The 55,231-nt window shown below is 39.6% G+C and overlaps 2 protein-coding genes and 1 long non-coding RNA gene across 4 annotated transcripts; 1 reads left to right on the forward strand and 2 right to left on the reverse strand.

Moving 5' to 3' along the window:
* Positions 1–2,715: 2,715 nt before the first annotated feature.
* Positions 2,716–35,421, reverse strand: Zfp975 (zinc finger protein 975). Of its 2 annotated transcripts, NM_001008427.1 has the most exons (4): positions 35,262–35,329; positions 7,629–7,755; positions 7,369–7,429; positions 2,719–5,607 (listed from the first exon to the last, which is right to left on the reverse strand). In NM_001008427.1, exons 1-4 carry the CDS (start codon positions 35,262–35,264, stop codon positions 4,221–4,223), a joined length of 1,578 nt encoding a protein of 525 aa, NP_001008427.1. In that variant the 5' UTR covers positions 35,265–35,329; the 3' UTR covers positions 2,719–4,220. The 2 variants fall into 2 exon arrangements, with proteins under 2 accessions (XP_030098598.1, NP_001008427.1); XM_030242738.1 differs by lacking the exon at positions 7,629–7,755 and having other exon boundaries at positions 2,716–5,607; positions 35,262–35,421.
* Positions 35,422–35,460: 39 nt separating this feature from the next.
* On the forward strand, positions 35,461–40,401 carry Gm38998. The gene is made up of 3 exons (XR_001778103.2): positions 35,461–35,562; positions 37,134–37,740; positions 40,302–40,401. It is a non-coding gene; the product is annotated as a predicted gene, 38998 (long non-coding RNA).
* Positions 40,402–47,647: 7,246 nt separating this feature from the next.
* Positions 47,648–54,055, reverse strand: Gm17067 (predicted gene 17067). The gene is made up of 2 exons (XM_030243145.1): positions 54,052–54,055; positions 47,648–51,310 (listed from the first exon to the last, which is right to left on the reverse strand). Exons 1-2 carry the CDS (start codon positions 54,053–54,055, stop codon positions 50,646–50,648), a joined length of 669 nt encoding a protein of 222 aa, XP_030099005.1. The 3' UTR covers positions 47,648–50,645.
* Positions 54,056–55,231: the final 1,176 nt, after the last annotated feature.

Here is a 55,231-nt window from a genome sequence, read left to right on the forward strand (position 1 = left end):
AAAACTTTTGTTGGATATTCAATTAAGGATCTCATTGCCACCTGATGCTAAGTTTTTTCAATTGCACAATTCCACTCTTCAATGAGCTACAGGAGTCTGAGAATGAAGCAACCTAGGATGACATGGACTAAAACATGGAGAATAGAAAATATGGCATGTTTATACCTCAAGTAGCACCTGGTGGTATCATGGTCTGGAAGTTCTGGAGATGCAGGGAAGATTTTGGACATTGATATGAGGCAATCAAAATCTCCAGTTGAATCCATGGTACTCTCACCACACCCAACTAACCATTCTCATCTTGCATGACTTTGAGATTCCTCCCTCTATTTTGTAAGGACAATGATCATAGTCCAGTGTTACAATGCCTGGCTTGGATGAGTAAGATGAGCAGTTACACTTAACTCCATTGTAAAGCTACTTATCTGTGTGAGTCTGGATTTCACTAACTGTAGCATAAGCACACCTTGACACTAGTCCTTTGCTGAGTTAAACAGACTCAATGATGAAGGAAAACTATATTGCTCATAGTTGCAAGGAACAGGAGGTATGCATTTGATGGGTGCTTTCTTCTGTTACTCCAGTTAAGATCAGAGTCTGTGCCATGGCTATTCATACCACGGCTCAGCCACTCATACTTATTAAATTAATTAAAAGAATCAAGTTCCCTAGCTGTGACATGGCCATTTGTTATGCAGTCACTCTGACAGCATGGTGGGCAGATCTGTTTTATGTTCTACTGACACCCATGTCTGTCAGAGATACATAGTGGGAGTATTCAGCAAGAGAGAGAAATTTAGCTGTAGAGATGGCTCAGTGCTTAAGAGCACTGACTGCTCTTCCAGAGGTGTCCTGAATACAATTCCTAGCAAACAAATGGTGGCAGACAACCCTCTGTAATGACAGCTAATGCCCGCTTTTGGTGTGTCTGAAGACAGCTACAGTGTACTTACACAATAAATAAAAAATTCCTAAAAAGAACAGAGAGAAATCAATAGATAAGAAAAACAAATTACTAATGAAAATTGAAATTATTAATGTATTTATTCAGTGTGACTTCTTTGAACAAGTGATGAAGATGTAAACTAATTATCCTTGGGTTCCTAATGTGAGCAGATAGCAGGCAAGATATATGCACAATTAAGGAATCTAACCAATGTATATGAATGTTTCCCATCTGTAAACCCATCCGAATTGTTTGTTCCTTTCTTATTCAACAAGGACATTCTCATCTGGAGGAACCAGTCTTTCCCAGATTGAGTTTAGGGGAAATTCAAGTTTCAAAGGGTAAATGGTTTCACTACATATTACCCAAAGGGAGATCTATAAATGCTCTTTAGAATATTATTTCTATCGACCACATAACTTAGAGCAATGACAGCGTCTGGACTCCTCAGTTTAAGGAACAACTGGGTACTGACAACTGGTGGACTATGAGGTTCTGACTTTGACAGCTACTTAGAGTTTCCAAGAAGAATGGAAGACCTGGAAGGGAGCTGAGCCAAACAGCTTGGTGGATACAGAAAGTACAACAGGAGCTTGCTTGTCTTCTGGGTCTCCACAAGCACCGCTATTTGGCCTTTAGATCCTCTGGCTTCCACACTTAAGGCTCCCTCCCTGACAGTTCATCCATACTCCAGGACTCTCTGTAAATACCTGATTTCCCCAGCCTTAGAGTGACTTCTCTTTCAGTCTTGGGTTCCCTGACAACCACCTCCATGTTATCAGGAGTCAAACCACTCAGGGCTCATAAATAAACGTTTTGCAAGGAAGCAGATAAAAGAGTTTGCCACATTGCTTGCATTCACAGGCCTTCTTTCCAGTATAAATAGTTATGATGATGATTACAGAAATGTGCAAAGGCTTCACACTATTAAATATACTCATAAGGTTTCTCACCAGTATGTGTTGTTTTCTGCATTTGGTCAAAACTGTGATGTGTAAGCAAAGGGTTTACCACATTGCTTGCGTTCACAGTTTCACTCCTCCATGAATACATTCATGATCATGAAGGCTATAGAAATTTCCAAAGACTTTACAATTTAAAATGCATTCATAAGGTTTCTCTCCAGAACGACTCTTTGCATGCTTTTGAAAATGACTGTGATGTAAAATGGCTTCATCTCACATACTGCTTTTGGAGGGTTTTTCCAGAGCATATGTTGTTTTACCTTAATATGAAAAGGCGTTACAGGGCTGGTGAGATGGCTCAGTGGTTAAGAGCACTGACTGCTCTTCCGAAGGTCCGGAGTTCAAATCCTGGCAACCACATGGTGGCTGACAACCACCCATAATGAGATCTGATGCCCTCTTCTGGTGTGTCTGAATACAGCTACAGTGTACTTCCATATAACAATAAATAAATTTATGAAATAAAATTTAAAAAAAAGGCGTTACACTATTGCTTACATTCATATGTTTTCTCTTCAGTATGTGCTCTTTGATGTATTCAAAGATATAAAACTTATAAAAATGGTTTATCACGTCAATTATATTTGGATGGTTGCTCTTCCGCATTATGATTTGTGTGTGTGTGTATCTAAAGACCACTGTGACAAGCAAAGACATCACCATATTTAATACCTTCAATACTGTTTCTCTCCAGTATGAACGGTTTCATGTGTTTACTACATTGCTTATATTCATAGGCTTCCTGTCTAGTATTATCCCGAGCTTATCCCCGTCCCGCAGGAAATAAACACAGGACACGCCAGGTTCTTCCGTGGTTAACTTTTACTTCATAACATAGTGAGGTAGACAAAGAAGGCTCAGAAAGTGTGTGGCTTAAATACTTTTGGTGACGTGTCTAAACTAGGACTGGTAGCAACACCCATGATCCTCATGCACCCTGGGGATAGGTTAAAGCCCCCAGGGGCTGGGCAAAAGCCCCGGGAGACAGACTGGTGACTTTGGCTTGCTATGCTCTCGCAGCTGCGCACAAAGAGGTTTAGCACCATCTAGTGGCGGCACATATATTGCAGCCCTTTACATAGTATGTCTTTTTCTGTATTCAAAGTTGACCATGTTATATAATGGGCTTACCCCCCCCCCCCTTATTACATTCATAGTGTTTGTCATCATTATCTTTCCTTTAATGTAGTCAGAGATAACTGTGTTGTGCAATGGCTTCATCACTTCTATCATACTTGTAGGATCTTTCTCTAATATCTCCTTTTTTCTATAATAAGAGATAACTGTGATGAGCAAAAGCTTTACCACATTTCTTTTGTTCATATGGTTTCTCTACTGTATGAATCCTTCCATGATGATGAAGACTACAGATTTGTGCAAAGCCCTTACCATGTTAAAGAACTTTATAGGGGTTCTTTCCTAGATGGTTCCTTTTTTGTTTCTAGAGACTACTGTGATGTTCAAATGCTTCACCCTGTGATTATATTCATAGAGTTTCTTTAGTATGGTCGTTTTTATGTTATTGGAGCATATTGTAATGTGCAAAGGCTTTACTAAATCCCTTACATTCATAGGGTTTCTCTCCAGTATGAGTTATTGTAGGTAAGACCATTGTGTTGTGAATAGGCGTCATCACATTGACTACATTTCTAAGGTTTCTCTACAGATGTTTCCTTTTATGTATTTGGAGACCTCTCTGTTGTGAAGAGGCATTATCACACTGATTACATTTGTAGAGTCTCTCCAGTATGTAGTACTTTATGGGTTTGAAGATGACTGCTTTCTGCAAAGGCTTTAAGACTATGATTATGTTGGTAACGTTTCTCTCCAGTATCTGTTCTTTGATGCATCCCAAAAGATTAGTCATATGCAAAGGCTTTACCACACTGATTACATTCATAGGGATCTTTCCAATATGCATTCTTGTATGTACTTTGAGATTATTGCCTTATGCAAAGGGTTTGTCACACTGATTACATTGGTAAGGTTTCTCTCCCGTATGTGTTCTTTCATGTATTCGAAGATACCTGGGCTGTGAAAAAGCTTTATCACATTCATTACATTTGTAGGGTTTCTATCCAGTATAAATTCTTTCATCAGCTTGATGATGACTGTGAGATAAAAACGACTTCATACACTGATTACATTTATAAGGTTTCTCTCCAGTATGTGCTTTTTCATGTATTGGAAGATGACTCCGGTGTGAATAGGCTTCATCACACTGATTACATATTTAGAGTCTCCCTCCAGTATATATTACTTGATGGGTTTTAAGATGACTGCTTTGTGTAAGGGCCTTAGCACACTGATCACATTTGTAAGGTTTCTCTCCAATTATGTGTTTTTTCATGTTTTCGAAGATAGTGGGGTTGCAAAAAGGCTTTACCACATTGACTACATTCATAGGGTTTCTCTCCAGTATGTGTTCTTTCATGCATTCGAAGATAGCTGGGATGTAAAAAGGCTTTACCACATTGATTACATTCATAGGGTTTCTCTCCACTATGTCTTCTTTCATGCATTCGAAGATTGTTGGGTCGTAAAAAGGCTTTACCACATTGATTACATTCATAGGGTTTCTCTCCACTATGTCTTCTTTCATGTAATCGAAGATACCTGAGCTGTAAAAAGGCTTTATTACATTCATTACATTGGTAAGGTTTCTCTCCAGTATGTGTTCTTTCATGCATTCGAAGATAGCTGGGATGTAAAAAGGCTTTACCACATTGATTGCATTTATAGGGTTTCTCTCCAGTATGTCGTCTTTCATGTAATCGAAGATACTTGAGCTGTAAAAAGGCTTTATCACATTCATTACATTTGTAGGGTTTCTCTCCACTATGTCTTCTTTCATGTACTCGAAGATAGGTGAGCTGTGCAAAGGCTTTACCACATTGATTACATTTGTAGGTTTTCTCTTGAGTATGTGTTCTTTCATGTGCTCGAAGGTACCTGAGCTGTGCAAAGCCTTTATCACACTGATTACATTTATAGGGTTTCTCACCAGTATGTGTTTTTTCATGTATTTGGAAACAACTCTGTTGTGAAAAGGCTTTATCACACAGATTGCATATATAAGGTTTAGCTCCATTATGTGTTCTTTCATGTATTCGGAGATTACTCTGGTGTGAATAGGCTTTATTACACAGATTACATATATAAGGTTTTTCTCCAGTATGTGTTCTTTCATGTTTTCGGAGACAACTCTGGCGTGGATAGGCTTTATTACACTGATTACATATGTAGGGTCTCACTCCAGTATGTACTACTTTATGGCTTTGAAGATGACTCCTTAGTGCAAAGGCTTTACCACATTGATTACATTGGTAAGGTTTCTCTCCAGTATGTGTTCTTTCATGCATTCGAAGATAGCTGGGATGTACAAAGGCTTTACCACATTGATTACATTCATAGAGTTTCTCTCCAGTATGTGTTCTTTCATGTGCTCGAAGATACTTGAGCTTTAAAAAGGCTTTATCACATTCATTACATTTGTAGGGTTTCTCTCCAGTACCTGTTCTTTCATTTATTTGGAGAGTACTTTGACATGCAAGCACTTTACTATGTTGAAAGACTTCAGAGTTTTTGTCTCCAGTTTGGTTTCTTTCAAGCTTTTGAAGATGACTGTGATATTTGAAGGCTTTATTCCATTGTGTATATTCATAGGGTTTCTCCCCAGCAGGACTTCTTTCGTGCCTGCAATGATAATTGGGACATGAAAATTTTATTACATTAATTGCAATGATGAATCCTTTCTATCTGTATAAATTAGTTTTAAATTTTGGTCTAATTATAGGGTAGAATCTGATCTTAGGGTTTTATCAAGGGACTAGAGAGATGGCCTAGCTGTTAAGAGCATTGGCTTCTCTTCCAGAGGTCCTCAGTTCAAATCCCAGCTTCCATATGGTGGCTCTCAACCATCTCTAATGGAATTCCATGCCCTCTCCTGGTGTGTCTGAAGAAATTGACAATGAATTCACATACATAAAATAAATAATAAAATGAATCTATGAAAAATGTTTTACCACATTGTTTTCAGTCTTGGTGTTCCCCTTCCTTGTGGGTTGATTTTCATCATTGGAGATACCTGTGATGTCTAGGGTATTTATTCCATGGCTCACATTTACACCAGACTTTAGATACATCAAGTTTTTCAGATACTTGAACAAAACTGCATGAATTCACAGATTTACCTCTATAATTATGTTCACAAATTTTCTTCCACTGTGAGTCATATCATATTTGAAAAGTGAAGGACAATCAAAAATTCCATATTCTTAATGCTCATAGGATTTTCTTCAGTATAATTTTATGGTTGTATTCCAAATGAAGCTGAAAATCTAAGTGAATATAAACTTGAATCACATTCAGAAAGTCTCCTCAATGTGGGGCCTATCATATATTGTTGTGGATAGCCCTTGGCTAATTATATTTGATGTTAATTACATTCTCCTGTGAGTGGCTGTGAACATGGAATAAGTCAGCCCTCATGTGTTTTCCTGTAAACCTGCTTCCCAACTTAATTTGTAAAGTAAAGAGACCTGATGATTGGGCAGATTAAAGGGAAGGTTGAGTGGAAGGTGGGGAGAAAGAAGAAGGAGAAAATGGAAGAGGGAGAGGACAAAGAGGAGGAGGAAGAAGAAAAGCAGAGCAGAAGCACATGGCCCGGAGAAACTGCGAGTTCGCAGGGGTCTCATGGATGGAGAAGATGGTAGAGTGAGTAGCAGTAGGTCTGCCCAGTCTAGGCGCCCAGCATGTGTTCATATTAACTGAGTTGTATTTTCATTGCCGGAGCCTGTTTGGGTTGGAGATTTACTGCAACCGTCTATGATCTAATAAATAGTTCTAGGAAAGAGAGATACTCTGTTTCTTTCAAAATCCTTCTGCTCATATGGCCTGTATCCAGTATGACATATGATATACCTATTAAAAGAATAACAAATAAAGGGTTTCCACCTTACATTCACACAGTTTGACTTTTTGTTCCTCGTATGGTAGGGAGCAAGGTTTCTCCAGCACAACATCCTTAACGCTCATAAACTTCCCCTCTTACTAAACTTATCAGACTTAAGACAAGTATATGAGTAACAGCATCTTAACCCTGAACTATTTGCTCAGTAGAAGATTTTGGACATACACACATTCAGTGTGTGTACAATTTGCAATATCTGATTGGTGTGAACGTACATGGAATGGCAGTGCTACAGTGTAGCTCTAATGCTGATACGATTCAAACAGTTATATCTGTTAAGAAATACTGTGATAGAGGAATGCATGGCAACAACCTATCAGCTGCCTGGAATCAAGGTACTTGGTTTTGTGAGAATCTAATGCTCAAAAACTAACCTAAAGCAGTAAAAAAAAAAAAAAAATACTGTTGCTGCTCCTTAAAACTTAGAGAACACATTACGTCTTCTTCAGAAGCTCATTAGAATAAGGTTTCACAAAAAAAATTACCTTCCATATCTTCTATCATTTTGACAATGTTCTTCAATGTTATGGTCTTTCCAATGGTAGCCTAAAATACAGGACCAGAAAATAATTATTGTTGGAAATTTGTCCATAAGCCACAATTTTCAGTGAACCTACAAACCATGCCTGCTTTATTTGCCTCATTCTTCCTTATTCTCATTCAAGATTACACAAGGGCATCAATAACAAAGAAATCAGCTGTTCTCCCACCTTATTTTAAAACTGAAAGGAAAATTCAGGTTTACCTATAGCGGTGAGATTCCTGTAGTTCTCCAGCATGACATCTTTGTAAAGTCTCTTCTGAGATGGATCCAGCAAGGACCACTCCTCCCGAGTGAAGTGTACATGCACATCATCAAAGGTCAATGCATCCTAAAATCCCATACATGTGTACAACACAAAGTGTGATAGTGATAATACTGTAATGAATATTTCATTGACAATATATTCAGTTGGTCTTGATAATCCCCACACATAGCCCATGACAGAGAAATCCTGCTATAATCATGAAATCATTTTCAAACCAAATTATAAAACCCAAATTATGGGGCTGGAGAACTTGCTCAGTGGTTAAAAGCACTGACTGCATTTCTGAAGGTCCTGAGTTCAAATCCCAGCAACCCCATGGTGGATGACAACCATCCATAATGTGATCTGATAACCTCTTCTGGTATGTCTGAAGATAGCTACCGTGTACTACCATATAATAATAAATAAAGATTTTTTTAAAAAGAAAAAAAAAAGAAAACCAAATTATGAAGTTCATTTGAGAATGCTGTACTCTTTGAAGAGCATATAGTCTAGCAAAAGAAATGGCAAGTAAAATACAGAGTGGGAGAGGGGTGGGGGGGGGGGCGCAAATGTATTAACACCACTGATAAATCAGTATAAACAACAAAAACAGAAAATTAGCAAGCTGGGTGTATTTTGTTCATGCCCTTAATTGAAATGCTCACCAAGTACAGGCATGTGTATCTCATTGACTTGTATGCCAATCTTGTCTATTAAAGAAGTTCAAGAAAGGAAGCACTATTCATTATGACCCTGCCTCTGCTGCAAAAAAATCTATCAAACAAGCCAGGCGTGGTGACTCGCGCTTTTAATCCAAGCACTTGGGAGGCAGAGGCAGGAGGATTTCTGAGTTCGAGGCCAGCCTGGTCTACAAAGTGAGTTCCAGAAATGCCAGGGATATACAGAGAAACCCTGTCCCAAAATTTAAAAAAAAAAAATCTATCAAACAACAACAACAACAACAACAAAAACCTACAAAATAAAAGCACTAAACAACAATAAAAACAACAAAATAAAAACCCAAAGAAGAAAGATAGAAAGAACCTCAGAGGTTTTCAGTGAACTTCCTACAAAGAATTAAATAGTCATTGTAGTTCTGTCTTCATATTCCAAGATCCTGAAATTCCCCAGTTTAAATAAGTTAAATAAGATGTTACTTAATAAATAAGATGTTAAAGGGCTGGAGAGATGGCTCAGTGGTTAAGAGCACTGATTGCTCTTCCAAAGGTCCTGAGTTCAAATCCCAGCAACCACATTTTGGCTCACAACCATCCTTAAAAAGATCTGATGCCCTCTTCTGGTGTTTCTGAAGACAGCTACAGTGTACTTACATAAAATAAATAAATAAATAAATAAATAAACAAACAAACAAATGAATAAATCTTTTAAAAAAATAACAAAAAAAGATGTTGCTTAAAGGCAATCAATGTTTAAAGTTATAATGAACAAATGGAAATATTAGCAAAGTAAATGCTTTTCATAAATAAACAACAGGGCTTAATATCTCTTGCTGGTCTTAGATATAGGACTCAATTGCAAGTACTTATCAGGGAAGCGCAGAACTATTCATGACTCCACGTTCAGGAGTTCTGAGGCCATTTTTGACTATATATAATGAGGACCAAGCACACAGGTGTGCATATGCATCCACAGTCATTCAAATATTTCAAAACAAAGACAACATGTAGGAAGAATGTCTCACTCTTAAAATCAAATGAATTGGAAGGATCAGGCAGTATTAATGTCACAATTACGTGCCATCCAGGGAATTAGAATAATACTCTCTGGCAAATATTATTATTCAAGATGTAAGTGAAGCATAAAACAACAATACACACTTGTCATGTGTAAAAAAAAAATCCATTGCCGGCCCTGCAACAATAAAGCCAGGCATCTTGACGCATATATAATCCCAACCGAGAAGAGTCACATACATAGAACTCTAAATGTAGGTCCATTGTAGTCTACATAACTACTTCTAGGACATCCAGGATTTCACAGAGAAACCCTGTCTTCAAAAAGAAAAACAACAAAATTAAAACTATAAAAACACAACATAACAAAATCAAGTAGGACTGAATGGGAATTGCTTCTACACTATCATATTTGATTTAGGGATAGAGTCAATATGATGACAGCATGATAGCATGAGAAAGAAGCTGACTGATCACTTTTAACCACAAACCTGTAGACACAAAGAACAGGAAATGGGTCTATAGACACTCCAATCCTATCCTCAAGGAGGACTTTCATCTAGAAACTTTCCTCTTACACAAGCTTCAAAGACCTCCCTGTAAATAGTTATTAAGGACAAATGATGTGCAAAGACATCATCACAGATAGGAAGATTTTTCATTCAATTGACTGAATTCTGCCTCTGGTCACTGTAAGTTCACGGTCATCGCAGGATGAAAATATTTCTAGTCTAATTTTAATGATTCCCATATTCTGCAACAACTTGTACCCTGTTCAAATGTCCAAACTCTCATAGCTCCCTACAGCTACTTTAGAGAAGCATCTTGGAATGAACCTGTAACCCCCCACCGACTAGTACTACTAATTTCTTGGCTTACCCAGAGTCCTTCATTGGCTAAAACAACCAAACCAGTTCTCAGGAAAGTAGCAGCTCCTCCATTAAGGGATCAAAGATCAAAAGGCTCAGACAGTGAGGCCTTTCTAGCTCTGTCCTTCCACCCTCTGGCCAGACAGAGCCCTAGACTGGGAAAATGTATTTTAGTCAAACTTTGGAGTCATCAGAACACTTCTTGTTCTTCCAAGGCACAGGGTCCTCTTTGTGAACATCACACGGCACAATCAGTGTACAGTGCAGTCGTCTCTACTTCATAGAAAGTAAGTCCTGCACCTAAACTTCAGTCAAATTCAAACAGTAACAACAATTAAAGCAAAAACTGGCAGCGGGGCGTGGTGGCGCTCACCTTTAATCCCAGCACTCCGGAGGCAGAAGCAGGCGGATTTCTGAGTTCAAGGCCAGCCTGGTCTACAGAGTGAGTTCCAGGACAGCCAGGGCTACACAGAGAAACCCTGAATGGAAAAACCAAAAACTGGCCATGAATGTGAAAACAAGGTGTGGTAAATGGAGGTAAAAGAAAATAAAAATGAATATGAAAAAAAAAACAAAACAAAAACCGAACAACAACCACAAAACAACCACGTGGCTGCTCCAAGGTATAATGATTTGGAAAATTTTATTAGGGAAAAAAGGAGGACATAGGCAAAAGCATGGACATCTTGGAGAGGTCAGAATTGTCATGAACATGACCCATGCAAGAGAGGGAGGAGAAGAGAAACAGACCAAAGGGAAAGGAGGGAAATGGTAGAGAAAGGGACCAGGTCACCAAAATGGCCCAATTACATCAGGAAGAGCTGCACAGAGAAGGGCAGTTCAATCGCTGTGTTGGGGGTCGTGGTATGACAGCCCTAACCTCTAACTGGTAGACTCTGAGGGATGCTGAGAGAACCTCAAGGCCAGGTCCTCTTTGAGTTCTTAAATAGGTCATTTGTCCCAGGGTTTGAAGCTTAATAGTAGGGAGGAATGAGAAGGTGGAAAAGATTTAGGTAAAATCTCAAAAAAAAATCATTTTAAAGTTAAGATCGGATTTGTGGGTCAATATTCTCTAGGGCTTAGACATAATTATTAGCGCACAACAGGTATTACTTGTATATTTTCTCTCTGATTCTGCATTTTCAGACAGGAGTAATAACATTCCTGTTAGGTAGAACCACACCAGTCTGTTCATATCTTCTGTATTGGTTAACTTCCTGAAACTACAAAATTTTGGTTTCTAAAAATGAGTTCAGTTCTTTACCCAGAGTTTTGATTGACCAGGTTTATGAAACTGACAAATTTGCCAGTCAGGACTTTTAATGATTATCAAACTTTGATGATCTGACTACTCACTGCTAATGACAACCAAATATTGTGAAACACGAAAGCTCCCGTCCTTGTCCCCCCCCATCTGTCTCTGTGCTGTGAATACAGCAGCATCAGAGTTGGTCGGTGAAGTCAATTCTGTCTCAAGTCCCATTTCATTTTAAATGCCCAATAAAAGGGATGGAAGTCAGAGGACCCTCACACACTGGTCTCTTTTCCATTTCACTGATTAGTAAGGGTCAAGACTGAAAGAGTTGCAGGAATGCCTTCAAGTCACTGGACCACACATGCAGGATGAGGTATACAATGGTACAATGCAACTGTTAATTCCAAGCATAAGGGAAGCCAAAGATGTAGAAAGTATTATCTAATGAGAAACCAATATTAAAGCACTTTAAGGAAGGAATGAAATAATAATAATTCTTCTTCTTCCTTCTTTCTTCTTCTCCTCCTTCTCCTTCTTCATTTTTTTAGGTTTTTCGAGACAAGGTTTCTCTTTATAGCCCTGGGTGTCCAGGAACTCACTTTTTAGACCAGGCTGGCCTCTAACTATAATATCCACCTGCCTCTGCCTCCCAAGTGTTGGAATAAAGGTGTGTGCACCACCACTGCCCGGTTAGGAGGCTAGGAATAAAATTCTTAAAGACTGGGAAACGCAGAGGCAGAGAGGCAGAGAGGCAGAGAGGCAGAGAGGCAGAGAGGCAGAGAGGCAGAGAGGCAGAGGCAGGCAGAACTCTCTGAGTTCAAGGCCAGCCTGGTAGATGGAACAAGTTCTAGGACGACAAGCTCATCACTCAGAAAAACCAGTTTTGAAAAATAGACAACCAAAAAACATAGTCAGTATGGCCATGGTACCAAAAGCAATCTACAAATTCAATGCAATTCCCCTCAAAATTCAAACACAACTTTCTAAAGACATTGAAGTTGCATGTCCCAGGATGGAGAGATAGCTCAGCTTTTAAGATCACTGACTGTTCTTCCAGAGGTCCTGAGTTCAAATCCCATGAACCACATCATTGCTTAAAACCATCTGTAGTGAGATCTGAAGCCCTTTTCTGGTGTGCCTGAAGACAGCTAGAGTGTACTTATATATATAATAATAAATAAATAAATCTTAAGAAAATAGAAAGTGGAAATCTCTACCTCATGTTGAAGAACAAACACTCCCAGGATAGCCCAAACAATCCTGAACCATAAAACAACTTCTGGAGGCATCACAATTCCTGATCTCAAGCTGTACTACATAGCAATAGTGATGAAATCCAAATGGTATCATTACAGACAGGCAGATCAATCGAATACAGTAGAATACCCAGAAATGAACTCTACACCTGTGGACACTTCTTAGGCTGCCTGCTTGGTAGCTTAGTGTTTTGAGAGATCTCCAGGTCCAGGTCAGTTGAGACTACTGGTCTTTCCCTGGGGCCATCCTCCTCCTCAGATTTTTCCAGCTTTCCCAAATTCAACCATGGGGGTCCCGGGCTTCTGTCCATTGGCTGGGTGCTAGTATGTGCATCTGATTCTTTCAGCTGCTTGTTGGGCTTCTCAGAGGGCAACCATGCTAGGTTCCTGTCTGCAAGCACATCACAGCACCATTAACAATGTCAGGACCCTAGACCCCCTTGAGCTGGATCCCAATTTGGGACTGTCACTAGATGTTCTTTCTCTCATGCTCTTCTTCATCATTTTGTCCCTGTAGTTCCATCAGACAGGAACAATCCTGCGTCAGAGCTTTTGACTGTGGGAACGAAACCCCATCCCTCCACTTGATGTCATGTCCTTCCACTGGAAGTGGACTCTACAAATAACCACTCCCCACTGTAGAGCACTTCATCCAAGATCTCTCCCTTTGAATCCTGAGAGTCTTTCAACTTCCATTCTAGAGTGTGCCCCTACCTCCAGAGGTTAGCTGTTTCCATTCTTTCTCCTGGCCCTCAGGGCTTCAGTCCTATTCCCCAAATCCAATACCTGATCATTTTCCCTACTTCCCCTCACTGTGCCCTCTCCCAACCAGGTCATTCCTTTACCCTTACCCCCATAATCGCTTTCTTTTCCCACCCTAGTGTGTTTGAGGCAAACTCACTTGGGTCCTTATGCTTGTTACCCTCTTGAGTCCTGTGTGTTGTGTCTTGGGTATTTTGTATTTTGGTTAATATCTACTTATTAGTGAGTACATACCTTTTGGATCTGAGTTACTTCACTCTGTTGTGAATTCTCTGTTTAGTTTTAATGCCATATTTTGATTGGCTTGTTCAGTTTTTTGGTGGATAGCTTCTTGAATTCTTTATATATTTTGGATATCAACCTTTTTCTAGATGTGGGTGGAGATTTTTTCTCAATCTGTAGGTTGCTGTTTTGACCTGTTGACTATATCCTTGCTTACAGAAGCTTTCCAGTTTCATATAGTACCATTTGTCAATTCTAGATCTTAGAGCATGAGCCATTGGAATTCTGTTTAGGAAATTTCCCTCTGTGGCAGTACATATTAGACTCTTTCTTACTTTCTCTTCTATTTAATTCATTGTATCTGGTTTTATATTGAGGTCATTGATCCACTTGGACTTAAGCTTTGTGCAATGTGATAACTATGGATATATATTCATTTTTCCACATACAGACTACCAGTTAGACCAGCATCATCTAGTGGTCCTCAGGACTTAAGTCCTGTTTCCCCTCTCTAAAAATCTATTCATGTTCCCTACTTCCCCTTCCTGTCCCCACTCCCTCTGCCCCTTCCCCCACTGTGATTGCTTTCTTTTCCCTCCCAAGTGGGATTGAGGCAACCACACATGCACTCTTCAGCTACTTCTTCCACTTGCAAAAGTGCTTCACGCTTTAATGAGGAACATGATGTTGGGGCACAAAGTTCCTTGCATCCACAGATCACCAGAGAAACTAGGAATCTTAAATATACAGAGGCCTGCACTCAATTGAAGAAAATAAAGGGCTGGAGAGATGGCTCAGTGGTTAAGAGCACCAACTGCTCTTCAGAAGGTCCTGAGTTCAAATCCCAGCAAACACGTGGTGGCTCACAACCATCCATAATGAGATCTGATGCCCTCTTCTGGTGCATCTGAAGACAGGAACAGTGTACTTACATATAATAATAAATAAATCTTAAAAGAAGAACAAGAAAAAAAAATGAAAATACCTACATACAACCTAAAAGTCTAGAAGTGGATTTTCTTTCTTTTCAGAGCAAGCAGGGCTAGAGCAAGCAGAGGTCCTGAGTTCAATTCCCAGCAACCACATGGTAGCTCACAACCATCTGTACAGCTACAGTGTATTCATTCATATACATTAAATAAATAAATAAATAAATAAATAAATAAATAAATAGGTAAATGAATAAATAAATCTTAAAAAAAAAAAAGAAAGAAAACTTGGGGAGTAAAACATCTCAAAAGTTTAGAGAGCTGGCAAGATGGTTCAGCAGGCAAGAGCACTGACTGTTCTTCTGAAGGTCCTGAGTACAAATCCCAGCAACCACATGGTAGCTCACAACCACCTGTAATGAGATCTGATGCATTGTTGTGGTGCATCTGAAGACAGCTACTGTGTACGTAGGTATAATAATAATTAAATCTTTTTAAAAATTTTTAGAGAATGGAAATTTCTTCTAGAGCACCGAGTTTTCTTCATTGTCAGTATATAAGGCTGCACATCACTATGTGTAACTCCAGCTTCAGGAATTCTCACAACATCCCCTGGTCTTCCTGGACCAGGAATGAATGGAGTACAAAGACACACATATAGACAAACACTAATACACAAAATATAATGATTAAATTTATTTTAAAAAAAAATAGACAACTTACACCATAAAACTTATTTCTCAAGTTGGGCATGATACAGAATTTCTTCCATGATTGTCAGGATTAATATACTAACAATGTCCATCTTGCTGAAAGCAATATACAGATTCAATGCAATCCCCATCAAAATTTCAAATCAATTCTTCATAGCGTTAGAAAGAGCAATTCTCAAATTCATCTGGAATAACCAAAAACCCAGGATAGCAAAAACTATTCTCAACAATTGTCTTAGTCAGGGTTTCTATTCCTGCACAAACATCATGACCAAGAAGCAAGTTAGGGAGGAAAGGGTTTATTCCGCTTACACTTCCATGCTGCTGTTCATCACCAATGGAAGTCAGGACTGGAACTCAAGCAGGTCAGGGAGCAGGAGCTGATGCAGAGGCCATGGAGGGATGTTCTTTACTGGCTTGCCTCACCTGGCTTGCTCAGCCTGCTTTCTTCTAGAACCAAGACTACCAGCCCTGAGATGGTCCCACCCACAAGGGGCCTTTCCCCCTTGATCACTAATTGAGAAAATGCCTTACAATTGCATCTCATGGAGGCATTTTCTCAACTGAAGCTCCTTTCTCTGTGATAACTCCAGCTGTGTCAAGTTGACACAAAACTAGCCAGTACAACAATAAAAAAACTTCTAGGGGAATCAGCATCCCAGATTTCAAGCTGTACTACAGAGCTATAGTGATAAAAACTGCATGGTACTGGTACACTGACAGACTGCTAGATCAATAGAATAGAATTGAAGACCCAGAAATGAACCCACACACCTACAGTCACTTGATTTTTGACAAAGGAGCTAAAACCATCCAGTGATAAAAGGACAGCATTTTCAACAAATGGTGCTGGTTCAACTGGCGGTCAACATGTGGAAGAATACAAGTTGATCCATTCTTATCTCCTTATATAAAGCTCATGTCCAAGTGGATCAAGGACCTCCACATAAATCCAGATACAAGATCAAGTATTGACAAATGGGACCTCATAAAATTGCAAAGCTTCTGTAAGGCAAAGGACACTGTCAATAGAACAAAACAGCAGCCAACAGATTGGGAAAGGATCTTTACCAGTCTTACATCTGATAGAGGGGTAATATCCAATATAAACAAAGTTCTCAAGAAGTTAGACTGGAAAAAAAAAAGCCAGGCGTCGTGGGGCACGCCTTTAATCCTAGCACTCTGGAGGCAGAGGCAGGAGGATTTCTGAGTTCGAGGCCAGCCTGGTCTGAAAAGTGAGTTTCAGGACAGCCAGGGTTATACAGAGAAACCCTGTCTCAAAAACAAAAAAAAATATATATATATATAAAACAAAACAAAACAAAACAAAACAAAACAAAAAAAAAGAAGATAGACTGCTGAGTACCAAATATTCCTATTAAAAAAAATGGAGAATAGAGCTAAACAGAGAATTCTCAACTGAGGAAATTCAAAGGGCTCATAAATACCTGAAGAAATGTTCAAATGCTTAGTCAGCAGGGAAATGCAAATTGAAATGACCCTGAGATTACACCTCACACCAGTCAGAATGGCTAAGATGAAAAACCTAAGGGGCTGTGGAGATGGCTCAGCAGTTGGGAGCACTGACTGCTCTTCCAGAGGTCCTGAGTTCAATTCCCAGCAACCACATGGTGAACCACAACCAACTGTAATGGGAAAAATACCCATAGAGTACTAATATAAATATAATTTTACAAAAGAAAAAAAAAAAGAGCAGGGCAGTGGTGGTGCACTCCTTTAATCTGACCATTTGGGAGGCAGAGGCAGGCAGATTTCTGAGTTCTAGGCCAACCTGGTCTACAGAGTGAGTTCCAGGACAGCCAGGGCTACACAGAGAAGAACTGTCTAGAAAAACCAAATAACCAAAACAACAACAACAAAAAAACAAAAATAAAAAAAAACAAAAACAAAAATAAAACAACTCAGGTTACAGGATATGCTAGAGAGGATGTGGACAAAGAGGAACACTCTTCCATTGCTTTTGGGATTGCAATCTGGTAAAACCAACCAGGAAATCAATCTCGTGTATCCTCAGAAAATTGTGCATAGTATTACCTGAGGACCCAGCTATACCATATACCCAGAAGATGCTCCAACAGGTAATAAGGATACATCCTCCACTATGTTCATAGCAGACATATTTATAATAGCCAGAAGCTGAAAGCAACCCAGATGTCCCTCAACAGAGGGATGGATACATAGTACGTGTTACATTTACACAATAGAGTACTACTCAGTCATTAAAAACAATGAATTCATGAAATTTTCAGGCAAATGGATGGAACTTGAGAATATCTTCCTGTGTGAGGTGACTCAGTCACAAAGGCACAAACATGATATGTACTCACTGATAAGTGGATATTAGCCAAAATGTTCAGAATATCAAGATTCAATTCACAGACCAAATGAAGCCTAAGAAAGGAAGACCAAACTGTGGATGCTTCAGTGCTTTTTAGACGGGTGAACAAAATACTCACAGGAGGAAATATGGAGACGAAATGTAAAGGTCATCTCAGCAACTTTGGGAAGGTCATGAAACCCTTGCCTCTCTGGGAGAGGCTAATTAGCATTGCTCAGACCAAGGTGTGGGAACCCACCTGTGAGTGGAGACACATTCCACAGGATGGACTGTTGCCCACCCTCAGACAAGGGAACTCCTTGTCACCTCATTCCCTAAAGACCAATCAGTTTAAAGGGTGCACTGTTCACCCAATCACATTGTGCCTAATTGTTGATGCTCTATTCTGCCCCTGGAAACCCCATCAAAACTCTGGATGAGTGCCAGGTGTCACTGCCTCTCCATCAGGTCTGGGACTACCTCAGAGAAATGGAAAAATAAATTTCTCTTGCTGTTTGCACTTGTTTCACTCAGGGGGGTCCCCGATTAGGATTCCCTGAGTCTTACAAAAGTGTGGAGGAGAGACTGAAGGAAAGGCCATACAGAAACTGCCCCACCTGGGGATCCATTCCAAATACAACCACCAAACCCAGATGCTATTGTGGATGCCTGGAAGTGCTTGCTGATAGAAGCTTGATATGGTTGTCTCCTGAGAGACTCTTCCAGACTCTGACAAAGAGTAAGAAAAATAAATTTCTCTTGCTGTTTGCACTTGTTTCACTCAGGGGGGTCCCCGATTAGGATTCCCTGAGTCTTACAAAAGTGTGGAGGAGAGACTGAAGGAAAGGCCATACAGAAACTGCCCCACCTGGGGATCCATTCCAAATACAACCACCAAACCCAGATGCTATTGTGGATGCCTGGAAGTGCTTGCTGATAGAAGCTTGATATGGTTGTCTCCTGAGAGACTCTTCCAGACTCTGACAAAGCAATCATTGGACTGAGCTCAGGGGTTCCCAATGGAGAAGGGACTGAAGGACCTGAGGGGGTTTTCAGTCCCATGGCCAGACCCCCAGAGATCCTGGGGACAGGAACACCAAGTTAAGAATACACATGGTGCTGGCCACACATGTGGCAGAAGATGGCCTTGTTGGACATCAGTGGGAGGAGAGACCCTCAGGGTTATGGTGTTCAATGCCCCAGTGGAGGGGAATGCCAGGGTGGGAGGATGGGAGTAGGTGGGTGGGGAAGCACCCTCACAGAGTCAGGGGGAGAGGGTAAACAGTAGGGGGATTCTGAAAGGGAGGTGTGGAGAGGGGAAATAAAGAAAATATCCAAGGAAAAAAATAGTAAGAGCTGAGTAAAAAGGAAAAATACAGACCACTTATATCGTAAAAATTATTTCTCAAGCTGGGTATTGTAGAGACTTTCTACAACCCCAGCAGTGAGGGCAAATAAGCAGAATGATCATTGTGAGTTTGAGAAAGGTGCTACATAGTACCTACACACACACACACACACACACACACACACACACACACACACACTATGGACAAGAAGAACAAACATAGACAACATGGATAAAAAGGAACACTGAAGAGCTGCAGGAACAGAATCCTCTCAGGTGCTTTCATGTGTTTGCCATCAGTGCCTAATGACCATTGTCAAAAATGAACACTGCCAAGCATGGAGCACAGGCTAGGAATTCCAGGACTTTGGGGCAAATTCATATCCATGAATTTGAGACCATGCTGGTCTACATAGATAATTCTTTTTTTTTTCTTTTTCACTTGACTGTCTCTATGCTGTTTAATTTATTTTTTTTATTAGATATTTTCTTCATTTACATTTCAAATGCTATCCTGAAGGTCCCCTATAACCTCCCCCTGCCCTTCCCCACCTCCCCCCGATTGCCACTTGTTGGCCCCAGCGTTCCCCTGTACTGGGGCATATAAAGTTGTAAGATCATGGGCCTCTCTTCCCAATGACGGCCAACTAGGCCATCTTCTGCTACATATGCAGCTAGAGACATGAGCTCTTGTGGTACTGGTTAGCTTATATTGTTTTTCCACTGATGGGGTTGCACACCCTTTCAGCTCCTTAGCCCAGAAACTTAGAATACTCAAGATACAATTTCCAAAATACAAGAAAAATCAAGAAAAAGGAAAGACAATGCGTGGATACTTCATTCCTCCTTAGAATAGGGAACAAAATATCCATGGAAGGAGTTACAGAGACAAAGTTTGACGCTGAGATCAAAGGATGGACCATCCAGAGACTGCCCCCACTCAGGGAACCATACCATAATAAGCCCCCAAATGCAGACTCTATTTCATATGCCAGCAAGATTTTGCTAACATGACCCTTATATAGATGTCTCTTGTGAGGCTATGCCAGTGCCTGGCAAATACAGAAGTGGATGCTCACAGTCATTTACTGGATAGAGCACAGGGCCTCCAATGGAGGAGGCTAGAGAAAGTGCATAGATACTTCTATAGTACAACCCATCTCAAACGGAATTGCATTTTTGAGTGAATATTGTTCTGGTATGTAAAACCAGGAGCAACCATTGAAGTGTAATGTCAAACTTTATTTTATAACCAGGCCAAACTTGCAGTCTCCATTGAACAAGAAGAGAGAAGCATTCCTGATTACAAGCTATGGAGGCTGTTTATACTCAAACTCAAGGCTGAGGTATATAGTGAATGATTAAAACAATCAGAAATTGTTGCATTGTATAATTTAGTTAACTATCAACCAGTTCACAGAACACACAGTGAAACAATGGAAACAAACTATGATGTGTAAATCAGAAGATTATTGAGAAAGAACAAATCAAATAAGATTGACTTTTAATTTTTAACAGGAGGAAAGAAAAACAGTATAGAGAACAATATAGAATTAAACAAAATAGTTTTAACAGGAAAAGTAAGATAAAATGTTAGCAGGTCCTTAAAAAGTATAACTTCCTTTATTTGGGTTTCATTGAGAACCCCGGATTTCCTTGATCCATTAAGTACACTATAATGTATAATACATATTGACTCTGTAATAGATAGCACTATATATTTAATCCTGTGCCTTAGGAGCATCATTCATACCAAGAGCCTCTTCTATAGGAAGCAGTCATTTGCTGTTGATGTGGGTAGAAGTTGTGCTCAGCAGGTAAGAGCACTGACAGTTCTACTGAAGTTTCTGAGTTCATATCCCAGCAACCATAAGGTGGCTCTCAACCATCTGTAATGGGATTTGACACCCTCTTCTGGTTCTGTCTAAAGATAGCTACAGTGTACTTAATTATAATAGTAAATAAATCCTAAAAAAAAAAACTTAAAAAAAAAAGAAAGTTTATATATTGGCTGGTGAGATTTTTCAGTGGTTACGAGCACTGACTGCTCTTCCAAACGTACTGAGTTCAAATCTCAACAACCACATGGTGGCTCATAACCACCTGTAATTAGATCTGACACCCTCTTCTGGTGTGTATGAAGACAGCTACAGTGTACCTATTTGTAATAATAAATAAATCTTAAAAAAAAAATTAAAAATAAAAGAAAATTGTCTTCTGCAGCCAGCAAGGTGGAGCATAGGAGCCCTCAAAACCTGAGAACACCATGCCTGACCTCAAGCTGTACTACGTAGCAATAGTGATTTAAAAAAAAACCCAAAATCCAAAAAGCAAAAACAACTGCATTGTATTTGTACAGAAGCATACACTTTAATCAAGGGAATCAAATAGAAACCCCAGAAATAAATCCATACACTCATGGACACTTGATTTTGACAAAGAAACCAAAACTATATAGTGGTAAAAATACAGTATCTTCAAAGAATGGTGCTGGTATCACTGGATATCTACAGATAGAAGAATGAAAATAGATCCATTTTTATAACTGTACACAAAACTCAAGTCCAGTTGGATTAAGGATCTCAACACAAAAAATGGATATACATTAAATTTCATAGAATATAGAGTGGGAAATGCCCTTGAACTCATTGGTACAGAGAAAGTTTCCTGAACAGAATACCAATGGTTCAGGCTCTAAGATCAACAATCCATGAATAAGGCCTCATGAAACTGCAAAGCTTCAGAAGTAAAGGAAACTGTCAATGTAACAAAATGGCGCCCTACAGCCTGAGAAAGGGTCTTTACCAACCCTACATCTGACAGAGAGCTAATAGCCAAAATTTACCAAAAATTCAAGAAGTTGGACACCAATAACACAAATAATCCAATTACAAATGGGGTGCAAAGCTAAACACAGAATTCTCAACACAGGAATCTTAAGTGACTTGGAAGCACTTAAAGAAATGTTCAAGTCCAATGGAGCTCTAACACTTTAGTGATCCCAGGATATTGGGATGGCCAAAGGAATAATTTGGTCTGAGACTATATGTCAATTTTTGTGTGTGCTGTTGATGGCAAAACCAGAGAAGTGGAGTTGCATAATCCCCATTTGACAAAGAAGATTTGAGTTCCAACACAGGACAGCTTGCCAAAGACCAGCCTCAGACTGGAGACAGTTGCTGAGTGTGATGGTTTGTATATTCTTGGACCAGGGAGTGGCACCTTTTGGAGGTGTGGCCTTGTTGGAATTGGTAAGACCTGGTTGGAGTAGGTGTGTCACTGTGGGTGTAGGCATAAGATCCTCACCCTAGTTGACTGGAAGTAAGTCTTCCACTAGCAGCCTTTGGATGAAGACATTAGCTCTCAGCTCCTCCCAGTCCTGAAATTACCATTTCTACACACCTGGGACTAACCTGGCTCTGTCCCTGTCCTGCCAGGAACTCAGGAATCTGTCTTTGTAAGCATAAACAAAACAACCCAGCAGGGTAGGATCTCCTCTGATCACCACTCCCTAAGTCTCTTCATCTCCTTCCTTATCCCTCTAACAATAGGCCCAGTTTGGCTGCTTTTCTTCCTTTAGATTTGTGAATACTCTCATATAGTTCATATTGCACCCTTATGTGTTTTGAGAAATTATATATTTTTGAACCCATGTTTTAAAAATTCCTTTTTCGCCTTAAAGGTGAAAGAGTAGTAAACTCAGTGCTCCAGGGTATGCTAATCATAAAACAGATAGCAACGTTCCTCCACCCACCCGCTTCCTGGGTTCAAGGAGTGTTCATTCAAAGAAAGTCACCCTGACCCACCCTGGGCATTGCTGGAACCCGCTATGAAAAGGTGCTATTGTTAGGGGCTCTTAGAAACTGTCTTGAGAAATAACCCTCACAATTACCAGGTATTCCTTGTGACACTTCCTTGTGACCCTTAACTGATATTTTTGGTATTTTCCAACAAAGCCCTTCCTACCTCCTTGAGTTGTGGTTTCTTTTTTTAAATACCCCCTTATCCAGCTACTCGGGGCGCCACAGTCCTCTACCCCTGTGTGGAGTATGACCGTGGGCCCGAGAGCGCTCTTGAATAAAAATCCTCTTGCAGTTTGCTGCAAGACCGTTTCTCGTTGGTGATTTTGGGGTGTCGCCTCTCCTGAGTCAGAACGTGGGGGAATCCTCACATTGTGAGACTTTCAAGGGCTATACAGAAGGTCCTAGCATTCCCTATTTTGCAGATACATTAGCCACTCCTTAGCCTTCCAAACTTGGACTCTCTCTGATTATTATGGAGTCAATAAGGTTTACAGGGAGCTAGCCTGGCATGGTGGCCCATGCCTTTAATCAGGCAGAGGCTGGCAAATTTCTGAGTCCAAGGCTAGCCTGGTCTTCAGAGTGAGTTCCAGCACAGCCAGGGCTATACAGAGAAACCTCGTCTGGAGAAACCAAGAAAAAGAAGAAGAAAAAAACATTTACAGGGAGGACATTTATTGATGGAGGAATGTAAAATGTGTATATTGTTATACAAACAAAACAAAACAAAACAAAGAAACAAAACATTCCCCTCAAAACAAAAACAAACCACAAAACCAAACATTCATGCTATCAGTAGCCACAGATACTTGTGGAGGCCTCTGTCTGCTGGCTGGGTCCCCAGAAACATCTCATTTTGTCCCTACCAAGGCCATTCAGGACTCAGCAACACCTAATTATTTATTACATTGGTTTTTTTTTTATCTTGCCTTTTTGTTGCAAATGTGCAGTGGTTCTTACTTCTTTTATTGTTATTTTTTGGTTTTTGGTTTTTGGTTTTTTGAGTCAGGGTTTCTCTGTATAGCCCTAGCTGTCCTAGAACTCACTCTGTAGACCAGGCTGGCCTGGAACTCAGAAATCTGCCTGACTCAGGCTCGCAAGTGCTGGGATTAAAGGCGTGTGCCACCACGCCCTGCTGGTTCTTCCTTCTTGCAAGAAGAAGTATTTAGCTTCATTTTGAATTTTCAGGAGCTCACAGTTAAAGAGAGTGGATATTTTAAAGAAACACCAAGTCTTTAAAATGTTGGAATTTTTGAAATAATTAAGGACTTTTAAAAGGCGAACTGTGCACCAGGCTGTGGTGGTGCACGCCTTTAATTCCCGCACTTGGGAGGCAGAGTCAGGTGGATTTCTGAGTTTGAGGCCAGCCTGGTCTACAAAGTGAGTTCCAGCACAGTCAGGGCTACACAGAGAAACCCCGTCTCTAAAAAACAAAAAAAAACCCAAAAAACCAAAAAAAAAAAAAAAAAAAAAAAAGGTGGACTGTGCTATGTTTATTGTGTTATGATAAAACATAAAATGTTGAGAATAATGTAAAAAGGCAAAAGTTATCATTTGGTAATGGCATATTTGTTGAGTTGACAAGATGTCAATTGTGTGTGTGTATGTGTGTGAAATGATAAAACTGATCATTTTTTGCAAAGGAGAAACCACGGTTCTGAAATGCATACAACAGAAGGTACTGCAGGAAAGCATGTAGTGCAACTTCCTGCAGAATGATCGCTGTGGACACTGTGAGCTCTCACATATGGGCAGGTGCTGCTGAGAAGTATTAGAAAGATGGCTGAACATGAGTCTAGGCAGCCATCCAGTAAATCAAATTCTTCAATGGATTCTATTTCAATTCCTGGCTGCATCATTTCTGTTCTGCTTTAATTTCAGCCTTTCTTCCGTAAATGATGTACTGTAGGCTCAATGTACAAGCCAAATACACCTTTTCCCTCTACGTGTTGCTTTTAGCTATGCTCTTTATCACAGTTGTAGAAAGAAACTGGGGCATGGTCCTTCTTTCTGTAAGGATTGACATGTCTGTATCAAGATTTGTGTTTGAGGCTGGTCATTGGTGGTACACGCCTTTAATCCCAGCACTTGGGATGCAGGCAGAAGCAGGCAGATTTCTCAGTTCTAGGCCAGCCTGGTCTACAGTTTGAGTTCCAGGACAGCCAGGGCTACACAGAGAAACCCTGTCTAGAAAAACAAAAAACAAAAAACAAAACAAAAAAAACAAACAAAGATTTGTGTTTGAGGACAAAGGACAAGATTTCATATATTCTTACATTCCACGCAATGTTTAAAACCGTGTTCTTTTTGTGCCTTATTATGCCTTATACTCTAGATGCCCTTGAGTGTGCATGCAGTCTCACCTATCAAATCTGTATTTCACCATAGATGAACAAGGAATAGGTGTGTGCACTAACATGTCTGCTATGGAGATGGGTTTTGTGGATCCAAATTGAGGACTTTACAAATTGTTTGAAAGCACTTTACACATGGGAGCTATGTTCACACCTGAAGTAATTTAGGATTCAGGATATTTTTTTTCACACTGTGAAGACTCAAGAAATACTCAGTATATGCTAGCTAATAACACCATGAGTTCTCTAAAACAAAAATGAAAAGATCCTTATTTACTGGTTCTAGGTACTACTGCAAATTTTCAGAACTTACACAGGGCTCATTTGTAAGTAATTATTTGATTATCACTCTTAGTCTTTTCAGTATAGGGTAAAAGAGAGTCAGGTACTTTGGTTTAAACCCAGTGTCAAATAAAAACAAAACAAAAGGCCAGACCTTTAAAAATCAATCAATCAATCTCTGTCTCTGTCTCTGTCTCTCTGTCTCTCTGTCTCTGTCTCTCTGTCTCTGTCTCTGTCTGTCTCTCTCTCTCTCTCTCTCTTTCTCTGTTTTTCGAAGTTTATAATTTTATTATTTTTTTTCTTATAATTTTTATTGGATATTTATTTACATTTCAAATGTTTTCCCCTTTCCTGGATTGGTTTCTACCCTGCCCCTCTCCCAGGAAACTACATTTCAAATCCCCAACCCCTGCTTGAATGTTCCACCACCCACACATCTACTTCCTTTCCCTGCCCTCAAATCCCCTACACTGGGGCACTGAGCTTTCAGAGGACCAAGGGCCTCTCCTTCTTTAGAACTTTTCTTCTATTTCTTCTTCTATTTTTTGTTTGTTCGTTTTTTTTTTTGACACAGACCACATATTTTGTTAATGGCCTTTCATTTCTAATGTTGTATATGATGGGAGAACTTAATGTTGGCAACAAAGTTTTATCCCCATATCTTGTAACTTCTATTTGGGACGTTCATGGAAAATATCAACTTTCACATCCTGTTTTATAGCTACGTTGTAAGACCCAATGCTGGGCCTCCGCTCAAGTCCCGGGATGAGCTGGCCAACACCCCAACATCTCGAGAGAAAACCACACCTGATGCAAAGTGCAAGAGGTTTTATTTTTTTTTTCTTTCCATTTTTTATTAGGTATTTAGCTCATTTACATTTCCAATGCTATACCAAAAGTCCCCCATACCCACCCACCCCCACTCCCCTACCCACCCACTCCCCCTTTTTGGCCCTGGCGTTCCCCTGTTCTGGGGCATATAAAGTTTGTGTGTCCAATGGGCCTCTCTTTCCAGTGATGGCCGACTAGGCCATCTTTTGACACATATGCAGCTAGAGTCAAGAGCTCCGGGGTACTGGTTAGTTCATAATGTTGATCCACCTATAGGGTTGCAGATCCCTTTAGCTCCTTGGGTACTTTCTCTAGCTCCTCCATTGAGAGCCCTGTGATCCATCCGTTAGCTGACTGTGGGCATCCACTTCTGTGTTTGCTAGGCCCCGGCATAGTCTCACAAGAGACAGCTACATCTGGGTCCTTTCGATAAAATCTTGCTAGTGTATGCAATGGTGTCAGCGTTTGGATGCTGATTATGGGGTGGATGCCTGGATAAGGCAGTCTCTACATGGTCCATCCTTTCATCTCAGCTCCAAACTTTGTCTCTGTAACTCCTTCCAAGGGTGTTTTGTTCCCACTTCTAAGGAGGGGCATAGTGTCCACACTTCAGTCTTCATTTTTCTTGAGTTTCATGTGTTTAGGAAATTGTATCTTATATCTTGGGTATCCTAGGTTTTGGGCTAATATCCACTTATCAGTGAGTACATATTGTGTGAATTCCTTTGTGAATGTGTTACCTCACTCAGGATGATGCCCTCCAGGTCCATCCATTTGGCTAGGAATTTCATAAATTCATTCTTTTTAATAGCTGAGTAGTACTCCATTGTGTAGATGTACCACATTTTCTGTATCCATTCCTCTGTTGAGGGGCATCTGGGTTCTTTCCAGCTTCTGGCTATTATAAATAAGGCTGCTATGAACATAGTGGAGCATGTGTCCTTCTTAACAGTTGGGGCATCTTCTGGATATATGCCCAGGAGAGGTATTGCTGGATCCTCCGGTAGTACTATGTCCAATTTTCTGAGGAACCGCCAGACGGATTTCCAGAGTGGTTGTACAAGCCTACAATCCCACCAACAATGGAGGAATGTTCCTCTTTCTCCACATCCTCGCCAGCATCTGCTGTCACCTGAATTTTTGATCTTAGCCATTCTGACTGGTGTGAGGTGGAATCTCAGGGTTGTTTTGATTTGCATTTCCCTGATGATTTTATTATCAGCTAGCTGAGGACGAAATCCCTCCACCACCATACAGGGCAGGGGAGTTCAACCCTGAGAGGTGACAGTAGGGGACTTTTAACAGCTAGCTGAGGAGTTGGGACTAGCTGGGAGGAGAGTTGGGAGGAGTTGGGAAGAGTTCTTTTCTTCCTGGTGTCCTTGGTGAAATTTACAAGGCAGGAGTGGGGAGTGAGTTCTTTTTGAATTTTTATCTCCTTGTCCTCAGCACAGGAAGGCAGGCATCTCTGGTTGTACAGTATAGAAACAAAAAGGCTTTTTGCTGGCTATAGAGAACAAAGAGCTTCTTTCTGGCTGCATTTTTAGAGATCAGGGAAACAAGCTTGGGGAACATCCAGGGGCTTTACCTTCCAGGGAGAAACGCTCTAAGTCGGGGTCTCACAACATATCTTAGGAAGGTTATTCTTTTTAAAGTTAAAACTTCCAGTTTATGTCTGTTTATTATGTGTATGATATTTAATAATAGCTTTGCCATATTTGGGGTATAACTCTCAACAAAGGTTGCTACATATATTTATCAGGTTTAATAAAAGCTTTGCCAGATTTTAGGCATACCTGTCAGAAAAGATTGCTACATATATTGATTTAGAAAATAAATAAACTTAGAAATAATAAAAATGTTTACCTTTGCCACATAAAGCACATACTACAGCCTTCATTGAAGAAAGGCAATCATTTTAACTCTAATATCAGTCATCTCTCATCTCATAAGATGAATCTGCATGTAAAAGCAATGCCCACCAAGTCTCAGAACTTGATTAAGGTTCTTTAAACCTCATATGGTGGTTGATGTAACACATCCTCTGATCTCTACATATGTGGCACTGGTATCAAAGTCAATAAAACAGATGAATATGATAAAAGTTTCGAACAGTTACTGTCTTTGTTGTTGTTGTTTTGTTTGTTTGTTTGTTTCGAGACAGGGTTTCTCTGAATAACCCCGGCTGTCTTGGAACTCACTGTGTAGACCAGGATGGCCTCAAACTCAGAAATCTACCTGCCTCTGCCTCCCAAGGGTTGGGATTAAGGCATATGCCACCACAGCCTGGCTTCCCCCTCACTCTCTTGTCCTATAGTTCAAGACATAGAACTCACAACTAGATATTCTGCACTATGTCTGTCCATTTGCTACTAGGTTTCCCACCATGATACTAATGGACTCTCTGAAAGTAAAAGTCAGACCACAATTAAATATCACATCTACAACATGTTTATCTACAAGTTCTCTTAAAAAAGTGTTTGTGTGGGTGTGTGTTTAATTTGGATATGAAATCATTCTTTCTTCACAAAATGATGGATAGAGGTATTGTCAAATTAGTTGCTATCAGCAGGACTGAAAGGGCATGACAATGGACTGGAGTGATGGCCCAGTGTCTAAAAGCATTGGGTGCTGTGTCAGTGGACTCAAGTTTGAGTCTCAGTACCTACAGGACTAGTAATTATGTGTAACGTTGTTTTCTGTTGAACGTTGATTTGGTCAGGCTTTTGATACAAGTAAATAAAGACAATGGAATGAGAATGAAAATTTGTACCAATAAAGTGAGGTTGGTCTTAGGAGGAATGTGAATGCATATGTTTTATGGCTTTGAAATTTTTCCTTAGAGGATACTGGAGGTGTTTGGAAAACTGGACTATAATTACCATTGAGTGATGAGAGATTGAGGGGCTGTTTTTGTCAAAACGTGGCTGCATGGTTTGGGAACTTTTTTGTCTGTCTGTCGGTCTGTCTGTCTGTCTGCTTGCCTTTCTCCATCTCACTGCCTGCCTGCCTGCCTGTCTATCTGTCTCTCTCTCTGTGTGTGTATGTGTATTTGTGCATTTTTGCATTGGCAAGTGTGCACATGAATATAGGTGTTCATGATTTACTCAAACTAATCACAAGTGTTTGCCCTGCAGCTACTGTGCCATACAGTTTAAATTTCCTGATGTAAGGGTTGGGAACCAAGTCTTGTTCTCTGAAAGAGCAATAATTGCGTTTGCAACAAGATAGAGAAACTCCCAGCCTAACTAACTAAAGGGCACAGAGACAGTATCCAAATCAGCAAAATCAGAAGTGAAAAGGGAGACAAAACAACAGAAATGGAAGTAATTCAAAAAATCAGCAAATCCTACTACAAAAGCTTATATGCAAAAAAAAAAAAAAAAAAAAGGAAAATCTAGAAGAAATGGTTGATTTTTTTAGACAGATAACATGTACCAAATTAAGAAGAAATCCGGTAAACTATCTAAACTGAACCATAACTATTAAGAAAATAGAAGCAGTAATTAAAAGCCTCCCAACCAAAAACAAGTGCAGGGCCAGATGGATTAATGGGCAATTCTACCAGACCTTCAACAAAAGCTAATACCAATATTCCTCAAGTTATTTCACACAATAGAAATAGAGAGAACACTACCTAATTCATTTCATGAAGCTACAATTACTCTGCTAGCTAAAGAACATAAGATCCAACAAGGAAATAGATTATTAACCAATTTTGCTCATAAATACAGATGCAAAAATACTCAGAGGGCAGTGGTGGCTCACTCTTTAATCCCAGCACTTGGGAGGCAGAGGCAGCTGGATTTCTGAGTTTAAGGATAGCCTAGTCTACAAAGTGAGTTCCAGGACATCCAGGGCTATACAGAGAAACCCTGTCTCAAAAAAAAAAAAAAAAAAGGAAATGAAAAGAAAAGAAAAGAAAAAAAAATCTATCAAACAACAACAACAACAACAAAAAACCAACAAAATAAAACCACCCAACAACAATAAAAACAACAAAATAAAAACCCAAAGAAGAAAGATAGAAAGAACCTCAGAGGTTTTCAGTGAACTTCTTACAAAGAATTAAATAGTCACTGTAGTTCTGTCTTCCTATTCCAAGATCCTGAAATTGCCCAGTTTAAACTGTGACATTAATAAGATGTTACTTAAAGGCAATCGATGTTTAAAGTTATAATGAAAAATGGAAACATTAGCAAAGTAAATGATTTTCATAATTAAACAACATAGTGCAGGGGAGATGGCTCAGTGCTTAATATCTCTTCCTGGTCTTAGATATAGGACTCAATTGCCAGTACTTACTATGGAAGCTTAGAACTATTCATGACTCCAAGTTCAGGAGTACTGAGGCCATCTTTGGACTATAGTGAGGACCAAGCACACAGAGGTGCATATGCATTCATAGTCATTCAAACATTTCAAAACAAAGACAACATGTAGGAAGAATGTCTCACTCTTGAAATCAAATGAATCAGAAGGTTCAGGCAGTATTAATGTCACAAATTGGTGCCATCCTGGGAATTAGAATAATACTCTCAGGTAAATTTTATTGTTCAAAATGTAAGTGAAGCACAAAACAACAATACATGCTTGTCATGTGCAAAAAAAAAAAAAAAAAAAAAAAAAAATCCATTCCAGGCCCAGAAACAATAAAGCCAGGCATCTTGACCCATATAGAATCCCATGAGAAGAGCCAGATAGGTAGATCTCTAAATGTAGGTACATTCTAGTCTACATAACTACTTCCAGGACATCCAGGGTTTCACAGAGAAACCCTGTCTTCAAAAAGAAAAACAACAAAATTAAAACTATAAAAACATTACAATAGCAAAATCAGGTAGGACTGAATGGGAATTGCTTCTCCACTATCATATTTGATTTAGGATAGAGTCTATATGATGACAGCATGAGAAAGAAGGTGACTGATCACTTTTAACCACAAACCTGTAGACACAAAGAACAGGAAATGGGTCTATGAACACTCCAATCCTATCCTCAAAGAGGACTTTCATTTAGAAACTTTCCTCTTATACAAGCTTCAAAGACTTCCCTGCAAATAGTTATTAAGGACAAATGATGTGCAAAGACATCATCACAGATAGGAAGATTTTTCCTTCAATTGACTGCATTCTAACTCTAGTCACTGTAAGTTCATGGTCATCGCAGGATGAAAACATTTATAGTCTAACTTTACTAATTCCTATATTCTGCAACAATGTTTACCCTGTTCGAATGTCCAAACTCTGTGTTGACAGTCAAGGCATTCTCTTGACAGATACATCTTGTAAAATCAGAAAACAATTTATACCTTTCCACCATACAGAGGCATAGAATACATATTCCCATTCCAAAAAAAAAAAAAAGGAATTATAAAGTTAGAGAAGATTAAACCAAAGCAAGACAGAACCCCAGCAGGACAAACACCCAATCCTGTAGTTGTGTCTCAGACTCATGCAGCTTCAGGTTCAAAGGACTTAGATGGCCCTACTCCTTCAACTTCTCATAAATCTTCCTCTTTGGTTACTTCCACTCCCTACACACAGCGGTCCATGCAGATGTCTCATCACTCAGATGGGTCAGCATCTTGTGGTCTCAAATTGCAACTCAGGCGTCAACCTCACAATTTCATGCAGGGAAGTCTTACAGTCTCCTCAGTGCAGCTCTGATTCTATCAAACACAGATGGCTGGAATAAGTGAGCAGCTAAAACCACACACTAAGAATTCATGACATTATCTTTTTCATCTTTCCTAATTCCAGAACCAGTACAAGATAAGTGATTGAGGCAAGTTTGGCTTCCAAGTTGTTATGATGGACCCTGCAGTGCTTGGTCCACAATTCCAACACTTTTTGCATAGATGCTCCCTAGAACTCTGAAACACGTTGTCTACTCATTACATTACTCCAAGTCTTAGCAGGATACATTTGGGAACCATGTTCGGCTTTAAATGGAGAGCAAAGGCTTGCTCTTTAATGGTGATACCATGCTTAAAACTCCTGTCTGTGTCAGCACTTGACTACCATGGAAACTCCCTAGTGCTGTTTTTCTCCATCAACCGCAGCCTTTGTTTTTACTTTTCCCCAGCAGTTGCTTTTCTTCCACTCTAGTTGTAGATTAGCCATTTTTTATTTTTGAAAAGGTTTATTAATTTATTATATGTAAGTACACTGCATCTGTATTTAGACACTCCAGAAGAGGGAGTCAGATCTTGGTAGGGATGGCTGTGAGCCACCATGTGGTTGCTGGGATTTGAACTCAGGACCTTCAGAACAGCAGTCGCTGCTCTTAAACTCTGAGCATGGGGTTTATAATTTCCACAAAATAACTCATAGAAGCGTCTATACTGTCATATTTCTGGCTCTCCACTTACTGCTGCTCTGTCTTCCACACTGAGAGGCTCCATGCTCTTTGGAAATGAAGGTGATCAGAAAGGTAAGCTCTGTCTGGCTTTGTAGACCCTCGGGCCCGAAGTAGGTTTCAGGAAGTCCCAGTCCTACTGATTTGCACACAAGGTCATGTTAAACAGTAGTTTAATGTCTACTTCCTGTCACATGGATTTTGTCACAAGATGTGGAATCTGACATGTCCACCTTCACAATACCATGCACACCTGGAAAACCTCTGCATCTTCAAAACTCCTATTATGACCAATAGTTGAGTTTCCTTGAATCACATCTTTGCAGTTGGTGGTCATGAAAAGTTCAAAGGATTCCAATCAAATATTACTGAAGGATGATCTCTATCACCTTCTCTCTACCAGTTTCATAACTGTTGGGAAAAGTTATCACACAAAACAGAATGTGGAATGCAATGGTCAGAACTTCTAGGAACTAGACCTTCCAGTTTCCAGTGGACTTCCCACTGCATCCGAAAACCAATGCCTCTGTGTGTACCATGGACGGAGATATTATAAGTACCACACACTTCCATTGCCAGAGCTACTCCTCCCTAGGGAATTCATACTTAGTGAGGCTCAAGGGCCAAGAGCCTTTGCTCAAGTTACCATATGTATTAACAAAACCACAATCTAGCTCTCAGTACATGTCACTCTTTAGCTAACTGGACCTGCTCTTCCTGGTCTGGTGACAGTGGCTCCCAGCCTGAACATGGCATGGTTTCTGGACTCCCTCATAGCTAGCTACAGCTACTTTAGAGAAGAATCCTGGAATGAACCTGTAAGTCCCCACCCACTGGTACTACTAATTTCTTGGCTTACCCAGAGTGCTTCATTGGCTGATACAACCAACCAGTTCTCAGGAAAGTAGCAGCTACTCCATTAAGGGATCAAAGATCAAAAGGCTCAGACAGTGAGGCCTTCCTAGCTCTGTCCTTCCAGCCTCTGGCCAGAGAGAGCCCTAGACTGGGAAAATGTATTTTAGTCAAACTTTGGAGTCACCAGATCTCTTCCTGTTCTCCTTCCAAGGCACAGGGTCCTCTTTGTGAACATTACACGGCACAATCAGTGTACAGTGCAGTCATCTCTACTTCATAGAAAGTAAGTCCTGCACCCAAACTTCAGTCAAATTCAAACAGTAACAAGGATTACAGGAAAAACTGGCAGCTGGGTATGGTGGCGCTCACCTTTAATCCCAGCACTTGAAAGTAAGAGAGGCAGAGAGGCAGAGAGGCAGAGAGGCAGAGGCAGGCAGAACTCTCTGAATTCAAGGCTAACCTGGTAGATGGAACAAGTCCTAGGACCACAAGCTCATCACTCAGAAAAACCAGTTTTGAAAAACAGACAACCAAAAAACATAGTCAGTATGGCCATAGTACCAAAAGCAATCTACAAAGTCAATGCAATTCCCCTCAAAATTCAAACACAATTTTCTACACACATTGAAGTTGCAAGTCTCAGGCTGGAGAGAGCTCAGCATTTAAAATTACTGACTGTTCTTCTAAAGGTCCTGAGTTCAAATCCCATGAATCACATAATTGCTTACAATCATCTGTAATGAGATCTGAAGCCCTTTTCTGGTATGCCTGAAGACAGCTAGAGCGTACTTATATATAATAAATAAATAAATCTAAAAAAAAAATAGAAAATGGAAATCTCTACCTCATTTGGAAGAACAAACGCTCCCAGGATAGCCCAAACATTCCTGAACCATAAAAGAACTTCTGGAGACATCACAATTCCTGATCTCAAGCTGTACTACATAGCAATAGTGATAAAAACCAAATGGTATCAGTACAGACAGGCAGATCAATCGAATAGAATCAAATACCCAGAAATGAACGCACACACCTATGGACACTTCTTTGGCAAGGAAGCCAATACCATAGAATAGAAAAGAAAGCATTGTGAACAAATGTTCTGGTCTAACTGGCAGTGTGTATAGAAGAATCACCCTGCACAGGATGGATCAAGGACCTCAATTACAACCAGCTACACTGAATCTAATAGCAGACAAAGCAAAAATATCCTTGAACGCACGGGTACAGGGCACAGAATTTCCTGAATACAACATCAATGGCTCAGGATCTAAGACCAACAGTTAATACATTTCTTAAAAATGAAAAGCTTCTGTAAGGGAAGGACACTGTCAATAGGACAAAACAGTAGCCTACAAACTGACAAAAGATGTTCACCAACCCTATAGCCAATTAAGGGCTAATATCCAAAAGTTATAAAGAACCAACCAACCAGACAAACAAACAAAATTGTAGAAGATACTGGAGAAACTAGGCATTTCTGTGTTTGCCATCTTGCCAAGAAGGTTTCAACACACCAGCCCATGCTTAAATATTCGCGCAGATAAAGCCCCAGAGCAGAGTTATTCAGAGCAGCTAAGACCACAAACAACCTCACAAGTAGCCCTCCCTGTGTAGCAGAGGTTCGCGATGTGTACTCAGCCCCAGGGAGGACTCACCATACTCGCTCCAGTTGTTCAATCGCCTGCCCCTTCCCATTGGAAGCAGCTGCCATATACTCACCATGTCGCGGATTCAGAGCTCGCATGAATTCCCCTCACAGCACCCAGCAGTAGCACACAGAGCAGGACACACAAACCACACCACACTCCTCCTCGGATACAGCACGGAACCAACAGCAAAGCACCGGGAAGCACCCGCCTCCACTTCTGACTGGCAGGTCAGACTGGAGGCCTTGATTGGTCAGCAAGTCTCGAGTGACATAAGCACCTCTCTTAAGGTTAGTGTGTGCTGAAGGGACGCAGTTTAGTGATTCCTGGCCCATGCTGCTGTTCCATGGCCTACCGTTTTCCAGATAAGTAGGGTGAGAGTGCACTGATGGGATAAGGCAAAGTGGTTATGCTAGGACCCCAGGGGCCCAAATGTTGAGAACGCGACCCCTAGAGACACAGCTTGACAATAGATCGCTGCAATGGCGAGAGGTTTTTATTCCGATGCGGACAGGGTTGCTCAGCCTCGCAGGGAGAGTCAACCCAGATTGCTTACAGTAAAGGTTTTTTTTTTTTTTTTACTACTCTTCATTTGCGGGGCTTGGGGGGAGGGTTACACAACTTTATCATTGTTGGCTAGCAAAGTAACAGTTATGTTTTTTACTTTTGGTGTCAGCCAGCGATGTCAGAAACTGTCAGCAAGGTCGGTTTATCTTAGAATTCAAACTGAGGCCGGGGTCCCAGGGACCGTTTTTATTGTTATGGCTAATTTTGAGAACAGCTAGTCTTGCTATGGCAGTTGTGGTCATTTTGACCATTAGTCAGTCCTCTCAGATGGGGAAGGAGGCAGGCAGTCTTGAGCTTCTTTACACTGGCAGGGAAAGGCTTGTTTATATTAGCAGGGAAAGGGCAAGGAGCAGGGGGAAGGGAAAGGCTTCTGTAAACTGAGAATTCCTCAAGCAGCAGGGGGAGGGAAAGTCTTGCTTCTGTCTTCCAGCACTTCCCTTCTCCCTCCTGTAATCAAGGAAGATAGCTTGCAGGGCCCATTATTTAACTTGCAGTGAAATAAACAACCCAGCCCATAGGGGAAGGGCACCCAGAATATTGACAATTGAGGAGATTTTTAGGAAACACTAAGATTTTTGTTCTGAGGTTTCATGGTCAGGTCAGGTCAGGTAAACTGCAGCTATGTTTCACCTGGTAGGCATCAGATTTTACAAAGCCCTGGGAGCAAAGCAGGAAAAAGATGACAAACTCTACACAACAGTATTGCTAGCCAGCACATCTTCCTTAGTGGGAAGAGGAAAAAACCCACAGCTGTATTAATAAAGGTATCCTAATGGACAAAACTGATAGATCGAATCTCTCTGTATATGTAGAAGGTGGATTTATTGGAATGGCTTGTAAGCTGTGGTCCAACCAGTCCAACAATGGCTGTCTGCAAATGGACAGATGAAGAATATAGTAGTGGCTCAGTCCATGTGGCTGGATGACACTGCTGGACTTCAGTCTACATAACAATTAGGAATAAGTAGGCCAGTTTTCCAAAAACTGAGCTTGCTGGTCAGGGTAAGATATGAAGACCAGGAGAGAGAATTACCATCTTCAGTGACCTTTATAAATGTAGTCTGCCACTAGAAGCTGTGGCCTAGATTAAATATATCTCTTATCACTTCAGAAGATCCAGATTTAAAAGAGGGTTTACAACTTAAAAAGATATAATCATGAAAAATCCTTCACAGTACCGGAACTGTAGCAATTTTACTAATTCCATGTATAGCCAATTTGACGACCAAGAATAACCATCACAAGAGGCAAGGCAGAAGAGTTAAGACAGATTTCCTTCCATTTGCAGGCAAGGAGAACCTGGGAGTCATTTCCAAAGCAATGCTTTTTGTTTAATTTTAAAACTTACTTAAATTTATTCATTAATTGTTTTTTACAGTCCATACTTCATCCTCCTCCCTGTCTGCCCCGTGACCATTCTTCATACCATACCTTCTACCCCGACCTCGGTCTCCAAGAGGATGTCAACACCCCACCACTCAGCACCACCAGGCTTCCTCAATCTCTGTGGCTTTAAGTCATTTCATGGTTAGGTACATCTTCTCTCACTGAGGCCCAATGATGCATTCCTCTGCTGTTGGGAGCCTCATAACAGCTGCCTGGTTGGTTGTATGCTGCCTGCTTGGTGGCTCAGTGTCTTGAGAGATCTCAGGGTCCAGGTCAGTTGAGACTGCTGGTCTTTCCCTGGGGCCACCCTTCTCCTCAGATTTTTCCAGCTTTCCCAAATTCAACCATGGCAGTCCCAGACTTCTGTCTATTTGCTGAGTGCTATTATTTGCCTCTGATTCTTTCAGCTGCTTGCTGGGCTACTCAGAGGGCAACCATGCTAGGATCCTGTCTGCAAGCATATCACAGTACCATTAACAATGTCAGGACCCTGGACCCCCGTGAGATGGATCCCAATTTGGGCCTGTCACTAGATGTCCTTTATCTCCTGCTCTTCTCCATTTTGTCCCTGCAGTTTCATCAGACAGGAACAATTCTGGGTAAGAGCTTTTGACTGTGGGATCAAAACCTCATCTCTCCACTTATCATGTTCCTCCACTGGAAGTGGACTCTACAAGTTCCTACTCCCCACTCTAGAGCACTTTATCCAAGATCCCTCCCTTTGAATCCTTAGAGTCTTTCAACTTCCCTGTCACCAGTACATTCTAGAGTGTCCCCCTACCTCCAGAGTTAGCTGTTTCCATCCTCTCTGTTGACCCTCAGGGCTTCAGTCCTGTTCCCCAAACCCAATACCTGATCATGTTCCCTAGTCCCCCTTCCTGTCCCCACTCCCACCCAGGCCCCTCCTTCCCTCTGTTCCTCCCCCACCTTGGTTACTTTCTTTTCCCTCCCAAGTTGGATTGAGGCATCCAGATATGTGCCCTTCAGCTACTTTTCCCACTTGCAAAAGAGCTTCACTCTTTAATGTGGAACAGGGTGTTGGGGCACAAAGGTCCTTGCAGCCACAGATCACCAAGGATACTAGGAATTTTAAATATACAGAGGCCTGCATTCAATGAAGGAAAAAAAAATACCTACATTCAACCTAAATAGCTGGAAGTGCATTTTCGTACTGATCCAGTGACCTTTTGGCTCTTTGTGTAGGCAGATCTCATATAATGTTTGCTATAGAGGCAGACCTTACTCAAATTCTCCAAAATGACTGTCTTTAACTCTTTCCTTCCTAGATGGTTACCAATCATTAGATGCCAGGTCTTCTACCTACAGAAGCCCTCCTCACAGTTACATGTACTTTGTAAAAGGGTTTCTATGTAGTCACATATTAAACTTTATTGTGAACTTGGAATTGAACTGATTGGACTGATTTCTGCCTGGACACCTTTTCCCAAATTGTACTGTGCTTTCAATATGCTGACAATGAACCACATGATATTAAACTTCTTGAATTCTGATACAGGTTGACAAAGTCAGTCTGCACCTAACTCTCATTCTCATCTCTTAGAGTGGCCCACTTTCCTGTCTAATACCTACAGGGGCCTACTTGACAGATCTTTGGCCCACCAGAAACCTAGAATGCCTTGGATGGGAAACATTATCAAGAGTAGAAAACTGGGGCTGGTGAGGTGACTCAGCAGTTAAGAACACTGACTGCTCTTCTGCATGCCCTGCGTTCAAATCCTGGGTTCAAATCACATGGTGGCTTACAACGATGTATAATGATATCTGATACCCTCTTCTGGTGTATCTGAAGAGAGTGTACTTACCTATAACAATAAAGGGGCCAGAGCAAGCAGGGCCAGAGCAAGCAGAGGTCTTGAGTTCAATTCCCAGCAACCACATGATGGCTCACAACCATCTGTTCAGCTATACTCATATACATACAATAAGTAAATAAATCTTAAAAAAAATAGAAAACTTGGGGTGGAAAATATCTTAAATGTTTAGAGAATTGAAATTTCTTCTAGAGCACCGAGTTTTCTTCATTGTCAGTGTATAAGGCTGCACATTACTATGTGTAACTCCAGCTTCAGGAATTCTCACAACATCCCCTGGTATTCCTGGACCAGGAATGAATGGAGTACAGACACACATACAGACAAACACTCATACACAAAAATAATGATTAAATTTATTTTTGTAAAAAAAAAAAAGAGAAAAGTTACACCATAAAACTTATTTCTCAAGTTGGGTATGGTACAGAATTTCTTCCATAGATTGTCAGGATTAATATACTAACAATGGTCATCTTGCTGAACACTCTATTTTTTATTTATTTATTTATTTATTTGTTTTTTGTTTTTTTTTTTTTTTTGAGACAGGGTTTCTCTGTGTAGCCCTGGCTGTCCTGGAACTCACTTTGTAGACCAGGCTGGCCTCCAACTCAGAAATCCGCCTGCCTCTGCCTCCCGAGTGCTGGGATTAAAGGCGTGAGCCACCACGCCCGGTGAACACATTATTCCAATTCAATCCAATCCCCATCAAATTACAAATCAATTCTTCATAGAGTTAGAAAGAGCAATTTTCAAATTCATCAGGAATAACCAAAACTCCAGGATAGCAAAAACTATTCTCAACAATAAATGAACTTCTGGGAGAATCAGTATCCCAGACTTTTTAAGCTGTACTACAGAACAAGAAGAAGAACAGAAGGAAGGAAGGAAGGAAGGAAGGAAGGAAGGAAGGAAGGAAGGAAGGAAGGAAGGAAGAAAGGAGAGAGAGAGAGAGAGAGAGAGAGAGAGAGAGAGAGAGAGAGAGAGAGAGAGAGAGAGAATCTTTAAAAAAAAGAAAATGTTCATAGAATAAAACAGGGGTATGATATTTTGCAAGGACAATTTTTCTCCCCCCTTCCCTGCCTCCCTCCCTCCCTTCCTTCCTTTCATTCTTCTATTTCATTTTTGGTTTTTCGAGACAGGGTTTCTCTGTTTAGCCAAGGCTATCCTGGAACTTCCTCTGTAGAACAGACTTGCCTTGAACTCAGAAATCTGTAGGCCTCTGTCTTCCAAGTAGTAGGATTAAAGGCATGTTCCACTACTGCCTGGCTTTCTCTTCTTTTAATTGGACATTCTCTTCATTTACAATTCAAATGTTATCTCCTTTCCAGGTTCCCCCTCTCCCTGAAACGCCCAATCCCCTCTTTCCCTGCTTCTATGAGGCTCTATGGTGCCATCCCTGGCCTGGTAGTCCTGGGTTCTGTAAGAAAACAAGCCAGTAACTTCACTCCATGGCCTCTGCATCAGTTCCTGCTTCCTGACCTGCTAGAGTTCCAGTCCTGGCTTTATTTGGTGATCAACAGCAATGTGGAAAGTGTAAGCAGAATAAACCCTTTCCTCCCCACATTGTTTCTTAGTCAAAATGTTAAGCAGGAATTGTAACCCTAGCCAAAACAACTCTCATATCACATGATATTTCTTACAACCAGTTTCAAATGCACGGAAAATATACTGAGCAGACTGCCAAAATCCATAAAAATGCTGTCATTTTATGAAAACTCTGATTATTGTAGACACATAAACACATGGATAGAATGAGAAGATATGGAGAACAAGGTTAACTGTGTTGTTTGTGGTAATGTGGGCACATGGGTGTGCATAAAATGTCCAAATATGTCAGAGTACATACACTAAATATGTTCAAGATTACATAAACCATAACAATGTAACATGGCTAAAACTAAGTTTAGGTGATATCTCTGGAAATCCCAACCAAGAGTAACCACAGGTTATTTTGTATACTAACACAACTCCCATGTCACATTCAGATTCACTGTTCAATTCTGGAGCAGGTTTCACTTCAGTTTTTTTGTTGTTGTTATTCTTTTCTCAATAAAATTGCACACAGTGGGATAGCTTTTAAGTGACCATAACAATGTAGTCTGTACAACTTAACTATATGCTGAAGTCCAGTTTCTGTGGCATTGTTCATTTTATATAAGGTTAAGATTCACCTATTTTGTATTGTTTGCTAAATGAATGATTATATAGAACATCTTGTACCATTTTATACTACAGTAAAAAGCACCATGAAAATAATATACTTCCAGGAAAAAAGAAAAGAAAGGCAATGTTGGAGATCATCAATTAGGAGCATTGATTCAGTACAATCCAAGGAAACTTCTTAACACAGGAACGTTGATTGCAAACTTATAAGGCATGTGGAAAAACTCAGAATTCTCAGTAAGATTATGAAGAAAGAGTATACACATGGACACAATATGACTTCCGTACCTCAAAGCTACATCAATCAAAGATGTGTATAATAGGTATGAAAAAATGAGGTGCTGCAGAGAAAGAAAAACACAAAAAAACAGTATTTTTAAAAAATACATAAAGAAATTCCATTAGAAAAAAACATGAATGCCACGAGGTGATGGCACATGCCTTTAATTCCTCCACTTGGGAGGCAGAGGCAGGTGGATTTCTGAGTTCGAGGCCAGCCTGGTCTACAATGTGAGTTCCAGGATAGTCAGGGCTATACAGAGAAACCCTGTCTCAAAAAACCAAAAACCAAACCAAAACAAAACAAAATGTGAATTTGACTAATGTTTACTATGATCGTAGGTGTATAAGAATTGAGTAGTTACACTCAATAATTCATACAAAATAGTTAAAAGAAACCCCTTAATTGTTATGTTTCTGACCTTCCATCTACTACTGATTTCTCTTCCAAACAGAGAAGCACCATGACATGGAGCTCATTTTGGAAATGGAGGTGATCACAAGAGGGCAATGCATGGTTCTGCAGGCACTAACACCCCATTTTGGATTCAGGTAAAACCAGCCCCACTTATGCACACACAAACCTATGCTGAAGGCTAATTTAATGTCTGCTTCCTGCCACATGGATTAAGACATGTCTTTCCATCTTCACAATACCATGCACACTTGAGAATAGACATCTCAGAAATTCCTTCTGTTACCTAGAGTTGAGTTTCAGTTAATGGCAACATTGTGTCTGTTGGTCATGAGAATATAAAATTATTTCAATCTAATATTAATAAGGGATAAAGCCCATTACCTTCTTTCTACCTTTCTAAACTACTTGGAAAATTTGTCACACAAAACTGAATGTGAAATGCAATGTTCAGAACTCAAAAACTAAACAAAAACAAAACAAAACAAACCTTCATTTTTTCCAGACTGACATTAGAGTACAAACCAAAAGTAGTACCTGCATGTGTACACTAAATGGGTATTGTATGCAGCATAGCTTTCCACTGCAAGGGTTGCAGATCTTCACCCTCCTCCTGGAATCTACACTCAGGATGACTGAGAGTCTAAGGGTTCCTGCCCAGATCACCACATTTAACAGCAGAACTGCAATATGGCACACTGTCTATTGCTATTCTAGCAGCTCAGACTCTGAGACTTCAGCCAGTCTTCTCTTCCTGATCTGGGGACAGTGACCCCCCCCCCCAACCCCCTGTCACTATGGACTGCTTGTGGTCTCCCTCACAGCTCCCTACACCTGCTTGCAAGTAGAATTCTGGGAAGAACAAAGATGCTATCTCCCACTAGTGCTCCTGATTCCTAGACTTCTCCAAAGTGCATCACTAGCTAGGGTCATCCAGCTTGGCCCCAGAACAGTAGCAGCTACTCTAGTTGAGCAGCTATCAACTAACTGAAACAGCACATGGCCTTGCAGCTCTGCCCTACTACCCTAGGAGCAGACAGGGTCTTATTGTGCAAATTGCATAGCTCTGTACAAGTTCTTCACATCTCCTAGAGCACATTTTCTTTCTGTTCTGAGCAGAGGATCTTACGTGTGCAGTCCATCACACACTCAATGTTTCATGTAGTCATCCTTTTGATTCAATGGTGTGAGTTCCTGCAGCCAAACATAAGTCACATTCAAATAATAACTGGTCCTAAAGCAAAAACAGGCCGTAAATTAAAAAAACCAAAGAAACAAAAAAACAAAAAACAATGAATGGTCTATAGGAGGGCTTCAAGGCCAGAGAGAGCAGGAAGGAATGGTGGATTATATGCCAAAAATGATTTTAACTAGCACAACCAGATTTTGTGACCCTAGAAACTTGAAATTTGTATTAGAGTACACCAAGTTTTTTTTTTTTTAAAGATTTATTTATTTATTATATGTAAGTACACTGTAGCTGTCCTCAAATACTCCAGAAGAGGGCATCAGATTTCGTTACAGATGGTTGTGAGCCACCATTTGGTTGCTGGAATTTTTGAACTCCTTTGGAAGAGCAGTTGGCGATCTTAACCACTGTGCCATCTCACCTGCCCAAGTACACCAAGTTTTAACCATATCTTTTCTCTCAGGACGATCATCTTAAACCTGGAAATGTGCAGCTCTGTTCAGCAGGGCCACTTCATATTACCCTGATCTTCTATTTTGGTTAAACTATAGTAATTTTGTTTCACAATAAATTCATATTGTTTTTTTTTTTTTTCAAATTGAGATTCGTGGTTGCCTTGTGTGTGGACATGAGGAAAAAGAAATGACCAATCTTGATAACCTCACTACTCATTGCTGTTATCAACTACTGCCACTGCAGGAAAGTTTTCTACATGCATTTTTCCCATCCCGTTTTTTTTTTTTTTTTTAACTATGCCTGTAGGAGCTTCAAAGTTAATCATAGAAATCAATTCTTACATAGGTCTAATTTCATTTCTAAATCCCAATAAAAGCCAGAGATTGGAGGACACACATTCACTGGTATAGTTTTCCTTTTCATTGATCAGACAATTGCCTGTCTGGAATAAGTTGCAAGACTGTCCATCTTTTCAGCAGTTGGCAGCAGAGGCAGGATTGCATGGTCAAAGCCATTCTCAACTGAATAGCAAACCCAAGCCTGAGATACAGGAGACATTCCTCTACAGGAAATCATCAGTATTGTTGTGAAAAAAAGGAAAGAAATTCTAAATGGCAGAAGACATTGGAGAATAAAATTAATTATGAGATAAGAGCAGTGATTTCCTAGAAGAGGGAATGGCATTAAAAGATATGTTTGAGCAACCAAATACACAGCCACACCCACTGGTCTTCTCAATTCTCTTGAGTTGACCTCACTGGGCAAATGCATCAGACATATATACAAAGAATGCCCCCTACCCAGAAATTCAATATTTATTGGATGAAGCAAACCTCCCCAAATAGTATACCCACCAATCTGATCATCCTTCATTCACATACATGGTATTAATAAAGGCTGGGTAATTAAAAAAAAAAACCCTGGCTCTCTCAGGTCCTTGTTCATAATGGTGACTCACAAAGTTGATTCTCTACTTTGATTACTCTGAGCAGTGGACTCGACAGACTATTCTTCTATTCTGTTTCAAGCAAATCCCATGTTCCTCGTGCAAATCCTGTGTGTGTGTGTGATCCATATTTGCAATGTTGTGAGTCACAACTAAGAACACTCCCATTGATTCTTGTGTGCCTCCCCTATTCCAATAGCAATTCTATGGGAAGATTGAAAAATCAAATAACCAGGACCCTTGAGGCTCTCAGAGTCTGAAATACTATCTAGGCCTTCCTTCACATATGTAGCAGATGTGTAGCTTGGTCTTCATGTGGGTCCTGAAAAACTGTAGCGGGAGTTAGGGAGAGAGAAGGAGGTTATCCCAAAAGCTATTTCCTGTACGGAGAATATTTTCTCCTAGCTGTTTTACTCTGCAAGTGTTTAGTGTTTTCGCCGCAGAGTGACCTAACATGATCTAAAAGAAAGCATTGTGGGGGGGGGGGGGGGGCGGAGATGGTGAGATGGATCAGAGGGTAAGAGCACTGACTTACCTTCTGAAGTTCCTGTGTTCAAATCCCAGCACCCACATGGTGGCTAACAACCACTGGAAATGAGATCTGACGCCTTTTTCTTCTGGTGTGTCTGAAGACAGCTACAGTGTACTTATGTATAATAATAAATAAATCTTTTAAAAAAAGAAAGCATTACGGGATTTTCATTTGCAAATCCAGCTTTTTAATTGAAGTTGGCTTGTTTTCCTCCATCCTTAGATTTCAATATGTTTATAGTGTGATGTAATATTTCAACTCCTCTTATTTGAGCATCAGTGAGATGGCTCAGCAGGAAACTGCCACGGAGTGCAAAAATGGCAAGATAATCGTGATGATGATATAAATATGGCCAAACTACACCTCACAAAGTTGTTTTCCACGCTCCATATACTAGCCATTGCATAAAAGCCTATAATCACATTATACACACACAGACATCCAAAGACACACACACACACACACACACACACACACACACACATACACACACACGCACACTCACAACACACAGAGACACATGAGATTAAGTAATGGGGACATGAAGAAGCATGGAAGAAGGAATAATATACCCATATGTAGATTACAGATAAATTGCAGATTATTCTGTTTTTACACCAGATAAGTGAAAATGTTACTTTGGGTACACACATTATGTATTTAATTTTTCTTATATTCTCTTCTATTAAGGATTTTAACATTAATGTTGTTAAACTGTGTTGACAAAAAAAGGACACATTGTGGATAAATATTCTATTTTTGGACTCAGGAGGGTAACACATGATAATATAAAATTTAAGTATTCCTAACTCATTACTGACACCCAAGCCAGGCTGAATAACAAACAACATCTCTAGGGAACTTATGAAAATATGACAAACAACATCAGGGACAAGAGCCATCAAACATTCACAAACACCTTTCGTTGAAATGTATGACTACATACAATCCAATTTTTAAATAGGCAACGAACCACTTAGTTGATAGATATTATATTGTATCAATTGAAGACAAAAGACATCTGCCACTAAGTAAAAGCATAAGAGAAGAAACCTGTAGCCACAGAAGCAATAGAAGAACCATCAAATACGTTTTATTTATTTATTTATTTATTTTATTACGTATTTTCCTAAATTACATTTCCAATGCTATCCCAAAAGTCCCCCATACCCTCCCCCCCACTAACCTACTGACCCATTCCCACTTTTTGGCCCTGGTGTTCCCCTGTACTGGGCATATAAAGTTTGCCTGTCCAATGGGCCTCTCTTTCCAGTGATGGCCAACTAGGCCATCTTTTGATACATATGCAGCTAGAGTCAAGAGCTCCGGGGTACTGCTTAGTTCATAATGTTGTTGCACCTACAAGGTTGCAGATCTCTTTAGCTCCTTAGATACTTTCTTTAGCTCCTCCATTGGGGGCCCTGTGATCCATCCAATAGCTGACTGTGAGCATCCACTTCTGTGTTTGCTAGGCCCCAGCCTAGTCTCACAAGAGACAGCTATATCAGGGTCCTTTCAGCAAACGCTTGCTAGTGTATGCAATGGTGTCATCGTTTGGAGGCTAATTATGGGATGGATCCCTGGATATGGCTGTCTCTAGATGGTCCATCCTTTTGTCTCAGCTCCAGACTTTGTCTCTGTAACTCCTTTCATGGGTGATTGTTTCCAATTCTAAGAAGGCGCAAAGTGTCCACACTTTGGTCTTCATTCCTCTTCAGTTTCATGTGTTTTGCAAATTGTATCTTGTATCTCGGGTATACCAAGTTTCTGGGCTAATATCCACTTATCAGTGAGTACATATCATTTGAGTTCTTTTGTGATTGGGTTACCTCACTCAGGATGATGCCCTCCAGGTCCAACCATTTGCCTAGGAATTTCATAAATTCATACCTTTTAATAGCTGAATAGTACTCCATTGTGTAAATGTACCCATTTTTTTTTGTATCTATTCCTCTGTTGAGGGGCATCTTGGTTCTTTCCAGCTTCTGGATATTGTAAATAAGGCTACTATGAACATAGTGGAGCATGTGTCCTTCTTAGCAGTTGGGACATCTTCTGGATATATGCCCAGGAGAGGTATTGTGGGATCCTCTAGTAGTACTATGTCCAATTTTCTGAGGAACCGCCAGACTGATTTCCAAAGTGGTTCTACAAGCTTAAACCCTTAGCCAGACTCATTAGAGGGCACAGGGACAGCATCCTAATTAACAAAATCAGAAATGAAAAGGGAGACATAACAACAGATCCTGAAGAGATCCAAAACACCATCAGATGCTTCTACAAAAGGTTATACTCAACAAAACTGGAAAACCTGGACGAAATGGACAAATTTCTAGACAGATACCAGGTACCAAAGTTAAATCAGGATCAAGTTAACAATCTAAACAGTCCCATATCCCCTAAAGAAATAGAAGTAGTCATTAATAGTCTCTAAGCCAAATCACGTTTAAATAATGGCATTTATCACACATACAGCACACTTAAACACCAAGTTCAAAACTCTCAAAATATAAACCTCATATGAAGCATCAGACTTGCATGAACATGTTGAATTATTTACTTGCTTGAAGGCCATTAAGAAAAAGAGGTGTAGCTGGGAGATGGTGGCGCACACCTTTAATCCCAGCACTTGGGAGGCAGAGGCAGGCAGATTTCTGAGTTCGAGGCCAGCCAGGTCTACAAAGTCAGTTCCAGAAGAGCCAGGGCTACACAGAGAAAGCCTGTCTCAAAAAACAAAACACAACAAAAAATAAAAAAGGAAAAAGAAGTGTATCAATATTTTTATGGGGACTGAATGTGATGTCAAAATCTTGACTAAATTGTTTGTGGGAATAGACTTTCTCTCATGTATGAATGTTTTATTACCTGATGTCAACATAATACATAAACACTTTCAAATATTTACAGAGCTATAAATACATACAGAGGTATGTTTGCAATCAGAGAAATCAATCCTTTTATGTTGATTGTATCATTTGAAACCATTGTATCATTTAACAAATAATGCCCTGGTGGAGGAAATATGTCAGTGGAGGAGGGCTTGAGAGTTTACATCTGTATGACAGCTCTAGTTCCCACTCCTTGCTACATGCTGCAAGTTGAAGATGTGATAGCTGAGCTTCCTCCTTTAGCTGCCATGTCTCACAACTGATTTAATGACACTTATGGAACCATAAGCTAAACTAAACTTCTTTGTAAGTTGTATTAGATATTATGTTTTATCTCAGAAACAAAAAAGTCATCAATACACACCCAAAAATTTTATACCAGAGTTTTGTGAAATTCAAGAGAAGAAAAATCTAAAGGGTTTTTTGTTTATCATTTAAATCCATAGTAGTTTTGTCCAGATGAGTTTGCAGGTGCATGTAAAATAAAAAGGAACACTGTGCTTAGTAGATGGTTGACATTTGTCAGATTACTTTTCTCCAGAATAATCTTGTGTAGCTGAACATAATGATCTTACCAAATCCTTTATATTCAGATTCTCTACATTATGAGTTCTTTCACATTTCCCCAAGTAGTCGTATGTTTTCTCTCCAGTATCTGTTCTTTAATATATTCAAAGACTACTGCCACATGCAAATTTCTTATGATATTGATTACATTCATTCATTGGGCTTTTCTCCAGAATGTGTTCTTATATGTATTCAGGGATTATTGTGATGTGCAAAGGCTTTACCACAGTTAGCCCATTCATAAGGTTTCTCTACTGTATATGTTCTCTGCATCTGGTGAATAAAGAGATTGCCATGTCGCTCGCATTCACAGGCCCTCTCTCCAATATAAATAGTCATGACAATGATTACAGAAATGTGCAAAGGCTAAACAATATTAAATATGTTCATAAGGTTTCTTGCCAGTATGTGTTGTTTTCTGCATTTGGTCACAACTGTGATGTGTAAGCAAAGGGTTTACCACATTGCTTACATTCACAGAGATTCACTCCTCTATGTATACTTTCATGATCATGAAGGCTACAGAAATTTCCAAAGGCTTTACAATTTAAAATACATTCATAAGGCTTCTCTCCACAATGACTCTTTGCATGCTTTTGAAGATGATTGTGATGTAAAATGGCTTGATCACACAGACTGCTTTTGGAGGGTTTTTCCAGAGCATTTATTCTTTTACCTTAATATGAAAAGGCGCCACACTATTGCTTATACTCATAGGTTTTCTTTTCAGTATGTGCTCTTTGATGTATTCAAAGATATAAAACTTATAAAATGGTTTATCACGTCAATTATATTTGGATGGTTGGTCTTATGCATTATGATTAGTGTGTGTGTATCTACAGACCACTGTTACAAGCAAAGACTTCATCATATTTCATACCTTCAATACTGTTTCTCTCCAGAATGAATGATTTCATGTGTTTACTACATTGCGTATATTCATAGGGTTCCTGCCTAGTATGTCTTTTTTTTCCCATTTTTTATTAGGTATTTAGCTCATTTACATTTCCAATGCTATACCAAAAGTCCCCCATATCCACCCACTCCCACTCCCTTGCCCACCCACTCCCCCTTAGTATGTCTTTTTTTGTATTCAACTTTGACCATTTTATATAATGGGCTTACCACATTTATTACAGTCATAGTGTTTGTCATCATTATATTTCCTTTAATGTAGTCAGAGATAACTGTGTTGTGAAATGGCTTCATCACTTCTATCATACTTGTAGGATCTTTCTCTAATATCTCCTTTTTTCTATAATAAGAGATAACTGTGATGAGCAAAAGCTTTACCACATTTCTTTTGTTCATATGGTTTCTCTACTGTATGAATCCTTCTATGATAATGAAGACTACAGATATGTGCAAAGACCTTACCATGTTAAAGAACTTTATAGGGGTTCTTTCCTAGATGGTTCCTTTTTTGTTTCTAGAGACTACTGTGATTTTCAAATGCTTCACCCTGTGATTACATTCATAGTTTCTTCAGTATGGTCGTTTTTATGTTATTGGAGCGTATTGTAATGTGCAAAGGCTTTACCAAATCCCTTACATTCACAGGGTTTCTCTTCAGTATGAGTTATTGTAGGTAAGACCATTGTGTTGTGAATAGGCTTCATCACATTGACTACATTTCTAAGGTTTCTCTACAGATGTTTCCTTTTATGTATTTGGAAACCACTCTGTTGTGAAGAGACATTATCACACTGATTACATTTGTAGAGTCTCTCCAGTATGTAGTATGTTACAGGTTTGAAGATGACTGATTTCTGCAAAGGCTTTACCACGTTGATTATGTTGGTAATGTTTTTCTCCAGTATCTTTTATGCATCCCAAAAGATTAGTCATATGCAAAGGCTTTACCACATTGATTATATTCATAGGGATCTCTCCAATATGCATCCTTGTATGTACTTTGAGATTATTGCCTTGTGCAAAGGCTTTATCACACTGATTACATTGGTAAGGTTTCTCTCCAGTATGTGTTCTTTCATGCATTCGAAGATACGTGGGTTGTGAAAAGGCTTTATCACATTTATTACATTTGTAGAGTTTCTATCCAGTATGTGTTCTTTCATCAGCTTGATAATGACTGTGAGATAAAAATGATTTACTACACTGATCACATTTATAAGGTTTCTCTCCAGTATATGTTCTTTCATGTACTGGAAGATGACTCTGGTGTGAATAGGCTTCATCACACTGATTACATATTTAGAGTCTCCCTCCAGTATGTATTACTTTATGGGTTTGAAGTTGACCTCTTTGTGTAAAGGCCTTACCACATTGATCACATTTGTAAGGTTTCTCTCCAGTATGTCTTCTTTCATGTAATCGAAGATACTTGACCTGTGCAAAGGCTTTACCGCATTGATTACATTTGTAGGGTTTCTCTCCAGTATGTGTTTTTTCATGTACTCGAAGATAGCTGGGTTGTAAAAAGGTTTTACCACACTGATTACATTCATAGGGTTTCTTTCCAGTGTGCATCCTTGTATGTACTTTGAGATTACTGTCTTGTGCAAAAGCTTTATCACACTGATCACATTTGTAAGGTTTCTCTCCTGTATGCGTTCTTTCATGTAATCGAAGATACTTGAGCTGTGCAAAGGCTTTATCACATTGATTACATTTGTAGGGTTTCTCTCCAGTATGTGTTCTTTCATGTATTCGAAGACAGCTGGATTGTAAAAAGGCTTTACCACATTGATTACATTCATAGGGTTTCTCTCCAGTATGCATCCTTGTATGTACTTTGAGATTACTGCCTTGTGCAAAGGCCTTACCACATTGATCACATTTGTAAGGTTTCTCTCCAGTATGTATTCTTTCATGTAATCGAAGATACTTGAGCTGTGCAAAGGCTTTATCACATTGATTACATTTGTAGGGTTTCTCTCCAGTATGTGTTATTTTATGTATTTGGAGAGAACTCTGACATGCAAGTGCTTCCATATGTTGAAAGCCTTCAGAGTGTTTCTCTCGAGTTTGGTTTCTTTCAAGCTTTTGAAGATGACTGTGATATGTGAAGGCTTTATCACATTGTGTATATTCATTGTGGTTCTCTCCAGCAGGACTTCTTTCATGTCTGCAATGATAATGGGGACATGTAATATTTTATTACATTAATGACAACGATGAATGCTTTCTATCTGTATGGATTAGTTTTACAATTTGGTCTAATTGTAAGGTAGATTCAGATCTTAAGACTTTTATCACAGGACTAGAGAGATGGCTTAGCTGTTAAGAGCACTGACTTCTCTTCCAGAGGTCCTCAGTTCAAATCCCAGCAACCACATAGTGGCTCAACCATATAGTAGCTCAACCATATAGTGGCTCAACCATATAGTGGCTCTGTAATGGAATTCCATGTCCTTTTCTGGTGTGTTGGAAGAAAGTGACAGGGAATTCACACACATAAAATAAATAATAAAATGAATCTTTAAAAAAATGTTTAATCATTGGTATTACCCTTCCTTGTGGGTTGTTTTTCATCATTAGAGATACCTGTGATGTTTCGGCCATTTATTACATGACTCACATTTTATATCAAACGTTTTATACATCAAGTTTTTCAGATACTTGAAGAAAACTGCATGAATTCACAATTTACCACTATTATTATGGAACGAGTCAGCCCTCAGGTGATTTCCTGTAAACCTGTTTCTCACCTTAATTTGTAAAATAAAGAGAGCTGATGATTGGACAGTTTAAAGGGAAGTTTGAGTGGAAGGTGGGAAGAGAGAAGAAGGAGAAAATGGAAGAGGGAGATGACAAAGAGGAGGAGGAAGAAGAAAAGTAGAGCAGAAGCACATGGCCCAGAGAAACTGCAAGTTCGAAGGGGTCTCATGGATGGAGAAGATGGTAGAGTGAGTAGCAGTAGATCTGCCCAGTCTAGGTGCACAGCATGTGTTCATATAAACTGAGTTGTGTTTTCATGGCCTGGGCCTGTTTGGGTTGGAGATTTACTGCAGCAATATATGCCCTAATAAATAGTTTTAGGAACGATAGATACTTTGCTTGTTTCAAAATTTCTCGGCTCATTTGGCCTGTATCCAGTATGACATATGATATACCTATTAAAAGAATACCAAATAAAGGGTTTCCACCTTACAGTCACACAGCTTGACTTTTTGTTCCTCATAGACATTAAGTGTAGGGTAGGAATTAAGATTTAACCAGAACAACATCCTTAATGCTCATAAATTTTCCCTCCAACTAAACTTAGCATATTTAACACAAGTATGAGTAACAACAACTTTACCATGGACTATTTGCTCAGTAGAAGATTTTGGATATACACATAGCACCTATTCAGTGTGTGTACAATTTGAAATATCTGAGTGGTGTGAATGTACATGGAATGGAAGTGCTACAGTATAGCTCTAATGGTGCTATGATTCAAATAGTTATATCTGTCAAGAAATAATTTTATACAGGAATGCTTTGCAACAACATATCAGCTATCTGGAATCGAAGTACTTGGCTTTGTGAATATCTAATATTCAACAACTAACTTGAAGCAGTGAAAAAAAATACTGTTGCTGCTCCTTAAAACTTACAGAACACATTAAATTTTCTTCAAAAGCTCATTAGAATAAGGTTTCACGAATAATTACCTTCCATATCTTCTATCATTTTGAGAATGTTCTCCAACGTTATGGTCTTTCCATTTGTACCCTAAAATATAGGACCAGAAAATAATTATTGTTGGAAATTAGTCCATAAGCCACTATTTTCAGTAAACCTTAGAACCATGTCTGCTTTATCTGCCTCATTCTTCCTTATTCTCATTCAAGATTATACAAGGGCATCAATATCAAAGAATTCAGCTGTTCCCCCACCTTATTTTAAAACTTAAAGGAAAATTCAGGTTTACCTATAGCAGTGAGATTCTTGTAGATCTCCAGCATCACATCTTTGTAAAGTCTCTTCTGAGATGGATCCAGCAAGGACCACTCCTCCCGAGTGAAGTGTACATGCACATCATCAAAGGTCAACGCATCCTAAAATCCCATACATATTTACAACACAAAGTGTGACATTGATAATACTGTAATGAATACTTCACTGACAATATATTCATTTGGTCTTGATAATCCCCACACATAGCCCATGACAGAGAAATCCTGCTATATAATCATGAAATCATTTTCAAACTAAATTATGAAAACCAAATTATGGGGTGGAGAGATGGCTCAGTGGTTAAGAGCATTGACTGCTCTACTGAAGGTCCTGAGTTCAAATCCCTGCAACCAAATGGTGGCTTACAACCATTCATAATGAGATCTGATGTCCTCTTCTGGTGTGTCTGAAGACAGCTATTGTGTACTAAACTATAATTATAATTAAAGATTTTTTAAAAGAAAAAAAAAGAAAACCAAATTATGATGTTCACTTTAGAATGCTTTACTCTTTGAAGAGCATATAACCTAGCAAAACAAATGCCAATTCAAATTCGGGGGGAGGGGCAAACAGATTAACACCATTGATAAATCAGTATAAACAACAAAAAACTATTAGCAAGCTGAGTGCATTTGCTCATGCCCTTAATCGCAATATTCACCAAGTACAGGCATGTGTATCTCATTGACTTGTATGCCAACCTTGTCTATTAAACAAGTTCCAGAAAGGCAGCACTACTCATTATGACCCTGGCTCTGCTGCAAAATCTGTCAAACAACAACAACAGCAAAAAAAAAAAAAAAAAAAAAAAAAAAACAAAACCATAAACCCAAACAAACACAACAACAAAAAAAAAAAACAAAAAACAAAAAACCCCAGCAAATCAAAGAAAAGCAGCCAAGAACAACAACAACAACAACAACAACAACAACAAAAACCCCAAAGAAGAAAGATCAAAAGAACCTCAGAGGTTTTCAGTGAACTTCCTACAAAGAAGTAAATAGTCACTGTAGTTCTGTCTTCTTATTTCAAGAGCTTGGAATTCGCAGTTTAAATTGTGACATTAATAAGATGTTACTTAAAGGCAATCGATGTTTAAAGTTATAATGAGCAAATGGAAACATTAGCAAAGTAAATGATTTTCATAAATAAACAACATAGTGTAGGGGAGATAGCTCAGTGCTTAATATCTCTTGCTGGTCTTAGATATAGGAATCAATTGCCAGTACTTACTATGGAAGCTTAGAACTATTCATGACTCCAAGTTCAGGAGCACTGAGGCCATCTTTTGCCTATAGTGAGGACCAAGCACACATAGGTGCATTTGCATTCATAGTCATTCAAAAAATTTAAAACAAAGGCAACATTTAGGAAGAATGTCTCACTCTTAAAATCAAATGAATCGGGGCTGGTGAGATGGCTCAGTAGGTAAGAACACCCGACCACTCTTCCAAAGGTACGAAGCTCAAATGACAGCAACCACACAGGTGGCTCATAACCACCCGTAATAAGATCTGATGCCTTCTGGTGCGTCTGAAGACAGCTACAGTGTACTTACATATAATAAATAAATAAATAAATAAATAAATAAATAAATAATCAAATGAATCAGAAGGATCAGCCAGTATTAATGTCATGAAAACGGCCATCCTGGGAATTAGAGTAATATTCTTTGGTAAATTTCATTATTCAATATTTCAGTGAAGCAAAAACAACAATACATGCTTCTCATGTGCAAAAAAACATCCATTCCAAGCCCTGAAACGATATAGCCAGGCATCCTGACCCTATATAATCCCAGCCAAAAAGAGCCAGATAGGTAGATCTCTAAATGTAGGTCCATTCTAGTCTACATAACTACTTTTCGGACATCCAGGGTTTCACAAAGAAACCCTGTCTTCAAAAACAAAAACAACAA

This window comes from Mus musculus, chromosome 7, assembly GCF_000001635.26.
Source record: "Mus musculus strain C57BL/6J chromosome 7, GRCm38.p6 C57BL/6J".
NCBI classification, from domain to species: Eukaryota; Metazoa; Chordata; class Mammalia; order Rodentia; family Muridae; genus Mus; species Mus musculus.

Excerpts from the sequence above, each read along its gene's own strand:
- Zfp975 (NM_001008427.1), bottom strand. Across the intron at positions 7,430-7,628 it reads CAGGAATCTCACCGCTATAG|GCTACCATTGGAAAGACCAT; the intron begins GTAAACCTGAAT and ends CCTGTATTTTAG. Across the intron at positions 5,608-7,368 it reads AATGATAGAAGATATGGAAG|GCACGAAAGAAGTCCTGCTG; the intron begins GTAATTTTTTTT and ends TTATCATTGCAG.